The sequence below is a fragment of the Lissotriton helveticus genome, chromosome 5_1 (genome assembly GCF_964261635.1).
Source record: "Lissotriton helveticus chromosome 5_1, aLisHel1.1, whole genome shotgun sequence".
Taxonomy (NCBI): domain Eukaryota; kingdom Metazoa; phylum Chordata; class Amphibia; order Caudata; family Salamandridae; genus Lissotriton; species Lissotriton helveticus.
This window is the reverse complement of record NC_136065.1, coordinates 66,733,099-66,805,187: the sequence shown is the minus strand read 5'-3', so window position 1 is coordinate 66,805,187 and position 72,089 is coordinate 66,733,099. Positions and strand designations below refer to the sequence as shown.

The 72,089-nt window shown below is 46.0% G+C and overlaps 1 long non-coding RNA gene across 1 annotated transcript; it reads left to right on the top strand.

Annotated features, from left to right (window-relative positions):
- Window positions 1-35,343: 35,343 nt before the first annotated feature.
- Window positions 35,344-58,850, top strand: LOC144752954 (uncharacterized). Its single transcript, XR_013594152.1, has 4 exons — window positions 35,344-35,472; window positions 45,309-45,359; window positions 53,220-53,356; window positions 58,097-58,850. It is a non-coding gene; the product is annotated as an uncharacterized LOC144752954 (long non-coding RNA).
- The last annotated feature ends 13,239 nt before the right edge of the window (window positions 58,851-72,089 follow it).

The following is a 72,089-nucleotide window of genomic DNA, read 5'->3' as shown; positions in this document are numbered from 1 at the left end:
GGGATAGTGAGTCCCTGCCGCACTGCTCCCCTGCAGCCTCTCTCAGCCCCACTGATGTTGGTACAACAAGAACACGGCGGCCAGGCAGCAAACAGCGTTGGTGGGTCCTCCCACGAAGCGGCTCCCGCGGAGCGGGAGCGGCGAGCAGTTGAAGGTAGGGAGGGGGGGCACAACAGCAAACAGTTCCCCGCAGCGTCTCCGTAGGGCACAAAAGGGTCACACCTGACCACGCTCCAACTTCCCTTTTAGCCGGCTTGTTGGTGTGGGCGGGGCACGCAGGGGGGCGCGCACCGGATGTTGCGTGGTCGAGCAGGGACTCCTGGGATAGTGAGTCCCTGCCGCGCTGCTCCCCTGCAGCCTCTCTCAGCCCCACTGATGTTGGTACAACAAGAACACGGCGGCCAGGCAGCAAACAGCGTTGGTGGGTCCTCCCACGAAGCGGCTCCCGCGGAGCGGGAGCGGCGAGCAGTTGAAGGTAGGGAGGGGGGGCACAACAGCAAACAGTTCCCCGCAGCGTCTCCGTAGGGCACAAAAAGGTCGCACCTGACCACGCTCCAACTTCCCTTTTAGCCGGCTAGTTGGTGTGGGCGGGGCACGCAGGGGGGCGCTGACCGGATGTTGCGTGGTGGAGCAGGGACTCCTGGGATAGTGAGTCCCTGCCGTGCTGCTCCCATGCAGCCTCTCTCAGCCCCACTGATGTTGGTACAACAAGAACACGGCGGCCAGGCAGCAAACAGCGTTGGTGGGTCCTCCCACGAAGCGGCTCCCGCGGAGCGGGAGCGGCGAGCAGTTGAAGGTAGGGAGGGGGGGCACAACAGCAAACAGTTCCCCGCAGCGTCTCCGTAGGGCACAAAAGGTCACATCTGACCACGCTCCAACTTCCCTTTTAGCCGGCTTGTTGGTGTGGGCGGGGCACGCAGGGGGGCGCTGACCGGATGTTGCGTGGTCGAGCAGGGACTCCTGGGATAGTGAGTCCCTGCCTCGCTGCTCCCCTGCAGCCTCTCTCAGCCCCACTGATGTTGGTACAACAAGAACACGGCGGCCAGGCAGCAAACAGCGTTGGTGGGTCCTCCCACGAAGCGGCTACCGCGGAGCGGGAGCGGCGAGCAGTTGAAGGTAGGGAGGGGGGGCACAACAGCAAACAGTTCCCCGCAGCGTCTCCGTAGGGCACAAAAAGGTCGCACCTGACCACGCTCCAACTTCCCTTTTAGCCGGCTTGTTGGTGTGGGCGGGGCACGCAGGGGGGCGCTGACCGGATGTTGCGTGGTCGAGCAGGGACTCCTGGGATAGTGAGTCCCTGCCGCGCTGCTCCCCTGCAGCCTCTCTCAGCCCCACTGATGTTGGTACAACAAGAACACGGCGGCCAGGCAGCAAACAGCGTTGGTGGGTCCTCCCACGAAGCGGCTCCCGCGGAGCGGGAGCGGCGAGCAGTTGAAGGTAGGGAGGGGGCACAACAGCAAACAGTTCCCCGCAGCGTCTCCGTAGGGCACAAAAGGGTCATATATTCTTTTTCGTCCTTCACATGCGGATACCATGTTCGGGCTTATTTTTCTCATTCCATTAACCGTTCGATCAACGCCTCAGTCATACAAAAAGCATTCTTTTATTGACCCAGTCGTGCGCCACACATACGCATTCATACCGTACAAATCAGGGCCCATGCGCACATTCATACCATACAATCTTTCACGCTCCCAGAGATAGCTCGTACATATAATGTACCGTCTCACAGAGCTAGCCTATTTTTCCTCGCGTGGAACACGGTGCGGTTTAGGTCTTCTCCATACTTTAGCTGAAATTCCAATGTAACCTGCAGAAAAAGAAAAGAGGGGGGGGCAGCGTTCAAAGCACATCAGCGTGCATAAACACGAAAATGTTTTTATCTACCACGTACTTGACTTATCTCTCTGAGATGCATTCCCTTGTGTCTCGGCAATGGTAGTCTGTTCATTACATAGATCGCCCGAGGGCGGTAGTACAGACCGCGCGTAGGAAAGGGTAAAAAGCCAGGGGTATAGGAGTATGTAACAAGCGAGCCATTTAATTGAAAAAAATAAACGTGACAATCGGTTGCAGGATCAGTAAAGGTTGATTTTTTCATTCGAAAGTATAACAGGATCTGTTACAATAAAATCGTCCATACGCACACCAAGGGCGAGTATCATGGGTAACATTACTTCGAAGCTTTAATAATACAATAATCAATAATGAAAAACCGACATCAATAGGGTTGTCCGTATGCCCAGTCAGTACCCTTCCCCGCCCGCCATGTGCACAAAGACCGCATACATCCCCCATAACGTCAAGGCTAAGTAACTAGAACGTCATAAGGAGTTGCAAGTCGCTCCCATACTGGCGCCATTTTGGTCGAGGCCAGGCAGGTCCTTTCAAGTGGTGTGGGACCTGCCTGGCTTGGGGAATCTTTCAAGTGATGTGACTGAGGAGCAAATTGTGGACCTCTTTAAAGACTTCAACCCACTACATGTCAAGAAATGTCAAAGCGGAATGAAATGCTTTGCATTTGTAGACTTCAGTTCGGCGAAGACCCAGCAGAATGTTATAAGTAAATGTCATGGCACGAAGTTCAGTGGGCGGTCTGTCATTGTGAAAGCTTCAATTAAGTTGAATGGCTGCAAGAGCCCCGATTATACCAGCAGCCCTGTTAATATGCCGATCTTGGAAAAAGTTCCTCTGTTGGATTGCAATGGCTGCAGTGATGGTCTTGGGAAACTGCTTCCGAAAACTCTAAAGGCCACGAAAGCTTGCTATGCTGTTTCTTTGGAAATGCGGTGCTGGGTGATGGAAGTTATTGCAGAGTTGGCAGTGGTGTTTTTTGTAGATTTTGGACGCTCTGCCACAGTCCTGGCTTCGTCATTACGAGCACTTGAAAACAAGACATTCTGGGCAATACCACCCTTGACGCAGCCCTTTATGCTACAAGATGGTGTCTTCCATACAGAAAATATTGTTGGCAGCATTTTGAAAGGAAAGATAAACGGCCGTTCTCCTAGTGAGTCTCACATTCTTACATTTATGAAGAATGTTGAAGAGTAGTATGTTGAAAATCTGAAGCCATCGTTCTACAAACTCTCAACCAGCCTTGGATGGAAAAATCCTGAAGAATGTACAAACTGAAAACCAGTTTTTGTCTGCATAGCATCAGCAGCAACACTTGAGTCAGCTTTGTGTGAAGCCGCCATCTTGATCCAATCAATACCGTCCCCCCGCACACATTCAGGGACCAGGCCGCATTGCGAGGGCACCGCAGGACGTGTCTTCAGGTCAAACGGATTGTGGGACAAGGTCCAGAATGGAAGAGTCACCAAAAGGCTAAAAGTCCCGCCGGACCCCGGGAGCCGGCCGCCTATGTCGGGGGCGATCTCAGGCCAAACCAGGGCAACAACACTTGGGGAGGGGGCAGGAGCCAGGCGCCCCCTCCGAGTCCGCGCCACCACACCGCCCCTCGGGGGCGTGGAACAGTCGCCCGGTCCGGACGTGAGCCATGAAGAAGGGTACCAGCCGCCATCTTGATCCAATCAGCACAGTCCCCCCGCACACATTCAGGGACCAGGCCACATTGCGAGGGCACCGCAGGACGTGTCTCCAGGTCAAACGGATTGTGGGACAGGGTCCAGAATGGAAGAGTCACCAAAAGGCTAAAAGTCCCGCCGGACCCCGGGAGCCGGCCGCCTATGTCGGGGCGATCTCAGGCCACACCAGGGCAACAAGACTTGGGGAGGGGGCAGGAGCCAAGCGCCCCCTCCGAGTCCGCGCCACCACACCGCCCCTCGGGGGCGTGGAACAGTCGCCCTGTCCGGACGTGAGCCATGAAGAAGGGTACCAGCCGCCATCTTGATCCAATCAACACCGTCCCCCCGCACACATTCAGGGACCAGGCCGCATTGCGAGGGCACCGCAGGACGTGTCCCAAGGTCAAACGGATTGTGGGACAGGGTCCAGAATGGAAGAGTCACCAAAAGGCTAAAAGTCCCGCCGGACCCCGGGAGCCGGCCGCCTATGTCGGGGGCGATCTCAGGCCACACCAGGGCAACAAGACTTGGGGAGGGGGCAGGAGCCAAGCGCCCCCTAAGAGTCCGCGCCACCACACCGCCCCTCGGGGGCCTCCGTCAAGCGGCTCAGGGAGGCACCGCAGGCAGCGGTTCTTCAGATCAGTGGCTCTCACCGGCAAGGCTCCCCTCCGTCAGCAGCGATCGTTGGCGCTGTGGTTGCGGCCGGAGGCGGGTGAGACGCTGTAGCCGCAAGAGCAGGCGAAACTCAACCGGCCGAGTGAGGCACTGTGCCATAAGAGCGGGCGCAACTCAGCTGGCCGAGCGAGGCACTGTGCCGCAAGAGCAGGCGCAACTCAGCTGGCCGAGTGAAGCGCTGGGGTGCAGCTGAGGAACCTACACCTGGGGAGGTGGGGGAGGCTCGTTCGCACCGCCTCTCCCTCCCAGTGCACCCCACGCCGTCTCCTGGCGCAGGTATATGTGATGGTCGGACCAGGCAATAAGGGGGGGGGTCATCAGCAAGGCATTCACCCCCCCCCACCCGTGGCTCGCTGGATGCCACCTCAGGGTGGACGAATGGGAAGGCCAGTACAACAACATCGTGGCTGTGGTGCTTCCGGGCCATCCACCCAACGACCTCTTCGGCCGATGGCTGCCAGCAAGACCGCGCCCTATACGTGCCGGGGGGGCTCGTCTTCCGGATGGGCGTAGCCGCGGACCTGCTGCACAAGGAGGGACAGGAACAGCGTCATGCATTTGGATCGATATTGCAGCAGGCTGCCATGTAAATAGTTATTTAATAAAACGTTTTACCCTGTTACTTTGCTGGTGTGTTGTATATATTTATAATATTTGCATAGGGTTTGTCGTTATTTTGGGCGGGGTGGGCGGCGGAGCCGAGCTAACTTCTCTTATTTAGTCAGCACATAAATTGACTTACTGGTGCGCATTATTTTGGGTGTACATTTGGAATATCGGTTGGGGTCGGGTTCGTCGTACTGAAATAACCCTTCAAGTTTCTGGTGTAGGCTACTCTCCCATTCACTAGCTCCAGAGAGAGTCATTCCTAAGTAAGGAAAGTGCTATATTCTTTTTCGTCCTTCACATGCGGATACCATGTTCGGGCTTATTTTCCTCATTCCATTAACCGTTCGATCAACGCCTCAGTCATACAAAAAGCATTCTGTTATTGACCCAGTCGTGTGCCACACATACGCATTCATACCGTACAAATCAGGGCCCATGCGCACATTCATACCATACAATCTTTCACGCTCCCAGAGATAGCTCGTACATATAATGTACCGTCTCACAGAGCTAGCCTATTTTTCCTCGCGTGGAACACGGTGCGGTTTAGGTCTTCTCCATACTTTAGCTGAAATTCCAATGTAACCTGCAGAAAAAGAAAAGAGGGGGGGGGGGCAGCGTTCAAAGCACATCAGTGTGCATAAACACGAAAATGTTTTTATCTACCACGTACTTGACTTATCTCTCTGAGATGCATTCCCTTGTGTCTTGGCAATGGTAGTCTGTTCATTACATAGATCGCCCGAGGGCGGTAGTACAGACCGCGCGTAGGAAAGGGTCAAAAGCCAGGGGTATAGGAGTATGTAACAAGCGAGCCATTTAATTGAAAAAAATAAACGTGACAAACGGTTGCAGGATCAGTGAAGGTTGATTTTTTATTAGAAAGTATAACAGGATCAGTTACAATAAAATCGTCCATACGCACACCAAGGGCGCGTATCATGGGTAACATTACTTAGAAGCTTTAATAATACAATAATCAATAATGAAAAACCGACATCAATAGGGTTGTCCGTATGCCCAGTCAGTACCCTTCCCCGCCCGCCATGTACACAAAGACCGCATACATCCCCCATAACGTCAAGGCTAAGTAACTAGAACGTCATAAGGAGTTGCAAGTCGCTCCCATACTGGCGCCATTTTGGTCGAGGCCAGGCAGGTCCTTTCAAGTGGTGTGGGACCTGCCTGGCTTGGGGAATCTTTCAAGTGATGTGACTGAGGAGCAAATTGTGGACCTCTTTAAAGACTTCAACCCACTACATGTCAAGAAATGTCAAAGCGGAATGAAATGCTTTGCATTTGTAGACTTCAGTTCGGCGAAGACCCAGCAGAATGTTATAAGTAAATGTCATGGCACGAAGTTCAGTGGGCGGTCTGTCATTGTGAAAGCTTCAATTAAGTTGAATGGCTGCAAGAGCCCCGATTATAGCAGCAGCCCTGTTAATATGCCGATCTTGGAAAAAGTTCCTCTGTTGGATTGCAATGGCTGCAGTGATGGTCTTGGGAAACTGCTTCCGAAAACTCTAAAGGCCACGAAAGCTTGCTATGCTGTTTCTTTGGAAATGCGGTGCTGGGTGATGGAAGTTATTGAAGAGTTGGCAGTGGTGTTTTTTGTAGATTTTGGACGCTCTGCCACAGTCCTGGCTTCGTCATTACGAGCACTTGAAAACAAGACATTCTGGGCAATACCACCCTTGACGCAGCCCTTTATGCTACAAGATGGTGTCTTCCATACAGAAAATATTGTTGGCAGCATTTTGAAAGGAAAGATAAACGGCCGTTCTCCTAGTGAGTCTCACATTATTACATTTATGAAGAATGTTGAAGAGTAGTATGTTGAAAATCTGAAGCCATCGTTCTACAAACTCTCAATCAGCCTTGGATGGAAAAATCCTGAAGAATGTACAAACTGAAAACCAGTTTTTGTCTGCATAGCATCAGCAGCAACACTTGAGTCAGCTTTGTGTGAAGCCGCCATCTTGATCCAATCAATACCGTCCCCCCGCACACATTCAGGGACCAGGCCGCATTGCGAGGGCACCGCAGGACGTGTCTTCAGGTCAAACGGATTGTGGGACAAGGTCCAGAATGGAAGAGTCACCAAAAGGCTAAAAGTCCCGCCGGACCCCGGGAGCCGGCCGCCTATGTCGGGGGCGATCTCAGGCCAAACCAGGGCAACAACACTTGGGGAGGGGGCAGGAGCCAGGCGCCCCCTCCGAGTCCGCGCCACCACACCGCCCCTCGGGGGCGTGGAACAGTCGCCCGGTCCGGACGTGAGCCATGAAGAAGGGTACCAGCCGCCATCTTGATCCAATCAGCACAGTCCCCCCGCACACATTCAGGGACCAGGCCACATTGCGAGGGCACCGCAGGACGTGTCTCCAGGTCAAACGGATTGTGGGACAGGGTCCAGAATGGAAGAGTCACCAAAAGGCTAAAAGTCCCGCCGGACCCCGGGAGCCGGCCGCCTATGTCGGGGGCGATCTCAGGCCACACCAGGGCAACAAGACTTGGGGAGGGGGCAGGAGCCAAGCGCCCCCTCCGAGTCCGCGCCACCACACCGCCCCTCGGGGGCCTCCGTCAAGCGGCTCAGGGAGGCACCGCAGGCAGCGGTTCTTCAGATCAGTGGCTCTCACCGGCAAGGCTCCCCTCCGTCAGCAGCGATCGTTGGCGCTGTGCTTGCGGCCGGAGGCGGGTGAGACGCTGTAGCCGCAAGAGCAGGCGAAACTCAACCGGCCGAGTGAGGCACTGTGCCGCAAGAGCGGGTGAGACTCAGCTGGCCGAGCGAGGCACTGTGCCGCAAGAGCTGGTGCAACTCAGCTGGCCGAGTGAAGCGCTGGGGTGCAGCTGAGGAACCTCCACCTGGGGAGGTGGGGGAGACTCGTTCGCGCCGCCTCTCCCTCCCAGTGCACCCCACGCCGTCTCCTGGCGCAGGTATATGTGATGGTCGGACCAGGTAATAAGAGGGGGGGGTCATCAGCAAGGCATTCACCCCCCCCACCTGTGGCTCGCTGGATGCCACCTCAGGGTGGATGAATGGGAAGGCCAGTACAACAACATCGTGGCCGTGGTGCTTCCGGGCCATCCACCCAACGACCTCTTCGGCCGATGGCTGCCAGCAAGACGCCGCCCTACACGTGCCGGGGGCCTCGTCTTCCGGATGGGCGTAGCCGCGGACCTGCTGCACAAGGAGGGACAGGAACAGCGTCATGCATTTGGATCGATGTTGCAGCAGGCTGCCATGTAAATAGTTATTTAATAAAACGTTTTACCCTGTTACTTTGCTGGTGTGTTGTATATATTTATAATATTTGCATAGGGTTTGTCGTTATTTTGGGCGGGGTGGGTGGCGGAGCCGAGCTGTCTTGCAGACATCATGGCGTCGAGCTCGGTTCCTCTCACTAGTTTCATATTTCTCATGAGGGGTTGTTCCTAATGTTTTTATTTTAGCGAGGTCAAAAAGAGATCCCATCAGTGGCCTACTGATTTTGCTTGATTCCTTTTGTTTTTTTCTAACGATTTTTATGTTATAGTTTGCTTGCACGATACAGCGGCTAGTCCGCATTTTATATATATGTCCTTTTTATTAGGGGTGTCCTCCGGTGGAGTCGGATGATCTACCTCTAATAAACGGTCCAGGCTGAACCAACTACCAACAAACGGGGCAGAGAAAGGCATGACGGATTACAAAGGGGACAAAAGTCTGCACTACCTATCCTTCACTATCCGCAAAGACTAAACAGAGTATTGCGACTCTGTGCTTATTTGTGAATAGAGAATCACCCAAAGAGAACCAATTCTGAACGATCAATGTTCGGCGAAACAATCAATCAAATGAGGGATAAAAATAGGCACAACGGATTACAACAGGGGCTAAAGCCTGCGTTACCTATCCTTCACTATCTGCAAAGACTAAACAGAGTATTGCGACTCTGTGCTTGTTTGTAAATAGAGAATGAACCAAAGAGAACCAATTCCAAAACAGTAAATGCTTGGATAACAATCAATCAAATGGAGAGGGAAGCAGGCACGACGGATTACAACGGGGGCAAAGGCCTGCGTTACCTACCCTTCACTATCTGCAAAGAGAGAATACTCCTAAAAGTAAAGAGGGGGGGGGCAGCGTTCAAAGCACATCAGCGTGCATAAACACGAAAATGTTTTTACCTACCACGTACTTGACATTTTAAAGCTTTTGATATTTGCTATTAAAAAACCATTGAAATTCACTGAAAAAACCATAGGTTATAGACCATATATAGTTAGGAATTAGCATTTACAAAACCTTGAAAATTCACTGAAAAAACCATAGGTTTTACACACGTTATAGTTAGGAAGTAGCATTTAAAAAACCTATGAAATTCACTGAAAAAACCATAGGTTTTACACACGTTATAGTTAGGAATTAGCATTTAAAAAACCTATGAAATTCACCGAAAAAAACATAGGTTTTACACCAGTTATAGTTACCAGGAAATTTTACTTGCATAAAACCATTGAAATTCCCACGTTATAGTTAGTTGGACTCACTATAACTTGCGCGTGCAATGCACTGCTGATGACGTCACATATTACATCACTCATGACGTGGTCAGTGACATCACTCATGACATCACTGATGACACCATCCTTGCGACAGAGTGACAGACCTCTTTTCACTGTAATGTAACCCTTGAAACACATATTCAAAAATAGAAACTAAAATTTTCACAAAAATGGAGATACCCATACCAGTTACAACAACCAATTCAGTATATCCACCATCTATATACACATCCCCTCTTTCACCAACAGTTCTATGTAGTCACTCATACATATACTCACTCATCATATATAGTGATACACCTATATATCCTGTTACACAACGACAGTCATCCAAAAGATACTCTCACACATACTCACACATGCAAATAAACTATTAAACATCCATTTATTTGCATAAACAGCTATACACACACTACCACTTTACTTCTAAGGAAACTTACACATACTTACTCTCTTAAACAATCACTTATAGAAACACATACTTATTTAAACAGGAACTCTTACAATCCCTCACTCTCACATATACTCACTTATATACATCAATATTCACATATACTAGATTAAAACATATGTAGTTACAGATAAAGACACTAGTGAGACAGTGATTCACTCACTAACATACATATATACACACTCATCCACCCATACAGTCCTGCACATATGCTGTATTCAAAACACATACAAACAGAGAGTCAGTCATTCATGCATCTATGTGCTAAGTAACACACCCACCAAACATATAGACACTCATATTGATATTAAAAAAAACATCTAATAACCCATATACCTACACATGTAGCTACTCACCAACCCATGCAGGCACTTATACAAAAAGTGAAACATTAATACATATGTTTAAAAATTTAAACATTACTCACTAATATTTATTTTTCAGAAAGACACACATTCACTGGATGGTGTCATCAGTGATGTCATGAGTGATGTCACTGACCACATCATGAGTGATGTAATATGTGACGTCATCAGCAGTGCATTGCACGCGCAAGTTATAGTGAGTCCAACTAACTATAACGTGGGAATTTCAATGGTTTTATGCGAGTAAAATTTCCTGGTAACTATAACTGGTGTAAAACCTATTGTTTGTTCGGTGAATTTCATAGGTTTTTTAAATGCTACTTCCTAACTATAACGTGTGTAAAACCTATGGTTTTTTCAGTGAATATATATATATATATATACACTTTTTTAATACATTAAAACAAATATTCTTTTAAATTGCATTATTTAAATTATTATTATTTTTTTTTATTACCCTTTACATCCTAAAAACGAATCCCACCCTGGTCCCTTTAAATACCCCTGCACCCCATAATCATAACCCACCCTTACTCCTTAAAATACCCCAACACCCTTAAACACTAACCCATCTTAACCCTATAAATATACCCTGCACCCAAAAACCCAAACCTATCCCTGAACCCTTAAAATACCCCTGTACCCCAAAACCCAAACCTAACCCTAAACCCTAAAATAACCCTGTACCCCAAAACTCAAACCTAGCCCTAAACCCTAAAAATACCCCTGTACCACAAAATCCAAACCTACCCCTGTACCCTAAAAATACCACTGTACCCCAAAACCCAAACCTACCCCTGAACCCTAAAATACCCCTGCACCACAAAACCCAAACATACCCCTGAACCCTAAAATACCCCTGTACCCCAAAACCCAAACCTAGCCCTGAAACCTAAAAATACCCCTGTACCCCAAAACCCAAACCTAGTCATCAACCCCAACAACACCCCTGTACCCCAAAACCCTAACCTATCCCTGAACCCTAAAATACCCCTGTACACCAATACCCCAACCTACCCCTGAACCCTAAAAATTCCCCTTTACCCCAAAACTCAAACCTAGCCCGTAATCGTAAAAATACCCCTATACCTCAAAACCCAAACCTAGCCCTGAACCCTAAAAAAACCCCATCCTAACCCTATAAATATACCCTGCGCCCAAAAACCCACACCTATCCCTGAACCCTTAAAATACCCCTGTCCCCCAAAACTCAAACGTAACCCTGAACCCTAAAATACCCCTGTACCCCAAAACCCAAACCTACTCCTGAACCCTAAAATACCCCTGTACCCCAAAACTAAAACCTACCCCTGAACCCTAAAAATACCCCTGTACCCCAAAACCCAAAACCACCCCTGAACCTTAAAAATTACCCTGTACCCCAAAACCCAAACCTAGCCCGAACCCTAAAAACACCCCTGTACCCCAAAACTTAAACCTAGCCCTGAACCCTAAAAATACCCCTATATCCCTGAACCCAAACCTAGCCCTGTACCCCAAAACAAAAAACCTAGCCCTGAAGCCTAAAAATACCCCTGTACCCCTATACCCAAACCTATCCTTAACCCTTAAATACCTCTGTACCCCATAACCCAAACCCACCCTTAAAATACCCCTGAACGCCTAAAACATATACCCCAATACCCCCAAACTAAAACCATATACTTACCTTAAACTTACATTTTAAAAACATATGTTTTTACCATTCATGCATTTGTAAAAGCATGCGTGGTAAAAGCATATAAAATGTAATGGTATGTGTTATAATAGTATTGCAGAGTAATGGTACTTGCGTTGTAATGGTATGAGGAGTGAAGGTATGCGGAGTGAAAGTTGCGGAGTGAAGGTGTTTTACCGTCAGCTCAGCATCATGTGACTCTAGGCAATATCTTACTCAATCTCCCAGACGGCCTCCAGCACAGATATGTTCACTCATTACAAATAGGTATTAATTAATTAAAAGAATCTCATCTTGAACACTTGGACAGCCGCCCTGATATTGGCCAAGAGTTGTGGAGGTTACGTTGAGAGACCATTGACCTGGAAGACAGGAGCCGCAGAAATAATGTTTGTTTATCAGGCATTCCAGAGGAACTGTGTTAGACCTGTCAGCTTTTGGCTGGTCTTCCCCCAAACTTTTTGCCTACTACCCTCCTAATTTTTCCTGAATATGTTTGTGTTGACCTTAGAATCTGTGCGCTTTACCACTACTAACTGGTGCTTAACCCCTTCCATGCTCATGACTGAACGGTTCCGTCATCAGCGTCGGTGCTCCGGTGCTGATGCCGGAACATTTCCGTCATGAGCCAATTCGCTTTTAAACCCTTCAGCACTGCAGCGAAATTCGCGCAGCACTGAAGGGGTTAAGTGCTTGTGGTCTCTCCCTAAAAAATGATAGAATTGGCTTACCCCCAACTGGCATATATAATTTACTTATACGTCTCTAGTAATGTGGCATATCATATTCCCAGGCTGGGCAAATAAATGCTACTAGTGGGCCTGCAGCTTTTCGTCTGCCATCCACTCAAGTAGCCTCTTAAAATATGTTTCAGATCTGCCATTGCAGGCTGTATGCAGTTTTAAACTGCCAATTAGACTTGGTAAAATAAACTTTTGCAAGCCTAAAACTCCCTTTCTAATACATAGAAGTCACGCCTAGGGTAGGGCATAAACAGTCCACAGGGTAGGGTGAATTTTATTTAAAAGGTTGATAGTTTTTTAAGTTTTACATGTCTTGATAGCGAAAAACTCACTATCTGTTCTTCACTGCTGAGAGAGCTACCTCTCTCAGATGATAACATTGGGTTACCCCATTACATTTAATAAGTGATAAATGCTTTTTGAAGCAGGTAGTTATGTCATGTTTGGTGTCTATAGAGTTGTACTTAAAATCCTTGTTAAGGGTAAAGTCGGATATTAAGTCACAGTTCTGAAAATGCTACTTTTAGAAAGTTTACATTTTCTTGTCAAAACCATTTGGGGCCAGATGCAGGTAATCCTATTTTACCGATTCTAAAATACTGAATTTTACCGATTCGGTATTTTTGAATCGGTAAATGGGATGGAGGTAAAAAATCTGTAATTTTTACCGATTCGGTAAAATTTGGAATCAGCCATTCGGTATTTACCGAATCGGTATTTACCGAATCGGTAATTGCCATTCATTCCAATGGGCCTTTTGGCCCATAGGAATGAATGGGAAATATTGATTCGGTATTTACCGATTTGGTAAATACCGAATTGGTAAATACCGAATCGGCTATGGAAACAAAAGTGAAACTCAGGAGTCAGCCAATCAGGTGCAACCACCCCCCTCCCAATCAGGAAGTGGCTACACCCAGGCAATTGCAAGCAATTAGAAGCTTCTGGAGAGGCTGTGAGAGCAGAGCTGAATCCCTAAGCCATAGGAAAACTTTTGAGCTTTTAAAGAAGGAAAATGGCAAACACCAGTGAGAAGGAACTTCCAGAGAGGAAGAGGAAAATAAAATTCAGCACCATGGAGCTGCAGGTCCTCGTGGAGGAGGTGGTGAAAGAACACCATAGATTGTTTGGAAAGCAGTCCCTGACTGTGGCTGAATCTGCCAAAAGAAAGATTTGGCTGGAAATACAGTCCAAGGTGAATGCTGCAGGAGTGACTCCAAGGGACATAGATGACCTGAACAAGAGGTGGTATGACCTCCGAAGCCTGACTAAAAAGAAAATTACAGAGCTCCACTAAGAGGCAAACAAAACTGGAGAAGGGAAGAACCGTGCACATCCCCTGACTGAGCTGGAGGAGCTGGTGGAGCCCACCATAGAACCAGAGAGCGTCTGTGGACTGGGAGATGCAGACAGCTCAGTTAGAGCTACCACCAGAAAAGGTAATAAGCATGCACAGCAATCACCCCCACCCCATCACCTTCACTTTCCCCTATGTGGCAGTGTTAACCCCACTCCAGAAGAGGTAGCAGCATACAGGAGCAATGCATTATGGGAGATGTAGTCATTGTAAGACCTACCATGTCAGACTGCACACCAAGCAACAAGTAATGCAACACATATCAGTCACAAGCAAGCTGATGCAATATGTACAGTCTTTCAGTGAGAAACATTTAATTGTGTAAGCAGTGAGGAAAGAGCACATAGCTAATGTACGCTTTTATGTCCACAGGCGTGACATCTCGCAGGCATACCAGGGCAAAGGAAGGCAGTGCACCACCGAGGGATGACAGCCAGGAGGCAGGCACAAGTGCAGGGAATGTAACAGAGGACACAGCTGCACCAACATCGAAGCCACCATCCCAAGACCTTGAAATGTCACCACAGCTGCAGGCCTCCCCAGAGCATTCACAATCCCCTCTGCTACTGTCCTCACCTGAAATGCCTGCGTCACTGCCGCAAACAACACCTGCAGCTCAAAAGAGCAGGAGGCATGCAGTTGCCCCACTACTAGAAATGGAAACAACAGCAGGTGACATGGAGGGGGATGACAATCCAACCTTGGCTGGGGAAGGAAGCCCTGCCACACAGCAGTCCAGCGCAGAGGGTACCCACACAGGTACCAGATGCCGCAGGCCCAGAGCTAGTAGTGAAGTACAACATGTTGAGCGTCCCAGTGTCTTCCGTGGGCTGGAGGGTAGCATGGTCAAGATACAAAGAATGCAGGGGAAGGCCATCCAGTCGGTGCACCGACAGATGAGACACCTGAATGCAAAGATGGAAAACATAGGGAAGGGCATCAGTGCACTGGTGGATGAGAACAAAGACATGGCATCAGGTATGAGGTAGATGGCCACAGGGGAGCGGGACATGACACAATCGGTGCAGCTTCTGTGCACAAAACTGGACCAGGACAGGTCAACAAGATGGAAGGAAAGACAGCAAGTGCAGCAACACACTAAGGCACTGAACTGCCTGGCCACAGCCACTTTCCATCTATGCAGACGATGCGTCAAAATGCAAGAAGGATTACCACACAGCAGCAGTGACGTGTCCAGGGGCATTGCAAGGGTGACAAGTGCTGTAGAGGTGCTGCTTAATGCTCAGTCAGCACAAACTGCTGCTCTGGATGTACCTGACAGCGAGGAAAGCACCAGAAGGAGCAGCATGACAAGCCCCCCTCCTGCTGAGACACGGAGGAGCAGCAGTCTCCATGGTGCTACATCGGCCCACACACCCAGTGAGGACAGCCAGCCATTTTCATCTGGCACTGGTAAATGTAGCCAAAAATGACTTAGGCTGCCCACACTCCATGACCTTTAATGGGGAAGTGAGCCAGGACTACCCCTGTTACATGGATAACATTTGTGTTGCACATTTGTGCCCTTCTTTACCTGCGTAGTGGCAATGATTAGACTACGTTGGGTACATACTACACCTGTCTGTGTCTCTTTACTTACTCAGAAATAGTTCTGTGTGATCTCTGGCCGTCTGTGTTGAAGTACTGGGTTTTTCGGAACCCAGCGGTGTCAGGGTACACCCTAAGACTTCGGGTACTTTCCTGATTCAGACACAGAAACTCAGAGTCTTCTAGGTGAAGTCAAAGATCGAATTTATTGGCTGCAACCAAGTAACAGGCGTCCTAGAAGTACAACACAGTGTATATTCTCAGGAGACTGCTCAATCTTACAAAGCCAGCCTTCTCTTTTTATACAAAATATTACGCTTTAGGCAAACATTCTTCGCATTTCGGTTGACCATTCACATGTTTTCACTACAAAGAAAAAGCAGAGTCATGATGACAAGCCCATATTTCAGTTTGTTCAGCCCACAATCAATTATCGGGCAAAGCTCAGTATTTTCATCAGATATCGACGGACCCCCAATAAAAACGGGCACCTCCTCCTCGTAAAGCAAGTTGTAGAGAAAGAAACAGGGACAGGTGTGAGCAAGATTAGGCAGGGTGTGTGTGTGATGAAAAGGTTTATGGTAGGCTGTGCCTTGATGCTATCTCGCTCGACCACTGGGAAAGGAACTGGCCGGGCGGGTTCGGCCTGGGGCAATGGTTCCAGCTTGCCCAGGTCGCAGAGAAGTCAACTAAGGTGTACGTGTCCTTTAGACTCGTGTTTGGCCTTAATCATTAGCCTATGTGAGGGCAACTCACAAAATGGCTGCCGTACACAAAATGGAACCCAAAGGGTTCAGAACGAAAACTACGATTTCGAGGAGAAATCGTCACTCGAATATGACGAAAATGCTTGTGCATAGTGTACTAGCCATTCTCGGTCTTCTGATATCAAAATCGTCTTGATACGACGATGTTTATAACACGAGTCCAGAATTTTAAGTACTACAAACCCTCCTTTTGCCCTTACATAGGCAATAACCTATACTCACGCTAATCTGAGTCCAGGTCTATATTCATAAAGTCATTGAGATGTTGCTGAAGCATCATCCTATTGCTTAGCTCGTCCCTTGATACAGGTTTCCTTACACACGATGTAGCACAGATGTTACATAGTGCAGGAGCACACTGTACGCACAGACAGAACAGGAAAAGAACGGCTAAGACCATCCCATTGACCATCAGAATTTTCCATCCCCAGGCGGATTTCAGTTCCCAGAACCATCCCATCAACGACGAATCTCCTTTATCCACATGAATAGATTCGGAAATCTTATGTAGTTTGGAGATGGCCTGGTACACTGTTGGAGCGTTATCTGGAATGAAAACGCAGCAACTCGATTGGATCAATTTGCATACCCCACCTCGGTCTGCAAGTATGACATCTAATGCGACCCTGTTCTGAAGGGTCATGAGACTATCCGACTGGAGCTCAGCAGTCAAGTTACTAAGGGCACCGGCAGTTTCAACTACGGTGGATTCAACCACCCTTGTCAATTGCCTTATGTTCCTGCTGTTAACCATGGGTCCCCAGAACGGCAGAAAACCCTTTACGAAGTCCCCAAATTCTTGTCCTGCAGTGTCTTCTTTACTGAAGACACCTCTAACTATCCTTGTCTTATGGTAATCTGCCGCAGCTGTGTAGGTGGGAGGCAGCAGGAACGAAACAAAACATGTGCCCGAAAAGTCAGGGGGCAACCATGTGTAGGCTCTATCATGGCAGATGAAATAGGTACCCTTAGCTGCTAAGAACGAAGGGGAAGTCTGAGACGCAAAAACATACGTTTCAGTACAGATACTCTTCCCTAACTGAGCTCTGGGGTTCTTGCCAGTACCTTGCAGACACAGGTGACCCTGATGGGGTACAATCCAAATCGGGGAAGATCTCTTAGCTTGCTGTTTCTCACTCAGAGTAGCTCCATATCCAGTCACGTTCCATCCTATATATACTAGTGTCTCATCTCTCGGGATAGTCTCGTAGGAAATATCTTCCTTAATTATGTCTACTATACCCTTAACTAGAGCACTATTCTTAGGATTGTCTGTTACAGAACGTAGGGGGTAGACTTCATGTGCATAGATGAACATCGTTCTGTATGCCTACACAGAACCATTGTGGCTGAATGGCAGGACCAGATAAGGGATACCTTTATCCGTTGTGTGAGGCATAAGACCACACACCCAACAGTTAGTCGTGTTCATTACTAGTTGGTGTTGGTGCAAAAGCTGAACGAAGGAGTTATTAATAAACTCTAATCTCCTAGCGGATTCATGTTCAGGAAGGGGTTGAAAAGAGTGTGGGGAAACAGTAGAAGGAGGAGGTATGGGCGATGTAGTGGGTGTAAATGTCACTCGAAAAGAGAATCCTATTAAAAACATCATTACACTGAACAACATAAAAATGCATAGTATCAAAAAGCTTTTCTTTGTCATAACTTTACATATTCTGCTTTTAGAGTTCATTATTTTGGCAGGTCTCTCCATCTCGAAAAACTCCATCCTCTCTAATATGCTGCTCGCGATGGTAGGGTGTTCTATGCTAAGGAATGCTTCTGTCAGTCCAGGGCAACTCCCTTAGAGCAACCAGAACTGTCGACCTAACATCTTCAGCTGCACCCCAAAGACTTTGGGCAACAGCGACCCTACAGCGGAACCCGGATGGTGGTTCGAAAAACAAAAATAAAAAAGTTTCTCAGATGACAGAGCTGCACTTTCAAAAAAATAGCAATAAAAATAAAAAAAATGTATTTGTCCATAGTTTTCGGCCTCAAATTATATCGTTGTTTTCCCGGTATTGTCTGGTCCCGGAAAAGGAGTTCAGGTTCTGTAGTTTTCAATCGAATTGGCGGCGGCACAGCTGCTTGCAAGAGATTGTCACTTTCTTTCTCAGAAATTGTTTCTTTTATACGTGCATCACTGAAAGGTGAAAAACGAGGCACAGTTTCAGTCTCTGAGTCGGCGACGCCCTCCTGGACCCACCGGTCATACGGCAGAGGCAAAGGCACCCTCTTGCAGTGTACACCGTGGATCCAGTGCTTTTTCCCTTCTACTCGAACAGCTGATCTTGTTGACAGAAGGATGAGGTGAGGGCCGGTCCACCTGGGCTGGTCGTTCTTTGTTCGCTGAAAGTTTTTCACCAGCACCCAGGATCCAGGGTCGATGTGATGACCTGGAGCTTCAGAGGCCTGAGGCAGAGTATCGTGAACCTGTTGGTGTAAAACACGCAATTTAGCCGTCAATTCGTACAAATAGTCAAGCAAAACAGGGTGTTCGATTTCACTGAATTTTGTGGGCCTTGGCACTCCCCATATGTTGGCCGGGCGGCCAAAAACTATCTCATATGGACTAAGTCCCACTTGCGAATGCACAGTCATTCTTGTTGATAGGAGTGCTAAGGGCAGAGCGTCAGGCCATTTAAGACCAGAGCTCGCTTGAATTTTGGCCAATTTAAGTTTTAACGTGCCATTGTAGCATTCTACTAGTCCAGCTGATTGGGGGTGATTTGCAGCGTGAAATTTCTGATGGATGCCTAGCCCTTCGCATACTTTCTTCATCACTCGACCCACAAATTCACTCCCATTGTCACTCCAGATCATTCTAGGCATTCCAAACCTAGGGAAGAACTCTTTCACAAGGGCTTTAGCTGTGGATAAGGCAGTGTTGTCTTTTAGCGGATATGCTTCTATCCATCTTGAAAAGGCACAAACAACAACGAGTACGTATTTTAAATTGTTGCACCTTTCCATGTGGATGAAATCTAGCTGCAAAACCTCGAACGGATACGTAGGAGGTGCAAAATGACCAGCTGGAGTTGGGGTTCCCCTACCAGGATTGTATTTCAGACACACCATGCAATTCTTGACCACAATCTCTGCGCATTTAGGAATTCCAGCATTTTGCCATACTGGAGCCAACAACTTACAAATCCCTTTCACACTGATATGAGCCATTCCATGGGCCATTGTAACCACTGCAAGTACATACGCATCGGGTAACAACCATCTCTGATGCTCTGACAATTCAATCCAACAACCATTTGCATCCATTTTACCCGTACTTTCTCTCCACACACTCAACACTTTCTCTGTAGCTTCAGCTTGAACAGATTTCACACTCTCTATCGTGTCTTCACACATTCCAACGTCACCAATCCATCTTGCAGGGCCTGCAACATACATTCGGCTCATCACATTCCTTGCTGTTTCTTTTGCGATTTCGTCAGCAAATGCATTTCCACGACCAACATCATCGGTCACCTTTTTATGTGCGCTACACTTCACAATCGCAACTTGTAACGGCAAGGTCAGTGACTCAAGAAGCTCATTCACCAACTGATCATGCTGAATCTTTGCTCCATGCGAAGTCAGGAACCCACGTCTTTCCACAATCGTCCAAAACTATGGGCCACACCAAATGCATACTGCCTATCGGTATAGATAGTCACTTTCATTCCTTTTGACAACACACATGCTCATGTAAGTGCAATCAACTCTGCTGCTTGAGCTGAATTATGTGGGATACGTGTAGCTTCAACAATCGTATGCAAAGTCGTGACAGCATATGCTGCAGTCGTATCACCATTCGGAAGCTTGCAGCATGAACCATCCACCCATAAGGTACCATCACACTTTACAAGAGGAGTATCTTGGAGGTCTATTCTCCCTTTCGTTTCTTCTTCTGTTCTGAGAAAACAATCATGCTGTTCAGAAGCATCTAACACTGCTACACTCTGCAACAACGTAGCTGGATTTAGCGTGTTGCATCTTTTTATGTGCACATGACTCGCTAACAGTGTCAACTCGTAACCTGACAATCGAGCACTAGTCAAGTGCTGTGTCTTGGTTCTGTTTAACAACGTGTCCACTGCATGTGGAACTATCACAATCAATGTATTATTCATCATTAAACCAGCAGACTGTCGAATAGAAACAGCTGCTGCTGCTGTGGCTCTTAAACAACTTGCCAATGCTTTAGCTACCGGGTCCAAAGTCGACGAAAAATACGCGCATGGACGCTGCTTGTCTCCAAACAACTGTGTCAACACTGATAATGCACAACCTTCTTTCTCATGGACACACAATGTAAAGGGCTTACTGTAGTCGGGGGTACCCAACACAGGAGCCGAACATAATGCATCGCGCAATTCGGAAAAACTTTTCTGACACTCTTCAGACCATGGAACGGGATTTGGTGTATCTTTACAAGTTAATGCCACCAGAGGTTTGGCCAGCAAGGAAAAATTTGGTATCCATTGCCTGCAATATGATGTAATGCCCAAGAAAGCACGCACTTCTCTCTGTGTTCTTGGCGCACTCAATTTCGTTATTGCCTGAATTCTTTCTGGGGTCAGTTTCCTTCCCTCCTTCGATAAGAGATGACCTAAGTAGGTCACTTCTTGTCGACAATATTGCAATTTTGAGAGAGACACTTTGTGATGCAAATCACACAAATGACGCAACAATGACAACGTGGCTTTTTTACAGATTTCCTCAGTATCTGCAGCGACAAGTAAATCATTGACATACTGGACAAGGGTAGCACCATCAGGTAAAACAATCGTATCAAGCTGTGTTTTTAAAGCCTGACTATATATTGATGGACTTTCACAGTAGCCCTGGGGAGCGCGTTTGAAGCGGAAGCTTCGACCTCCTAAACTGAAGCCGAAAATATCCCTACTCTCCTCGGCTATCGGGAGGCTGAAGAAAGCATTCTTCAAGTCAATCACCGAAAACCAGGTCGCGGAAGCTGGAATCATAGTCAATAGGGCAGTGATATCAGGGACAACTGGAAATTGTGGCACAACAATTTTATTGACCTCTCTAAGATCAATCACGAATCTGTAAACAGGTGGCTGAGAAGGGTCAGTTCGTTTCAAAACAGGCAGAACAGGACTATTGCAAACGTTGCCTCTTGTCTCTTCAATCACGTCTTTGTCAATTAAATCGTAAATGATCGCTAGCAACGCTTTTTCACCTTCGCTAGAAATTTTGTATTGGGGAATGCGTGGCATTTTAACATTTGTTTTCAATGTCACAACATATGGTGGTATTTCCAAAAGACCCACATCATTAGGACCAGTAGCCCAAAGAGTATTAGGAAGAAACGACAATTCTGTTGGAAGTTTATCCTTTGACAAGTACATTGGGGAAACCACTTTCTTACCCAGTGTAAGTTGTAATCCTGAAGGAGAACAATATAAAGTCGCATACAATCTTTTTAAAAGGTCCAATCCTAACAAGTTTTCACCACAACCTGTCGTTAAAATAAGGGGTGCTTCGAATTCACAAGGACCAACAGAAAGAGACATAGGACTAGAAATCGGGTTCCTAACCGGGGCGCTAGAAAAACCTACTGATACATTCGTTTCGCCAGACAAAGGTGCGCCAGGGAGTTTTGAGTGCATTATATAACTCTTTGTAGCACCAGTATCCAACAGAAAAGGTTCTGACACACCTGATGTAATCACCTCAACGTAAGGTCCACTCTGATCTACTGGAACTGAAACAACTCCCTCTCTTTGTCTATGGCTGTCCTAGCAATCATTACCTTCCATATGCTCATCTTCTGCATAGTAATCATCAGCATAGTACTGAGCTGTCCTACCAGACGCGTTATTCTGCTGATCAAAACTATTCATTGAATTTTGAGGCGGAAGGGGACGGGCGTTCTGGGGGAAATTTCCACGTCCTCTACCTCTAGGAGCTTGCTGAACACCTCGACCTCTTGAGCCAGAAGCACCATTCATACACTGTAACAAAATAGGGCAACTATACTTGAAATGACCCTCTTCCTTACAATATGAACACTGATTGGGATCTACAGGGACACGTGGTTGAGTATACTCGACTCTTTGCGAGTTCCTCTGAAACTGTTGAGGTTGCTGATAGTTATTCTGACCACCACTATTCTGACCACTACGTGGCGGATACGCTTGCTGTAACAGAACCTTCGTTTTTAACTCTTTAGTTTTCTTCTCTGCTCTATCTTTCTCATCTTTGTCTCTATTTTCATAGTACTGTGCAGTAGCCAATATCTGCGCTGAAAAGGAAACGGCCCAAGTACTCTCTGAATCCTTTAACTTCTTACACAACTCGGGTAGCAAATTATGCACAAATTTATCGACGAACAACCGTTAGCCACCTTCTGTACTCATATCCTGACCACTGTGGTCGACAAACGTTTCTTCAAACCTGGTGAAGAAATCTGACACCGTTTTATCTTTCTTCTGCTTACACGCAGACAATTTATCCCAATTCACACGCATCGCGGGCATTAAAGTTTTCATGTAATTAATGATCCTACCAGGGAGATCTGCTACTAAAGGTTCGGGTTTAGCACCACCAACTTGTCGGGCATCTGCAGCAGTAATATTAGCCCATGAGTCACCTAACTCCTGATCATGATCCGCATGACGAATCTTTCCCCATAAAGGCTGTGGAACAACATTTCCAAACAACATGTCTATATCGGCTAAATTCATAATGCATGAACCTGCAGTCTGTGACAATTCCTTGTAATACCCTGCAGGATTCTTACGGGGATCAGGCAATGTCTGTTTAAGGGCCAAAACTTCAGCTCGCTTCCATGGAACATGTACCCACACACGCTGAAAGTGACCCGGAAAAGGTGGGTTAGCTGCCTGGTCCCCATCCCTCCAAACTGGGGGAACTTCTCTCATTGGATATTGTCTCACCTTCTTTTTAACAGAGGAATCAGACTCGAACAACGACCGAGAAACACCTTCAGTCCTTAATGACAACAATGTCGCAACTGCTTTCTTAACATCTGAACGCACAATTGCGCCTTTCCCAAACTTGAACCGTACACGACACAACTCAGGCGGATTGGGCTCCAAATCATTCTCCTTTAAATCCTCACAAAGGAAAGTACACATTTTCTCAAAAACGTACCTCTGCTTCGATGCTTCCCACTGATGGAAGACATCCATAACAGATTCTAGCTCATATGTTATCGGATCGGTAACCCATTTATGCGCCAAATAATTCAAAGTTTCCTTCTCCCTAGAATCAGGTAGTTGGCTATGTAATTGTTTACGCTCTGTGACAGGGGTTACACTTGTTGCACCAAAGAGAGGATATAGAAGACTAGTAACAGTACTAGCCACTCTCTGTCGAACAGAAGGAGAAGTCGATGAAAGGACAGGCGGAAAAGCAGAGTGAGGCAAGGCAGACGCAGAGGCAGTGTCAGGAGGAGTACCAGGAGTGGTAGTCGATATAGTGGTCAAAGTTGTAGGAAGTAAAGGCAGAGCAGATGTCAAAGCCGGTGGCCCTTGAGGAGGCTGCATCGGAGGAATAGGAGCCAACTGAAGAGCAGCTGGTGGCTGTGGAGGAGCAGGAGGCAATACAACCAAAGGTTGCGCAGCTAAAGGTTGCGGAGGTGCCGTAGCACTCTGCGCATAAGGGTGTGGCGAACTTAACAAATGCGACATTAGGTCATTTGCTGCATCTTGCTGAAGAGGCGGCAAAACTGGATAGCATTTATCGATCACCATTTTACGTTGCCTGTGCAACTGCTCACTCATCTGTTCTTCTTTGTTATCTTTGAACTGCATAGCAGCTTGCATTATCGAGATACCCCTTTCTCTCTTATTTTTCTTCGGTAATTTAATTTTCTTCTGTTTGGCTTCCTTACGCCATAGGCGGAAAGAGTCAAACATCGCCGGCCGGGCTTTCTTCTTAAAAAGTTTAACTTTGAGGTTATCTAAGATTTCCGTGTCAAAGCTACCATATTGGGGCCATTTTAAAACACCATCCTTTCTGGTGTATCGGATCCATACTTCATTATATGTGATAGGGCCTACTCCATGTTTCACATACAATTCATAAGTTGGAGTTCCAATCGGAGGAACCGGACACAAGTCCTCCAATCGGGAATCCCTATTACTACCACAACAAAACAAATTTCCAAATCTGCTAAGACCAGGCATCTTCGCTCTCTAGTCTAGCTTCAAACTTCGAAGGATTATCGAATACGATACTCTCGTGAATACTCGTGAATACACGAATCCTTCGGCTTTGGTACTTGCAACTTCCAAATCAAAGATCCCAAGGGGATACCCAAACTAAGAACCAACTAAGGACTGGGAGACGCTCCACTTATACTTAAATGAGGTATCGATGACGTCACCAGAAGACTCGTCTATCGTTTCGCTCTACCAATCGTCAAGGGTCCAAATCAGGGCGATAGCCAGGGCAGCAGTCCTTCGAAGCCGTCGGGAAGCAGGGAACCTCGCAGCAAAGACTTTCGGACCACGTCGACATGCAGGAGTCGATGAAGTGGCGGCCTTCCTCCAGAATTTTCACACAAAGCTCCTCACGAACCTCTGGCTTGGACCGGTACCGTTGGTATCGCCCCACGTTGGGCGCCAGCTGAAGTACTGGGTTTTTCGGAACCCAGCGGTGTCAGGGTACACCCTAAGACTTCGGGTACTTTCCTGATTCAGACACAGAAACTCAGAGTCTTCTAGGTGAAGTCAAAGATCGAATTTATTGGCTGCAACCAAGTAACAGGCGTCCTAGAAGTACAACACAGTGTATATTCTCAGGAGACTGCTCAATCTTACAAAGCCAGCCTTCTCTTTTTATACAAAATATTATGCTTTAGGCAAACATTCTTCGCATTTCGGTTGACCATTCACATGTTTTCACTACAAAGAAAAAGCAGAGTCATGATGACAAGCCCATATTTCAGTTTGTTCAGCCCACAATCAATTATCCGGCAAAGCCCAGTATTTTCATCAGATATCGACGGACCCCCAATAAAAACGGGCACCTCCTCCTCGTAAAGCAAGTCGTAGAGAAAGAAACAGGGACAGGTGTGAGCAAGATTAGGCAGGGTGTGTGTGTGATGAAAAGGTTTATGGTAGGCTGTACCTTGATGCTATCTCGCTCGGCCACTGGGAAAGGAACTGGCCGGGCGGGTTCGGCCTGGGGCAATGGTTCCAGCTTGCCCAGGTCGCAGAGAAGTCAACTAAGGTGTACGTGTCCTTTAGACTCGTGTTTGGCCTTAATCATTAGCCTATGTGAGGGCAACTCACAAAATGGCTGCCGTACACAAAATGGAACCCAAAGGGTTCAGAACGAAAACTACGATTTTGAGGAGAAATCGTCACTCGAATATGACGAAAATGCTTGTGCATAGTGTACTAGCCATTCTCGGTCTTCTAATATCAAAATCGTCTTGATACGACGATGTTTATAACACGAGTCCAGAATTTTAAGTACTACAGTGTCTGCCATCTGTTGCTGGCGCAACTCCTGCTGAGTTAGGTTCAGGCACTGCATGTTCATCATCTTGGTCCTCAAAGTCGCTAAATTCCACCTCTGTGCCGTTCTTTGTAGCAAGGTTATGCAACATTGCGCAAGTTGCAATCATCTTACAGCAGATGAGTGGTGAGTACTGCCGTACCCCTCCGCTTTTGTGGAGGCAGCGGAACCTGATTTTTAATAGACCAAAGGTGCGCTCCACAACGTTCCTAGTGGATTTGTTGTATCGTCTCTGGCTCGGGGTTGAAGAGTTGAGGTAGGGTGTCAGGATGAACTAGCGGACTGCATATGCGCTGTCACCTATTTGTGAATGAGAGAGCCATTACTCGCATGCACACAAACACATACATCTGCAATATCTATCAGGGTGTGTCACAGTGTTTTACCTAGCAGGTATCCTTCTCCAAATTCCCCCGCTGTCAGGCGTGTGTAGATCCCACTGTTCTGAAAGATGTAGGAGTCGTGGGTACTTGCTGGGAACTTGGCCACTATGTCTGTGATAATGTTGTTGGCATCACAGATTACCTGTACATTGATTATGTGGGTTGACTTCCTGTATCTGTAAATGTATTCTGTGGCAGCAGGTGGGCATATTGGGATGTGGGTGCCATCAATACAGCTTATGACGTGTGAGAAATTTGCAATTTGATAAAAGTCAGTCTTGGTCTTGAGCAGTTCCGCGTGAGTTTCAGGGAAGCAGATGTAATGATGCATTCTCTGCTTCATGGCCTCCAGGAACTTCCTGAAGAAACGGGACAGGTAGCTCTGGGATACCCCACCTACCGCAGCAATCCCACTCTGGTAACTCCCAGATGCAAGCAGGTGTAGGCTACACAGCACCTGCAAATGGGATGGGATGGCGTGCGCCCTTGGGGTTGGGTGATCCAAAAGTGGGTGCAGGTCCCTGATCAACTCCAGGATGGTTTGGGGGTGTAGCCTGTAGCTTTGCAATATCTCTGGCTCAGTGAGTTGGAAGAGCGTTGTCCTCTGTCTGTGCACTTGCTCATCCCTTCTCCAGACCCTCTCTCCTGCTGCCTGTAGCCGTAGCTGCCTTGCTATCACGTCGAATGCCACCATTTTTACCTGCTCTACATTTCTAGGTGTAATAAACTTGAACTCCTATTACATTCAACAATGACGTGTCTTGCAAGTAATTAACTGTGCCTAACTGTACCTGGATCCTGAAGTTGAGGGCACTGAGGCATGGCTTGGGTCATCACAAGAGACCACATCCAAGGTTCAGGGCAAGAAACAGCAGAACCAATCAGCAGCGCCGTCGCATGATGGGCTGCACTAGTCCATGCACAGAAAACGTACTCACTCATTCCGAGCTGTACTGTCTGAGAATAAAGCATTAACTCAAAGATATATCCGGGTAAATTAATTCACTCCACATCCTCCATGCTTATAAATCACGGGCTTGTTTCCGCACCAGAAAAGGCCATCATGATAAAGCCCGAGGAATCTCTGCCTCCCTACTTCTGATGACTGTTCCCTAGTACTGCAGACCTACCCTACTATTGCCTGTCTTTCCTACTACTGCTGACCGTTCCCCCCTACTACCGCCTGTTCCCTCCAACTACCGACTGTTCCCTCCTACTGCCGACTGTTCCCTCCTACTGCAGACCGTTCCCTTCGACTGCCTACAGTTCCCTCCTACTGCTGACCGTTCCCTCCGTCTACTGACCATTCCCTCCTACTGCCGACTGTTCCCTCCTACTGCCGATCGTTCCCTCCGACTACTGACCATTCCCTTCTACTGCTGACCGTTCCCTCTGACTGCCGACCGTTCCCTCCTTCTGCAGACTGTTCCCTTTGACTGCCGACCATTCCCTCCTACTGCTGACTGTTGCTGACTACCAACCATTCCCTCCTACTGCTGACCATTCATTCTGACTACAGACCGTTCCCCCTACTACCGCCTGTTCCCTCCAACTACCGACTGTTCCCTCCTACTGCCGACTGTTCCCTCCTACTGCAGACCGTTCCCTTCGACTGCCTACAGTTCCCTCCTACTGCTGACCGTTCCCTCCGTCTACTGACCATTCCCTCCTACTGCCGACTGTTCCCTCCTACTGCAGACCGTTCCCTTCGACTGCCTACAGTTCCCTCCTACTGCTGACCGTTCCCTCCGTCTACTGACCATTCCCTCCTACTGCTCCCTCCTACTGCCGATCGTTCCCTCCGACTACTGACCATTCCCTCCTACTGCTGACCGTTCCCTCCTACTGCCGACTGTTCCCTCAGACCGTTCCCTCCAAATGCTGACCTTTTCCTCCTACTGCCGACTGTTCCCTCTGACCCTTCCCTCCGGTTGCTGACCGTTTCCTCCTACTGCTGACTGTTCCCTCCTACTGCCGACTGTTCCCTCCTACTGCTGACCGTTCCCTCCTACTGCCGACTGTTCCCTCTGACCATTCCCTCCGACTGCAGACCGTTCCCTCCTACTGCCGACTGTTCCCACCGACTGTTCCATCCAACTGCCGACCGTTCCCTCCGACTTCTGACTGTTCCCTACAAATGCTGATCGCTCCCTCCGACTGCCGACTGTTCCCTCCTACTACCGACTGTTCCCTCCGACTGCTGACCGTTCCCTGCTACTGCGGACTGTTCCCACGTACCGTTCCCTCCAACTGCCGAGCGTTCCCTCCGACTTCTGACTGTTCCCTCCAACTGCCGATCGCTCCCTCCGACTGCCGACTGTTCCCTCCTACTGCCGACTGTTATCTGTGACTGCTGACCATACCCTCCTACTGCAGACCTACCCTACTGCTGTCTGTCTTCCCTACTACTGTCGACCATTCCCTACTACTGCTGACCTCTTCCTACTACTACAGACTTTTCCCTACTATTTTCTGTCTTCGCTATGACTGTTGACCGTTCCCTACTACTGCCGACCTTTCCCTCTCGTCCCCAGATATCCAGTGATTAGTTTCACCTAAAGTCATCTTTCAAGACCTAAATGAGGTGCAGAGATTCAAACCGTTCTAGCGCCATCAGCTGTCAGAGCACACGGCCCATATATAGGCGCTTTAAAGCACGTATTATGATATGGAAAATTCAGGACACGGCCTATGGAAAAAACGCAGGATTTGTAATAAATGAATATCACATGTGAATGCTGGGGAGACATGTGTGGACGAATGCTGATAAGATGAGTGTTTGGAACCGAGGCACGTGGTCTGATGGTGCAAGGACAGTGGGCACACTTGGGATGTTCAGACATTCCCAGAGGCAGGCAGGCTGAAGCAGAGGATGCTGGGTAAGACCTCACCAATGGTCCCAAGTGCCCAGGAGAGGACAGGAAGTGGTAGGGCAGATCATAAGGAACAATAAGACTAAAAGGCCAATGAAGGGAAGGGATCTGGCTGAGGAGAACAAGTGAATAAAACTATGGGTAAGAAACAACAACAAAGAACATAACATGATTATAGAGAGAACAAAAATAGACAGGCCAAGGTTGGGAAGTTAGCAGATATGTGGAAAAGAACTAGCCCTGCTCACAGGAAGTAACAGTACCCGAGGACAGGAAGCGACTATTCTATAAACAGGTAGCAGCCAGCTATACTAGCAACAAATAATGAATCGCGTGAACACTGGTGGAGAACAGATCCATGGGCAAGAACTGCCATACTCACAGGAGTAACAATCCCTGAGGACAGGAAGCAACTATTCTGTAAACAGGAAGTGACAGTATCAGCAACAGTTAGTGATTAGACTGAAGATTGCTAGAGAACAGATCCATAGACGACAAGAACTGCTATGATAACAGGAAGTACCCGTCCCTGAGGACAGGAAGTGACTATTCTGTAAACAGGAAGTGATAGCATTACCAACAGGTAGTGATTAGCCTTAAGACTGCTAAACAACAGATCAATGAACAAGAATTGCTATGCTCACAGGAAGTAACCATCCCTGAGGACAGGAAGTGAATATTCTGTAAACAGGACGTGATACTATTAGGAAGAGGAAGGGATTAGCCTGAAGACTGCTAAACAACAGATCAATGAACAAGAATTGCTATGTTCACAGGAAGTCAGTGGCGTAACACAGGCCCCCGCAGCCCCCGCAGTGCAGGGGGGCCCCAAGCTCCAGGGGCCCCCTCAGCACAGCACTGCACTCCTGATTGAGCCCGAAGGGGGGTCCCCCAGGTGCCTTGCAGGGAAGCCCCATCAAGGTTTTTTACGCCAGTGCAGGAAGTAACCCTCCCGAGAACAGGAAGTGACTTTTCTGTAAAAGGGAAGTGACAGTATAAGCAACAGTTAGTGATTAGCCTGAAATCTGCTAGAGAACAGATCCTTGGACAAGATCTGCCATGCTCACATGAAGTAAGTATACTTGAGGACAAGGCGTGACTAATCTAGAACCAGGAAGTGAATGAAACCTGAAGTGATTTGCCTGAAAACAAGCAGTTAGAAGGATCGAGAACCAGAAATGTCCCGGTTCATAGGACATAAGAATATACTTTTATTTCTTCACGTAGTTTTATATAGTGCTAGCAAGACCCGAGGATATCAAAACGCTTTATATCAGTGTATGTTCAAATAGCGAGCAAAATCACACATTAGTGATAAAATCAAAATAATACAAAGTTTGAGCGAGGGGAGGAGGGGCTGCATGGGAGGCATACAGGTAGACTCGGTGGGTGGGGTCATGTCTTGGCGGTCTCTTGCCGTCCTGCTAGTTGAGACGTCTGTTGAGGAGGAGAACCTTGAGCTGTCTCTTGAAGCTCAAGAAGGAAGGGGTGCTTTGTCCTGATATGAACTGGGATGGAGTTCCAGACTTTGGGTCATTGCTCGAGAAGGCGCGGGCCAGAGTTTTTGTTTGTAGACTTTGGGTAGAATAAGGATTTAGGTTTTAGAGATTCTTAGGTTTCTTGGTTGGCCTGCCTTTTTCAGTTTCGCAGCGACGTAGGCTGGTTTCCCAGTGTGGAGGGCTTTGTGCGTGAGACAGGCAGTTCTTTTTTTCTGCCTTCTTTTTTTATTGGTTATTAAGACAAAGTTGTACAAAAGGGGTACAGTGCAGCTAAGGAGGGAGTATACAATTTAATCGGTACAGCAATGGAGAGGGTGGGGGAGAGGGGGTGGGGGTGGTAAGGATCGGGGGAGATAGGGAAGGGTGGGTGCAGCAAGGGAAGAAAACATATCTCCAACAGAAGCAGTATATTGAGCCAGTCGGACACCATGCAATGGGCGCAAGAGGGTGAAAGCGAACAGACTCCCTGTCAACAGCGACGGTAGAGATAACGTGGGTCCTCGAGATGAGGAGGGGAGAGAATATGATTTTGAAAAATCCTTCATGCAGTGGAGGAAGCAAAATGGATGGGAGGGCAGAAAGTCCGTCACCCCAGGCAGTAGTGTGAAGGAGGTCACAAGTCTCGGTGTGTAGTGTTGGGCATATAAAGAGGAAGCGGGGTGCTCTGTTGGTTCGAGAGCGGTCTTATGGGTCAGTGTAAGGGGTACCAAGAGTCACCAGGGTGATGAGATGGGCAGGGTTCCTGGGTGCTCTGTTGGTTCGAGAGCGGTCTTATGGGTCAGTGTAAGGGGTACCAAGAGTCACCAGGGTGATGAGATGGGCGGGGTTCCTGGGTGGTCTGTATGTGTGATAGAGTGTGTATGGGGTCGGCTACCCATGCTGGAGGGGTGCGCCTGCCTATATGTCCAGTGGGGAAGGGGGAGGCAGAGGGGGTGGTGGGGGAAGGGGAAAGAGCATCATCAGAGGGGATGGGGTGGCAAGGGCAAGGGGAGGGGGGTGATGGTGGAGGGGGAAAGGCGGAAGAAAGGAGATGGAGGAAGTGTGTATGGAGAGGGGGAAAATGGGGGTACAAGGGGTGTTGTGAGGGCCGGGGGTGTCTGGTGGGGGGAGTGGGGCTTTGATACCGTGATACACCATGTTTTCTGTAATCTCGATGCTCAGCCGATGGCGGCGGAGGAGGGCACAAGGGACCAACGGCCCAACTACCCGGTGGGCTGTGCGCAACATTTCAAATCGGTAGAGAAGGGAGAGGGAGGAGGGCAGAGATGGTATAAACCCCTTCAGGGGGTGTCATGCAGGAAGGGGGCCCACGTCTGCAAAAATATCTCTGCTTGGTCCTGCATCAATCAATCAATCAATCAATCAATCATTTATAAAGCGCAAGCTACTCTCCCGGAATGGTCTCAAGGCGCTACATGCAGTAGATAACGTGCTCATGTGCTCTGTCTGGATCATCGGTACCGTCCAGTCCTCCCAAGAGGGGAGTATAGATGACCTCCACTAGCGGAGGTTGCAGAGCTTGGCCATGGACAGTGCCATGTGGAGAAGGCAGCGTTGCGGGCAAGGGCGGTCCAGGGAGTCTCTAGTGTTGAGCTGGAGGATACGGGTGGATGAGTGGAAGACAGAGAGGCATGGTTGCTCCTAAGGTGTCTCCAACATAGGACCAGAAGGGTCAGATAGAGGGGCAGTCTCAGAGGATGTGGGTGAGATCGCAGCGGGTATCTGAGCTTCTCCAACACTTCGAGTTTCAGCCAGTGCGAGGTTGGAAGATTGGCGGTTTCTTTTGGGTACCTGGAAGTGGATTCTGTCTTTGAGGTATTTGGGTCCGTTGTTGTGTAGGCATTTGTAGGCGTGAGTGAGGATTTTGAAAGTGACTCTCTTCTCCACGGGGAGCCAGTGGAGACTTTGTAGGTATTGGCTGATGTGTTCGTGTCGGGGATGCCAAGGACGAGTCTGGCGGCGGTGTTCTGTATTGTCTGGAGTTTTTGGAGTAGGGACTTTTTGATGCCGGCGTAGAGTGCATTTCCATAGTCCAGTCTGCTGGTGATAAGTGCGAGGGAGACTGTCTTCCTTGACTCAGGGAGGATCCACTTCCAGGTCTTCGCATGATGCGGATGGTGTTGAAGCAGCTGGAGGTGACGGCTTTGACCTGTCGGTTGATGGTTAGTGAGGAGTTGAGTACGATGCCGAGGTTCTTGGCATGTTCTGTGTGCAGGTGTGCTTCCGAGGGCGGTCAGCCACCAGGTTCTGGCCAATGCAGTAGGGGCGGTACCAAGGACAAGGACTTCTGTCTTCTTGGCGTTGAGCTTCAGGCAGCTGTTGGTCATCCAGACTGCGATGTCTTGCATTCCTTTCTGGAAGTTGAGTTTGACATTGGTGGTGTCTTTGGTGAGGGGGAGGATGAGCTGGGTGTCATCAGAGAAGGATACGATGATGAGGCCGTGTTGTTGGACGATGGCTGTGAGGGAGGTCATGTAGATGTTGAAGAGGGTGGGGCTCAGGGATAAAAAATGTGGGAATCCGGAGGTAATTTTCGTGGGGTCAGAGAGGAAGGGTGGGTGTCTGATCCTTTGGCTTCTTCCGGTGAGTCATGATCGGATCCAGGGCTGTTCCTTGTATGCCTGTGTCGTGTAGTCTGGTGACTAGTGTGCGGTGGGAGACAGTGTTGAAGGCCACTGATAGGTCGAGTAGGATGATGGCTGCAGAGTAGCCTTGGTCCAGGAGGGTGCAGATGTCATCTATGGTGGCGAGGAGGGCGTTCTCTGTGCTGTGGTTGCTTCGGAATCTGGATTGGGACGGAGTGAGGATGGTGTTCTCTACAATGAATCTTGTCAGTTCCCTGTTGACTGTTTTCTCTGCAACTTTGGCTGCGAAGGGGAGGAGCGAGATTGGACAATAGTTCTTGAGATCGGTGGTGTCAGCTGTGGGCTTCCTGAGCAGGGGTCTGACTTCTGCATGCTTCCAGTCATCTGGGAAGGTGCCTGTTTTGAAGATGGTGTTGATAGTGTGTTATAGTTCGGGAGCGATGGCGGCTGCGGCTCTGTGGTAAATGTGAGGGGAACAGGGGTTGGTGGAGGCCAACCGAGTGGATGCTTTTCATGGTCGAGGCGGTGTCGTCGGCCCTGATCGGTGTCCAGTTGGTGATGGTGGGCTGGCAGGTGTTTCTGAGGGGCCGTCTGTGGCACCTTGTGGATGTCCGATGAAGTTGTCGTAGAGGTTTTTGATCTTGAGGTGGAAACAGTGTTCCAAGCTTGTCGCAGCGGTCTTGGGATGGGGTTGATATCTGTGGCTTCCCTGCGTGGGTTGGTGAATTCATGAGTGACACTGAAAAGTTCCTTTGCAGTTGATGGAGTTGGCCAGGATTTTAGCGTTGTCTGTCGGGGTTGCGTAGGGGGACGAGATTGTCTGCGAAGTTGGAGATCCAGATGTGGAGTTCTCCGGCTGCATCGTTTGCGTCAGGTGCCCAGGTGTGGTCCCTAGACGAGGATTCTCAAAGTGTGGCTTTGGGGGTGGTCTGGATTTGGAACTGCAGTTGTTCGGCCGAAAGGAAGGTTTTGCTGGAGGTGGTGAGGTGGAGGGTGCTCTTGTGGGCAAAGACAAGGCCCCTCCTGGGTTGAGGCGGTCTTTTCTCTGGATCTAGTATCCGTCTGGGATGGCGGTGCTGATGTCAGGGGCGGAGGATGCGTTGGTCCAGGTCCCTGTAAAGAAGGCGATAGAGAGTTGAGTATGTTCCACATTTCCATGGCGTGTTTGTGTATGGAGCGTACGTTGAGGAGATGGAGCACTGCGCCTTTACAGCTGAGAGTGAGTTGAGGGGACACTGGGCCCTCACAGCTGAGAGTGAGAGAGAGAACACTGGACCCTCACAGCTGAGAGTGACAAGAGGGGGCACTGTGCAGCCACAGCTGGGACTGAGGTGAGGGGACATCGGTCCCTTACAGTTTAGAGTGAGCAGCAGGGAGACTGAGCACTCACAGCTTTTTGGGGTCTCTGAAACTTCACAGCAAAGAGCAAAGAGTGAGGTGATACTGAACCCTCACAGCTAAGAGTGAAGTGAGAGGGCACTAACTTCCCACAGCAGAAAATGAGTGGAGGGGACACTGAGCCCCACAGGAGAGACTGCGTTAAGGGGACACTGAGCCCCCAGATGAGAGTGAGTCAATGGAACACTGAGCCTCACAGGAGAGACTGCGTTAAGGTGACACTGAGCCCCCAGATGAGAGTGAGTCAAGGGGACACTGAGCCCCCAGATGAGAGTGAGTCAATGGAACACTGAGCCTCGCAGGAGAGACTGCGTTAAGGGGACACTGAGCCCCCAGAGGAGAGTGAGTCAAGGGGACACTGAGCCTCACAGGAGAGACTGCGTTAAGGAGATTGACGAGACGAGACACTGAATGCTCACAGCTGAGAGTGCTGACGGCGCCATCGAAGACAGCACGTGCAGCGTTGCCCACAGACCTGTTCTTGACCCTGCTGACTGCCAGGTAAGGCCTGGGTCAGTGGATTCGTCACTGGCCTGGAAGCAGTGAGGTGAGCATTAGCCTGAGATACTGAGGGACACTCCCATCCCAATAAAAGTCTAATTAAAGTTCATGGGTAAGCACTTAGTTCATCACAGCTTCAGCAGTATCTAAGACAAATTTACCCAGGAATGTGCAGGCAGCACTGGCGCAGTGACAGAGAGTGACAAGAGCAGACAACTACTCGATGACCAGTCCATGAAACGTGAGGAACACCCACTTTACTGTCCACGGACAGGTATAAAGGCTGCGGTGTGCAAGGGAAGGACACAACCTCATTCTAAGGTACCCAGGCGCACTGTGTGACCTGAGACATCTCGAAACAAAACTCAGCATGGCACCAGCATGGATGGGACCCCGCTGCACACTCAGGCTCCTGGCACTATTCATGGTCGTGTACCTCCAAACAGCAGGTAAGAGACTTCAAAGATGGAGGAGGTTAAGGGACGCAAAAACTAGCAGTCAGAAGAGTAAAGCCCTTGAGGATAGTGAATGAACTGAGAAGAACAGCCTTAGACTGACTGTCTGATGGTGAGAGCCCGATGGGGTCAGATATATTGACTGTAGAGCAGCAAGAGTGTTGTGAAGTCAGAACTACTAAGGGCCTTATAATGAGGCATCTGCTGCACTTTTGCATCACTACATGTCACTTTTAGGATGCACGGTGATGCAATGTGTCACAGCATATTTTCAAGAGCACACAAATCCACTTTAAGTGGCTTTTAATGGCCTTGTAAATATCTGCCCCTTTCACGTGGGACACTGCATGAAAGTGGATTTCCATGGGTGTTGCTGTGTGTGTTTCCATGCAGCACCCATGGAATCTGAAGCATTTCCAGATTTACGAGGAATCGTAAGCCTGAGAATGCATCAGATTCTGCCACCACCACTGGGGTGGTATTAGGGAGGTGCAACATGGATAAATGCCCTTATCGCTCCGAGTTTTTCCACTTTCTATGTGTGCTTCATTCTGCCAGAGACAGTGTGACAGATAGAGTTCTCTGGAGTTTGATATACAAGGTATTTGACAGTGATAGATATACTCAGTGTGCAAAAGTGAGAGCTCTCTTGAGAATGGTTTACAAGCTGTGTGACAGTCAGAGTGCTGCAATGTCACACCTACTCAGTGTGTGACAGCGAGAGCTCTCCAGAGTTGGATATACTGACTGCGGGACAGTGAGAGCCCTGCAGTGTTAGATATACTCAGTGTGTGATATTGAGAGTGCTGCAGTGTTAGATATGCTCAGTGTGACAGTGAGAGTGGTCCGGTGTTAGATATACTCAGTGTGTGGAAGTGAGCGCTCTCTTAGGTTTCATACACGAAGAGTGTGACAGTGAGAGTGATCCGGTGTTAGATATACTCAGTGTGTGACAGTGAGCGCTCTCTGAGGTTTCATACACAAAGAGTGTGACAGTGAGAGTGATCTGGTGTTAGATATACTCAGTGTGTGACAGTGAGCACTCTTTGAGGTTTCATACACAAGCAGTGTGACAGTGAGAGTGATCCGATGTTAGATATACTCAGTGTGGGACAGCGAGAGCTCTCCAGAGTTGGATATACTGACTGCGGGACTGTGAGAGCCCTGCAGTGTTAGAGATACTCAGTGTGTGCCCGTGAACACTCTCTGAGGTTTCATACACAAGCAGTGTGACAGTGAGAGTGATCCGGTGTTAGATATACTCAGTGTGTGACAGTGAGCACTCTTTGAGGTTTTATACACAAAGAGTGTGACAGTGAGAGTGATCCGGTGTTAGATATACTCAGTGTGTGACAGTGAGCACTCTCTGAGGTTTCATGCACAAAGAGTGTGACAGTGAGAGTGATCCGGTGTTACATATACTCAGTGTCTGACAGTGAGCGCTCTCTGAGGTTTCATACACAAACAGTGTGACAGTGAGAGTGATCCGGTGTTAGATATACTCAGTGTGTGACAGTGAGCACTCTCTGAGGTTTCAAACACAAACAGTGTGACAGTGAGAGTGATCCGGTGTTAGATATACTCAGTGTGTGACAGTGAGCGCTCTCTGAGGTTTCATACACAAACAGTGTGACAGTGAGAGCGATCCGGTGTTAGATATACTCAGTGTGTGACAGTGAGCCCTCTCTGAGGTTTCATACACAAAGAGTGTGACAGTGAGTGTGATCCGGTGTTAGATATACTCAGTGTGTGACAGTGAGCGCTCTCTGAGGTTTCATACACGAAGAGTGTGACAGTGAGAGCGATCCGGTGTTAGATATACTCAGTGTGTGACAGTGAGCACTCTCTGAGGTTTCATACACAAACAGTGTGACAGTGAGAGTGATCCGGTGTTAGATATACTCAGTGTGTGACAGTGAGCCCTCTCTGAGGTTTCATACACAAAGAGTGTGACAGTGAGAGTGATCCGGTGTTACATATACTCAGTGTCTGACAGTGAGCGCTCTCTGAGGTTTCATACACAAACAGTGTGACAGTGAGAGTGATCCGGTGTTAGATATACTCAGTGTGTGACAGTGAGCACTCTCTGAGGTTTCAAACACAAACAGTGTGACAGTGAGAGTGATCCGGTGTTAGATATACTCAGTGTGTGACAGTGAGCGCTCTCTGAGGTTTCATACACAAACAGTGTGACAGTGAGAGCGATCCGGTGTTAGATATACTCAGTGTGTGACAGTGAGCGCTCTCTGAGGTTTCATACACAAAGAGTGTGACAGTGAGAGCGATCCGGTGTTAGATATACTCAGTGTGTGACAGTGAGCGCTCTCTGAGGTTTCATACACAAAGAGTGTGACAGTGAGAGTGATCCAGTGTTAGATATACTCAGTGTGTGATAGTGATTGCTCTCCAGAATTAGATATACTGACTTTGAGACGGTTAGAGTGCTGCAGTGTTAGATATACTGAGCATGCAGTGGTAAGACCTCGCCAGAGTTCGATATACAAATTGTGTGATAGTGAAAGCGCTGTAGGAATAGATATACTCAGTGTGTGACAGCGAGCACTCTGGAGTTTGATAGACAAGCAGTGTGACAGTGAGAGTGATCCGGTGTTAGATATACTCAGTGTGTGACAGTGAGCGCTCTCTGAGGTTTCATACACAAACAGTGTGACAGTGAGAGTGATCCGGTGTTAGATATACTCAGTGTGTGACAGTGAGCGCTCTCTGAGGTTTCATACACAAACAGTGTGACAGTGAGAGTGATCCGGTGTTAGATATACTCAGTGTGTGACAGTGAGCACTCTCTGAGGTTTCATACACAAAGAGTGTGACAGTGAGAGCGATCCGGTGTTAGATATACTCAGTGTGTGACAGTGAGCGCTCTCTGAGGTTTCATACACAAAGAGTGTGACAGTGAGAGTGATCCGGTGTTACATATATTCAGTGTCTGACAGTGAGCGCTCTCTGAGGTTTCATACACAAACAGTGTGAGAGTGAGAGTGATCCGGTGTTAGATATACTCAGTGTGTGACAGTGAGCCCTCTCTGAGGTTTCATACACAAAGAGTGTGACAGTGAGTGTGATCCGGTGTTAGATATACTCAGTGTGGGACAGTGAGCTCTCTCTGAGGTTTCATGCACAAAGAGTGTGACAGTGAGAGTGATCCGGTGTTAGATATACTCAGTGTGGGACAGTGAGCTCTCTCTGAGGTTTCATACACAAAGAGTGTGACAGTGAGAGCGATCCGGTGTTAGATATACTCAGTGTCTGACAGTGAGCGCTCTCTGAGGTTTCATACACAAAGAGTGTGACAGTGAGAGCGATCCGGTGTTAGATATACTCAGTGTCTGACAGTGAGCGCTCTCTGAGGTTTCATACACAAACAGTGTGACAGTGAGAGCGATCCGGTGTTAGATATACTCAGTGTGTGACAGTGAGCCCTCTCTGAGGTTTCATACACAAAGAGTGTGACAGTGAGTGTGATCCGGTGTTAGATATACTCAGTGTGTGACAGTGAGCGCTCTCTGAGGTTTCATACACAAAGAGTGTGACAGTGAGAGCGATCCGGTGTTAGATATACTCAGTGTGTGACAGTGAGCGCTCTCTGAGGTTTCATACACAAAGAGTGTGACAGTGAGAGTGATCCGGTGTTAGATATACTCAGTGTGTGACAATGAGCGCTCTCTGAGGTTTCATACACAAAGAGTGTGACAGTGAGAGCGATCCGGTGTTAGATATACTCAGTGTGTGACAGTGAGCGCTCTCTGAGGTTTCATACACAAAGAGTGTGACAGTGAGAGTGAGCCGGTGTTAGATATACTCAGTGTGTGACAGTGAGCGCTCTCTGAGGTTTCATACACAAAGAGTGTGACAGTGAGAGTGATCCAGTGTTAGATATACTCAGTGTGTGATAGTGATTGCTCTCCAGAATTGGATATACTGACTTTGAGACGGTTAGAGTGCTGCAGTGTTAGATATACTGAGCATGCAGTGGTAAGACCTCGCCAGAGTTCGATATACAAATTGTGTGATAGTGAAAGCGCTGTAGGAATAGATATACTCAGTGTGTGACAGCGAGCACTCTGGAGTTTGATAGACAAACAGTGTGACAGTGAGAGTGATCCGGTGTTAGATATACTCAGTGTGTGACAGTGAGCGCTCTCTGAGGTTTCATACACAAACAGTGTGACAGTGAGAGTGATCCGGTGTTAGATATACTCAGTGTGTGACAGTGAGCGCTCTCTGAGGTTTCATACACAAAGAGTGTGAAAGTGAGAGTGATCCGGTGTTAAATATACTCAGTGTGTGACAGTGAGCGCTCTCTGAGGTTTCATACTCAAAGAGTGTGACAGTGAGAGTGATCCGGTGTTAGATATACTCAGTGTGTGACAGTGAGCGCTCCCTGAGGTTTCATACACAAAGAGTGTGACAGTGAGAGTGATCCGATGTTAGACATACTCAGTGTGTGACAGTGAGCACTCTCTGAGGTTTCATACACAAACAGTGTGACAGTGAGAGTGATCCGGTGTTAGATATACTCAGTGTGTGACAGTGAGCACTCTCTGAGGTTTCATACACAAACAGTGTGACAGTGAGAGTGATCCGGTGTTAGATATACTCAGTGTGTGACAGTGAGCACTCTCTGAGGTTTCATACACAAACAGTGTGACAGTGAGAGTGATCCGGTATTAGATATACTCAGTGTGTGACAGTGAGCACTCTCTGAGGTTTCATACACCAACAGTGTGACAGTGAGAGTGATCCGGTGTTAGATATACTCAGTGTGACAGTGAGAGTGATCCGGTGTTAGATATACTCAGTGTGCCAGTGAGAGTGATCCGGTGTTAGATATACTCAGTGTGTGGCAGTGAGCGCTCTCTGAGGTTTCATACACAAACAGTGTGACAGTGAGAGTGATCCGGTATTAGATATACTCAGTGTGTGACAGTGAGCGCTCTCTGAGGTTTCATGCACAAAAACAGTGTGACAGTGAGAGTGATCCGGTGTTAGATATACTCAGTGTGTGACAGTGAGCGCTCTCTGAGGTTTCATGCACCAAAACAGTGTGACAGTGAGAGTGATCCGGTGTTAGATATACTCAGTGTGTGACAGTGAGCGCTCTCTGAGGTTTCATACACAAACAGTGTGACAGTGAGAGTGATCCGGTGTTAGATATACTCAGTGTGTGACAGTGAGCTCTCTCTGAGGTTTCATGCACAAAGAGTGTGACAGTGAGTGTGATCCGGTGTTAGATATACTCAGTGTGGGACAGTGAGCTCTCTCTGAAGTTTCATGCACAAAGAGTGTGACAGTGAGAGTGATCCGGTGTTAGATATACTCAGTGTGTGACAGTGAGCGCTCTCTGAGGTTTCATGCACAAAAACAGTGTGACAGTGAGAGTGATCCGGTGTTAGATATACTCAGTGTGTGACAGTGAGCACTCTCTGAGGTTTCATACTCAGTGTGTGACAGTGAGCGCTCTCTGAGGTTTCATACACAGAGTGTGACAGTGAGAGTGATCGGGTGTTAGATATACTCAGTGTGTGACAGTGAGCGCTCTCTGAGGTTTCATACACAAAGAGTGTGACAGTGAGTGTGATCCGGTGTTAGATATACTCAGTGTGGGACAGTGAGCTCTCTCTGAGGTTTCATGCACAAAGAGTGTGACAGTGAGAGTGATCCGGTGTTAGATATACTCAGTGTGTGACAGTGAGCGCTCTCTGAGGTTTCATACACAAAGAGTGTGACAGTGAGAGCGATCCGGTGTTAGATATACTCAGTGTGTGACAGTGAGCGCTCTCTGAGGTTTCATACACAAAGAGTGTGACAGTGAGAGCGATCCGGTGTTAGATATACTCAGTGTGTGACAGTGAGCGCTCCCTGAGGTTTCATACACAAAGAGTGTGACAGTGAGAGTGATCCGGTGTTAGATATACTCAGTGTGTGACAGTGAGCGCTCTCTGAGGTTTCATACACAAAGAGTGTGACAGTGAGAGCGATCCGGTGTTAGATATACTCAGTGTGTGACAGTAAGCGCTCTCTGAGGTTTCATACACAAAGAGTGTGACAGTGAGAGTGAGCCGGTGTTAGATATACTCAGTGTGTGACAGTGAGCGCTCTCTGAGGTTTCATACACAAAGAGTGTGACAGTGAGAGTGATCCAGTGTTAGATATACTCAGTGTGTGATAGTGATTGCTCTCCAGAATTGGATATACTGACTTTGAGACGGTTAGAGTGCTGCAGTGTTAGATATACTGAGCATGCAGTGGTAAGACCTCGCCAGAGTTCGATATACAAATTGTGTGATAGTGAAAGCGCTGTAGGAATAGATATACTCAGTGTGTGACAGCGAGCACTCTGGAGTTTGATAGACAAGCAGTGTGACAGTGAGAGTGATCCGGTGTTAGATATACTCAGTGTGTGACAGTGAGCGCTCTCTGAGGTTTCATACACAAACAATGTGACAGTGAGAGTGATCCGGTGTTAGATATACTCAGTGTGTGACAGTGAGCGCTCTCTGAGGTTTCATACACAAACAGTGTGACAGTGAGAGTGATCCGGTGTTAGATATACTCAGTGTGTGACAGTGAGCACTCTCTGAGGTTTCATGCACAAAGAGTGTGACAGTGAGAGTGATCCGGTGTTACATATACTCAGTGTCTGACAGTGAGCGCTCTCTGAGGTTTCATACACAAACAGTGTGAGAGTGAGAGTGATCCGGTGTTAGATATACTCAGTGTGTGACAGTGAGCCCTCTCTGAGGTTTCATACACAAAGAGTGTGACAGTGAGAGTGATCCGGTGTTAGATATACTCAGTGTGGGACAGTGAGCTCTCTCTGAGGTTTCATGCACAAAGAGTGTGACAGTGAGAGCGATCCGGTGTTAGATATACTCAGTGTGTGACAGTGAGCGCATTCCGAGGTTTCATACACAAAGAGTGTGACAGTGAGAGCGATCCGGTGTTAGATATACTCAGTGTCTGACAGTGAGCGCTCTCTGAGGTTTCGTACACAAACAGTGTGACAGTGAGAGCGATCCGGTGTTAGATATACTCAGTGTGTGATAGTGATTGCTCTCCAGAATTGGATATACTGACTTTGAGATGGTTAGAGTGCTGCAGTGTTAGATATACTCAGCATGCAGTGGTAAGACCTCGCCAGAGTTCGATATACAAATTGTGTGATAGTGAAAGCGCTGTAGGAATAGATATACTCAGTGTGTGACAGCGAGCACTCTGGAGTTTGATAGACAAACAGTGTGACAGTGAGAGTGATCCGGTGTTAGATATACTCAGTGTGTGACAGTGAGCGCTCTCTGAGGTTTCATACACAAACAGTGTGACAGTGAGAGTGATCCGGTGTTAGATATACTCAGTGTGTGACAGTGAGCGCTCTCTGAGGTTTCATACACAAAGAGTGTGAAAGTGAGAGTGATCCGGTGTTAAATATACTCAGTGTGTGACAGTGAGCGCTCTCTGAGGTTTCATACTCAAAGAGTGTGACAGTGAGAGTGATCCGGTGTTAGATATACTCAGTGTGTGACAGTGAGCGCTCCCTGAGGTTTCATACACAAAGAGTGTGACAGTGAGAGTGATCCGGTGTTAGATATACTCAGTGTGTGACAGTGAGCACTCTCTGAGGTTTCATACACAAACAGTGTGACAGTGAGAGTGATCCGGTGTTAGATATACTCAGTGTGTGACAGTGAGCTCTCTCTGAGGTTTCATGCACAAAGAGTGTGACAGTGAGTGTGATCCGGTGTTAGATATACTCAGTGTGGGACAGTGAGCTCTCTCTGAGGTTTCATGCACAAAGAGTGTGACAGTGAGTGTGATCCGGTGTTAGATATACTCAGTGTGGGACAGTGAGCTCTCTCTGAGGTTTCATGCACAAAGAGTGTGACAGTGAGAGTGATCCGGTGTTAGATATACTCAGTGTGTGACAGTGAGCGCTCTCTGAGGTTTCATACACAAAGAGTGTGACAGTGAGAGCGATCCGGTGTTAGATATACTCAGTGTGTGACAGTGAGCGCTCCCTGAGGTTTCATACACAAAGAGTGTGACAGTGAGAGTGATCCGGTGTTAGATATACTCAGTGTGTGACAGTGAGCACTCTCTGAGGTTTCATACACAAACATTGTGACAGTGAGAGTGATCCGGTGTTAGATATACTCAGTGTGTGACAGTGAGCGCTCTCTGAGGTTTCATACACAGAGTGTGACAGTGAGAGTGATCGGGTGTTAGATATACTCAGTGTGTGACAGTGAGCACTCTCTGAGGTTTCATACACAAACAGTGTGACAGTGAGAGTGATCCGGTATTAGATATACTCAGTGTGTGACAGTGAGCACTCTCTGAGGTTTCATACACCAACAGTGTGACAGTGAGAGTGATCCGGTGTTAGATATACTCAGTGTGACAGTGAGAGTGATCCGGTGTTAGATATACTCAGTGTGCCAGTGAGAGTGATCCGGTGTTAGATATACTCAGTGTGTGGCAGTGAGCGCTCTCTGAGGTTTCATACACAAACAGTGTGACAGTGAGAGTGATCCGGTATTAGATATACTCAGTGTGTGACAGTGAGCGCTCTCTGAGGTTTCATGCACAAAAACAGTGTGACAGTGAGAGTGATCCGGTGTTAGATATACTCAGTGTGTGACAGTGAGCGCTCTCTGAGGTTTCATACACAGAGTGTGACAGTGAGAGTGATCGGGTGTTAGATATACTCAGTGTGTGACAGTGAGCGCTCTCTGAGGTTTCATACACAAAGAGTGTGACAGTGAGAGTGATCCGGTGTTAGATATACTCACTGTGTGACAGTGAGCACTCTTTGAGGTTTCATACACAAAGAGTGTGACAGTGAGAGTGATCCAATGTTAGACATACTCAGTGTGTGACACTGAGCACTCTCTGAGGTTTCATACACAAACAGTGTGACAGTGAGAGTGATCCGGTGTTAGATATATTGACTGCATGACAGTAAAAGCGCTCTGATGTCAGCAGTACAGCAAGTGTGAGGACTTCCTGTTGGTGCTGGGCTTGTGGTTGTGGACAGGCGTTAGGGTTACAGGTTGGAGAGACTGGGAGACGGGGAAGTGTAGCATTGGGGTGAGGGTTTGGAGTTTCATCTGAGTGAAAGTCTATAGTTTATACGTCTTTTGTGGGGATAGTGTCATGCTCAAGGCTAGGGTAGAGTAGTGAAAGTTTAGCGTTAGGTTTGTGGTTGTTAATGGATCACGGCTACAGGACTGGTTGTTGTTGAAGTAAGGGTCAGGTTGGAGGCAGAGTTATGGTTGGGATCAGTAGCACAGTCTGACTGAGGGTTCAGGCAGACCTTGGGTTTGGTGGGGGTTAGGGTTATAAGTGGTGTCCAGCTGAGATGTTCACTCACATGAACGATGATTGGTTTTTGTCAGTAGTTGACTTGGGCTTATTGGTTTTGTGATAGTGAGTGTAAAACTCCTACATGCAGCCCAGAAAGAGTGGTCATGACTGGAGTCACGGGAACATTTGGATGCAGGGTTTGGGTAAATGTTGGGTTTACGGTTAGCTTTCACTGGTCTTGTTCCTCTTCTTCGGAATGGATCTAAGAGAACCATCGGCATTAGGTGTTAGGGTTTGGTGTCGGTCGTTATGGTTTCACTATGGATGAAGACTGTAGGGTAGGGGTGAGACTTTGAATAAGCTGGTCATGCACTTTTAGGGTGCAGTCTGGATTTAAGGTTAATGTTGGGTCCTGTGACGCACATACAGTATGTATGTGAAACAGAGAGAATGTGAGAACCACCCATGCAAATGTTACTAATAAACTTTCTCTTCCTCTGTTACAGATTGCCAGATTACTCTTCCACCCATTACTTTATTTCCTCCCAGCTCTACAGGTACAGTAGCAGCCTTCAGCCATGCCCTATGTCTCCCTATTGCTGCTTGTGTGTCTATGTGTGAATATGTATGTGTGTGTACGTGTATATTTGTATATGTGTATATGTCTACATATATGAGCATAAGTATAGTATGTATAAATGGGTTTCTGTTCAAATAAATCCTAGAAATTCACTGAAAAATCAAAGGTTAAAATAATGTTATAGTGAGGAATTGTAGTTATAATTTACTTTACGTGAAAAAAAAATTAGAAATTCACTGAGAAAAGCAAAGGTTAAAGGGAAGTTATAGTTAGGTTAAAATGCCAGTTTAAAAATAAAATTTTTAAACTAAAAAACAACTGAAATCCACCAGTTATAGTTATCTCAAGTAAATACTGATGCAGTAAAGTAACTATAACTCGTGCCCCGACCCGGCACAGTGTTATCGTCAATGATGACGTTTCAGGTGTTGCAGCGATGCTATCGATGATGTCATAAAGCATCTCATGAGTGATTTAGCAGGGGATGGAGCCCGTTATAGTTACTTTCCTGCAAGAATTCCTGTGTCCTGAAATGGCAGCTGCAACTTATCTCTTCATGCTGTGGCCAACCAATCAGAGCTTGAGCTCCGGCCGGACTCATAGGAGCCTCCTGTTCACTGGTCGACAGGTAAAAAAAAAACTCACCCAATCAGATGCTCCAATTTTCAATTTGCGGGACCACTGGAATCTCTCGAGATTCTAGCGAACCCAACAGTCCAGATATACAAATATTTTTTAACTGTAATTTCTCAAAATTGAATAAACAGATTCACACAAAATCACAAAAAGCTTGCTTTATGCACCATTGTCTAGCTTCCTGTTAAATTTAGTGTAATTACGTTCAGACATTTTTTCACATTCTAAAAAGTCTGTGAAAAATGCATGGGGATTTGGGGTTTTGGGATCCCTCCTTTTTATCCGCCACCGCTTAATGAATCACCCTGAAACTGTCCGTGAAGATCCTAAGTAAAAAAACAAGCACTTTTTTGGGGAAAGTTTTGTTAAGATTTGTCCAACGGCGCCAAAGCTATGAGCAATTCATTAAAGCATTTCCTATAGAACCACAATCCTAACTATAACTACCCAGTGTAAATATGAGGTATATATGCAGCTTTGCCAAGTGTAACACACTATTTACTGCCACTGTTGAGGGTCATGACTCACAAGAGATAAAGCCTTGAGTGGGATCAGGTGCCCGCCTCTACCTGGCCTCTCTCCACTCTGCTCACACATGGTTTACACCACAGTTTGTTTCATGCCGTAGTTTATTTCATGTTTATTTGTGCATTAAAACATGATTGAGGTTGCAGATGGCTAAAGTTCTGCAGTAAGTGAAAATCACATTGAGAGGTCTTGTGACAGTTAGAAGAGTGATCTCCTTGTGTGAGGTAATTGTTACATACAACATTTGAGGCAATAAACAGTGTTTTCTCATGTATTTGTTGCTCTACTAGAAGGTGAACTTTGCTCTGTGTTAAAACATGTGTGCATTTTTTAGCACAGTTTCTCTAAATAATGTTTTATTGGGACACATTTATTTTCACTGACATGACATAAATGTATATATGACATGATCGATTGCTTTATTGATGACAAGATGATGTCAAATCTCAGAAATATTTTCCCATATTTCATGGATATGACATTATTCCTGTGAAATATGATTTTTATCCAATTAGAGATGAATCATAATTTCTTGCCATTACTAATTAATCTCTAAGCAGCAGTATCCATACAAACCAAAGCAGCCTGAAACCACTCCCCCAAACGTCACCATCCACCTTTTCCAATCACCATGCTGTTATGGAAAGGAATCAAACCCTGAACCATCTAACTGCAGTCAGTGCCCATTGTTAGCAGCTGTATCTCGCAGGGAACCGTTCCAACAATCTTTGGATTTGAGATGGAATGTGTTTTTAACAAACTAAAGCATGGCCTTACATGAGCTAAAGATTTTAATCCTTATCACCAAATAGTATAATACTGTATTTTATTTACTCTTTATATAAAGAGTTGTCTGTTTAAAAAAGAAACTCAGGATAAGTTCACTGAGCCAACATGTAATAATAAAAGTACATCATGGGTTAGGTGTGAGCTGGTTCCACCTTGCCAGCTCAGAGCTCAGCATTGTGCTGCATGGTAGCTCCACAACACCCAAGGACTATAAAAGAGTATATTACATGGCACCATTATGGATGTGTGTGAATAGGTCTCTTGCATTGCCGGTCGCGTGCTCTTGAGGTCCTGCTGTCTTTTTGTATCGCTTTGTGGTCCCACGGAGTGTCCTCTGCTTTCATATTCTCATGCATGGGCTGTTGATCCAGCATTGGCCATCGTTTGGCCCCAGACACCTATCAATCAAGAGCAGGCGATTGGTCTTTTCTTTATTCAGCCCCTGATTGGTGGAACTGTAGCCCCACCAGCTGTCTTATTCAATCACATTCTTCGTTCATTGCATCCTTAACAACCGGGCTCTTCTCATTGGCTGGTTTGTTTTTGCTGAACTGTGGTATTGGGTCACTTCTGGCAAGCACCAAGATACCTTATAAGGAGTCACTATGTTAATTTTAAATAGAGCCAAGACCTGTTGGCTTTGCCAGTGCTTGTTCTTTAACAGCCCAGTTTGCCCAATTTCCATTCATTGCACACTTCTTTGAAATGGTATCCTGGACAGTGTCCTTTCTTTGACCTTCTTTGAGGAGTAAAGTTGGGTTCAAACTATTATTCCAAAGAATACCACGAAAAAGTGTAAAGACCGCTTTACAGGGGGTTGGGGACGGGTACTAATACTTTATATTTTACAAAAAGAGAAGAAAGGGCCCACATTAAAAACAGGACATTACACACTGCGCACTCCGCTGCGGGTGTTTCACCCATACACCCCCCACCCCAAGAGGGCGCCATGCAATGGTCTCTGCGCCGGAAGGCTCCCAACTCTTGGGTTTTTGTTGGGGGCAGTGTTAATAGAACTCAGCAGCCTGGAACTCACAGAACAGGATACTGACCCTACAGGTGTGCCTTTTCTGGGTATTGCCCGGTGAGCCGCACACACTCATCCTGTAGAAGTTGGCTGAGGGGTTAAATAGGTGGGCAAAGCCGCTGATGCTGACTGTGATCTTGTAAACTTGAACCCATGGAGGACAACTGTTATGTGGGCAGGATTATTACTACTTACTCCTCCTCTCTAAGAGCAGCATTAATATTATTACTACCTAAGTGTGCCAAAGAGCTGCATTAAGGGCTCTAAAGTCAGTATTAATAAGATTACTGCCCACAAGTCTCTAAAAGCAGCATTACTTATCATACTGACCCTGTGTGTCCATAAGAAGCATTAATATTAATACTAATCCTGTGTGTCCATAAGAAGCATTAATATTAATACTATACCTGTGTGTCCAAAAGCAGCGTTAATATTCATATTATAATAATAATAATCCACATACTATCCATGTGTGTCTATAATCAGCAGCATTAATATTAATACTATCTATGTGTGTCCAAAGCAGCATTAATATTAATACTATACCTGTGTGTCCACAGGCAGCATTAATATTAATGCTATCCATGTGTGTCCGTGAGCAGCATTAATATTAATGCTATCTATGTGTGTCCGTGAGCAGCATTAATATTAATACAATCCATGTGTGTCCGTGAGCAGCATTAATATTATTGCTATCCATGTGTGTCCGTGAGCAGCATTAATATTAATGCTATCCGTGTGTGTCCACAGGAAGCATTAATATTAATGCTATCCATGTGTGTCCGTGAGCAGCATTAATATTAATGCTATCCATGTGTGTCCGTGAGCAGCATTAATATTAATGCTATCCATGTGTGTCCGTGAGCAGCATTAATATTATTGCTATCCATGTGTGTCCGTGAGCAGCATTAATATTAATGCTATCCGTGTGTGTCCACAGGAAGCATTAATATTAATGCTATCCATGTGTGTCCGTGAGCAGCATTAATATTAATGCTATCCATGTGTGTCCGTGAGAAGCAGTAATATTAATACTATCCATGTGTGTCCGTGAGCAGCATTAATATTAATACTATCCCTGAGTGTTCGTGAGCAGCATTAATATTAATACTATCCATGTGTGTCCATGAGCAGCATTAATATTAATACTATCCCTGTGTGTTCGTGAGCAGCATTAATATTAATACTATCCATGTGTGTCCATGAGCAGCATTAATATTAATGCTATCCATGTGTGTCCGTGAGCAACATTAATATTAATGCTATCCATGTGTGTCCGTGAGCAGCATTAATAATAATGCTATCCATGTGTGTCCGTGAAATGCTATCCATGTGTGTCCGTGAGCAGCATTATTATTAATACTATCCTTGTGTGTCCGTGAACAGCATTAATATTAATACTATCCATGTGTATCCGTGAGCAGCATTTATATTAATGCTATCCATGTGTGTCCGTGAACAGCATTAATATTAATGCTATCCATGTGTGTCCATGAGCAGCATTAATATTAATACTATCCATTTGTGTCCATGAGCAGCATTAATATTAATACTATCCTTGTGTGTCCGTGAGCAGCATTAATATTAATGCTATCCATGTGTGTCCGTGAGCAGCATTAATATTAATACTATCCCTGTGTGTTCGTGAGCAGCATTAATATTAATACTATCCATGTGTGTCCATGAGAAGCATTAATATTAATGCTATCCATGTGTGTCCATGAAAAGCATTAATAATAATGCTATCCATGTGTGTTCGTGAGCAGCATTAATATTAATGCTATCCATGTGTGTCCGTGAGCAGCATTAATATTAATACTATCCTTGTGTGTCGGTGAGCAGCATTAATATTAATGCTATCCATGTGTGTCCATGAGAAGCATTAATATTAATGCTATCCATGTGTGTCCGTGAGCAGCATTAACCTTAATGCTATCCATGTGTGTCCGTGAGCAGCATTAATATTAATGCTATCCATGTGTGTCCGTGAGCAGCATTAATATTAATGCTATCCATGTGTGTCAGTGAGCAGTATTAATATTAATGCTATCCATGTGTGTCCGTGAGCAGCATTAATATTAATACTATCCTTGTGTGTCCGTGAACAGCATTAATATTAAAACTATCCATGTGTGTCCGTGAGCAGCATTAATATTAATGCTATCCATGTGTGTCCGTGAGCAGCATTAATATTAATGCTATCCGTGTGTGTCCGTGAGAAGCATTAATATTAATGCTATCCATGTGTGTCAGTGAGCAGTATTAATATTAATGCTATCCATGTGTGTCCGTGAGCAGCATTAATATTAATACTATCCCTGTGTGTCCGTGAGCAGCATTAACCTTAATGCTATCCATGTGTGTCCGTGAGCAGCATTAATATTAATACTATCCATGCGTGTCCGTGAGAAGCATTAATATTAATACTATCCATGTGTGTCCGTGAGCAGCATTAACCTTAATGCTATCCATGTGTGTTCGTGAGCAGCATTAATATTAATGCTATTAATGTGTGTCCGTGAGCAGCATTAATATTAATACTATCCCTGTGTGTCCGTGAGCAGCATTAACCTTAATGCTATCCATGTGTGTCCGTGAGCAGCATTAATATTAATACTATCCATGCGTGTCTGTGAGAAGCATTAATATTAATACTATCCATGTGTGTCCGTGAGCAGCATTAACCTTAATGCTATCCATGTGTGTTCGTGAGCAGCATTAATATTAATGCTATCCATGTGTGTCCGTGAGCAGCATTAATATTAATACTATCCATGTGTGTCCGTGAGCAGCATTAATATGAATACTATCCATGTGTGTCCGTGAGCAGCATTAATATTAATGCTATCCATGTGTGTCCAAGAGCAGCATTAATATTAATACTATCCATGTGTGTCCGTGAGCAGCATTAATATTAATACTATCCATGCGTGTCCGTGAGAAGCATTAATATTAATACTATCCATGTGTGTCCGTGAGCAGCATTAACCTTAATGCTATCCATGTGTGTTCGTGAGCAGCATTAATATTAATGCTATTAATGTGTGTCCGTGAGCAGCATTAATATTAATACTATCCCTGTGTGTCCGTGAGCAGCATTAACCTTAATGCTATCCATGTGTGTCCGTGAGCAGCATTAATATTAATACTATCCATGCGTGTCTGTGAGAAGCATTAATATTAATACTATCCATGTGTGTCCGTGAGCAGCATTAACCTTAATGCTATCCATGTGTGTTCGTGAGCAGCATTAATATTAATGCTATCCATGTGTGTCCGTGAGCAGCATTAATATTAATACTATCCATGTGTGTCCGTGAGCAGCATTAATATTAATACTATCCATGTGTGTCCGTGAGCAGCATTAATATTAATGCTATCCATGTGTGTCCAAGAGCAGCATTAATATTAATACTATCCATGTGTGTCCGTGAGCAGCATTAATATTAATACTATCCATGTGTGTCCGTGAGCAGCATTAATATTAATGCTATCCATGTGTGTCCGTGAGAAGCATTCATATTAATAATATCCATGCGTGTCGTGAGAAGCAAAAATATTAATACTATCCATGTGTGTCTGTGAGAAGGATTAATATTAATACTATCCATGCGTGTCTGTGAGAAGCATTAATATTAATGCTATCCTTGTGTGTCCGTGAGCAGCATTAATATTAATACTATCCATGTGTGTCCGTGAGCAGCATTAATATTAATGCTATCCATGTGTGTCCGTGAGCAGCATTAATATTAATGCTATCCATGTGTGTCCAAGAGCAGCATTAATATTAATACTATCCATGTGTGTCCGTGAGCAGCATTAATATTAATACTATCCTTGTGTGTCCGTGAACAGCATTAATATTAATACTATCCATGTGTGTCCGTGAGCAGCATTAATATTAATACTATCCTTGTGTTTTCGTGAGAAGCATTAATATTAATACTATCCATGTGTGTCCGTGAGCAGCATTAACCTTAATGCTATCCATGTGTGTCCGTGAGCAGCATTAATATTAATGCTATCCATGTGTGTCCGTGAGCAGCATTAACCTTAATGCTATCCATGGGTGTCCGTGAGCAGCATTAATATTAATACTATCCATGCGTGTCGTGAGAAGTATAAATATTAATACTATCCATGTGTGTCCGTGAGCAGCATTAACCTTAATGCTATCCATGTGTGTTCGTGAGCAGCGCAGCATTAATAATAATGCTATCCATGTGTGTCCGTGAGCAGCATTAATATTAATACTATCCATGTGTGTCCGTGAGCAGCATTAATATTAATGCTATCCATGTGTGCCCGTGAGCAGCATTAATATTAATGCTATCCATGTGTGTCCGTGAAATGCTATCCATGTGTGTCCGTGAGCAGCATTAATATTAATACTATCCTTGTGTGTCCGTGAACAGCATTAATATTAATACTATCCATGTGTGTCCGTGAGAAGCATTCATATTAATACTATCCATGTGTGTCCGTGAGAAGCATTACTATTAATGCTATCCATGTGTATCCGTGAGCAGCATTAATATTAATGCTATCCATGTGTGTCCGTGAGCAGCATTAATATTAATACTATCCATGTGTGTCCGTGAGCAGCATTAATATTAATGCTATCCATGTGTGTCCGTGAGCAGCATTAATATTATTACTACCTAAGTGCCCCAAGGGCCCTGCTATTAAGATTACTTACCACATATCTCTAAAGTCAGCAGTATTATTATGAGTGCCGCGTGCCTCCAGGAATATTTATTATCCAAGTTATTCTATGAGCAGCAGCAATATTATTACTACACTTGAATATTTAAGTCCAGCGTTTGCTAACTCACTTTTTACCCTCGTTCTCCTCAGTGTCACCGACCACTACAACTACAACGACCACCTACACCACCCGGAGGAGGGACAGAGACGACATGAGGGACTATCACATTGCCATGGTCGTGCTGGCTGCCGTGATCCTGGCTGTGGTGCTGACCATGTGCTTCGCGGTGAGTAAAAGTGGTTGGGAGGGGCTAATTCCTACTGCCCTGTGTTTTATTACTTACTGCCCTTCAGGTGAGTACCACTGAAGCTGTGACTGAGGTAATGATCCCTCCGTCCCCCTAGTGTCAGCATTGTTACATATTCTAACTGTATGGCAGTGACAGCGCTGATAGTTCAGATACAGTGACTGTCACAGAGACTGCTGCAGATTTTAAAACACTGTGTTACAGTGGGGTTGGATATACTGACTGACAGTGAGGGCGCTGCGAGGTTAGATATTTTGATTGACAGTGAGGGCGCTGCGAGGTTAGATATATTGACTGACAGCGAGAGGGCTGTGAGGTTAGATATATTGACTGACAGTGAGAGCGCTGCGTGGTTAGATAAGTTGACTGACAGTGAGGGCGCTGCAAGGTTAGATAAATTGTCTGACAGTGAGGGCGCTGTGAGGTTAGATATATTGACTGACAGTAAGGGCACTGCGAGGTTAGATATATTGACGGACAGTGACAGCGCAGCGAGGTTAGATATATTGAGTGACAGTGAGAGAGCAGCGAGGTTAGATATATTGACTGACAGTGAGAGCGCTGTCAGACATATTGACTGACAGTGAGAGCGCAGCGAGGTTAGATATATTGACTGACAGTGAGACCGCTGTCAGCTAGATATATTGACTGACAGTGAGAGCACAGCGAGGTACGATATATTGACTGACAGTGAGAGCGCTGTCAGTTAGATATATTGACTGACAGTGAGAGCGCTGCGAGTTAGATATATTGACTGACAGTGAGAGTGCTGCGAAGTTAGATATATTGACTGACAGTGACAGCGCAGTGAGGTTAGATGTATTGACTGACAGTGAGAGCGCTGCGAGTTTAGATATATTGACTGACATCGAGAGGGCTGTGAGGTTAGATATATTGACTGACAGGGAGAGGGCTGCAAGGTTAGATATATTGACTGACAGTGAGAGCGCTGCGAGTTTAGATATATTGACTGACAGTGAGGGCGCTGCAAGGTTAGATATATTGTCTGACAGTGAGGGTGCTGTGAGGTTAGATATATTGACTGACAGTAAGGGCACTGCGAGGTTAGATATATTGACTGATAGTGAGAGCGCAGCGAGGTTAGATATATTGTGTGACAGTGAGAGCGCAGCGAGGTTAGATATATTGACTGACAGCGAGAGCGCTGTCAGACATATTGACTGACAGTGAGAGCGCAGCGAGGTTAGATATATTGACTGACAGCGAGAGCGCTGCAAGGTTGGATATACTGACTGACAGTGAGGGCGCTGCGAGGTTAGCTATATTGACTCACTGTGAGGGCGCTGCGAGGTTAGATATATTGACTGACAGCGAGAGGGCTGTGAGGTTAGATATATTGACTGACAGTGAGAGGGCTGCGAGGTTAGATATATTGACTGACAGTGAGGGCGCTGCAAGGTTAGATATATTGTCTGACAGTGAGGGCGCTGTAAGGTTAGATATATATTGACTGACAGTAAGGGCACTGCGAGGTTAGATATATTGACTGACAGTGATAGCGCAGCGAGGTTAGATATATTGAGTGACAGTGAGAGCGCAGCGAGGTTAGATATATTGACTGACAGTGAGAGCACTGTCAGACATATTGACTGACAGTGAGAGCGCAACGAGGTTAGATATATTGACTGACAGTGAGAGTGCTGTCAGTTAGATATATTGACTGACAGTGAGAGCACAGCGAGGTTAGATATATTGACTGACAGTGAGAGCGCTGTCAGTTAGATATATTGACTGACAGTGAGAGCGCTGCGAGTTAGATATATTGACTGACAGTGAGAGCGCTGTGAAGTTAGATATATTGACTGACAGAGAGAGGGCTGAGAGGTTAGATATATTGACTGACAGTGAGAGCACTGCGAGGTTAGATATATTGACTGACAGTGAGGGCGCTGCAAGGTTAGATATATTGTCTGACAGTGAGGGTGCTGTGAGGTTAGATATATTGACTGACAGTGAGGGTGCTGTGAGGTTAGATATATTGACTGACAGTAAGGGCACTGCGGGGTTAGATATATTGACTGACAGTGACAGCGCAGCGAGGTTAGGTATATTGAGTGACAGCGAGAGTGCAGCGAGGTTAGATATATTGACTGACAGTGAGAGCACTGTCAGACATATTGACTGACAGTGAGAGCGCAGCGAGGTTAGATATATTGACTACAGTGAGAGCGCTGTCAGTTAGATATATTGACTGACAGTGAGAGCACAGCGAGGTTAGATATATTGACTGACAGTGAGAGTGCTGCGAGGTTAGATATATTGACTGACAGTGAGAGCGCTGCGAGTTAGATATATTGACTGACAGAGTGCTGCGAGGTTAGATATATTGACTGACAGTGAGAGCGCTGTGAAGTTAGATATATTGACTGACAGAGAGAGGGCTGAGAGGTTAGATATATTGACTGACAGTGAGAGCACTGCGAGGTTAGATATATTGACTGACAGTGAGGGCGCTGCAAGGTTAGATATATTGTCTGACAGTGAGGGTGCTGTGAGGTTAGATATATTAACTGACAGTGAGGGTGCTGTGAGGTTAGATATATTGACTGACAGTAAGGGCACTGCGGGGTTAGATATATTGACTGACAGTGACAGCGCAGCGAGGTTAAGTATATTGAGTGACAGCGAGAGTGCAGCGAGGTTAGATATATTGACTGACAGTGAGAGCACTGTCAGACATATTGACTGACAGTGAGAGCGCAGCGAGGTTAGATATATTGACTACAGTGAGAGCGCTGTCAGTTAGATATATTGACTGACAGTGAGAGCACAGCGAGGTTAGATATATTGACTGACAGTGAGAGTGCTGCGAGGTTAGATATATTGACTGACAGTGAGAGCGCTGCGAGTTAGATATATTGACTGACAGAGTGCTGCGAGGTTAGATATATTGACTGACAGAGTGCTGCGAGGTTAGATATATTGACTGACAGTGAGAGCCCATTGAGGTTAGATATATTGACTGACAGTGAGAGCGCTGCGAGGTTAGATATATTGACTGACAGAGTGCTGCGAGGTTAGATATATTGACTGACAGTGAGAGCGCTATGAGTTAGATGTAGACAGTCAGATTGCTGTGGAATTAGTTAGTCTTGCGCCAACTGGTCTCATAGTTCTAACCTGCCTGGGTAGGGTGAGGTTGAGATCAGTCCATTAGTGGAGGGGTGGGGTTGGGAAGGGAGAGGCCATTGGCCTCATTTCAGCAGAGCTCAGGCCACTCACACCAGGTTTAGCCTGTCTAACTGCACTGCCCTGCCCCCGCCCCTGGAGTTAGAGCCACTGTGCAACCACAGGAGTAAGTTTCACCGCTCTGGGCTGACTTTAGATATGAGTCCAGCCCCCTTTGCCCACCCGGGCTTGGAAGGCGAGGCTCTTTGCTTCAACCACAAAGAAGTTCAGTAGATGTACTCATGTTTCGTGACTCTGGTCCTAACTAGAATCAGCGGCAAGGAGCGGCCCCGATGAGGTTACGTAGCACGCTGTACCTTTTGGTGTAAGTGTGACTATAAAGGACATTGTCCCCTCTTTGACCAGGAATCCGGCATCCCTTAAAGTGTAGGAGTGAAGTGAAGTGAAAGCAATTTGTATAGCGCACTACCACTCCAAGCAGCATCTTGGCGCTTCGACTCAAAGGCAAAGATGGTCTAGTTTACTGTTGTCAGCAGATAACAAGGGGTTATACCAATGTTTTGCATACAGAGTCCGCCAGACTATAAATCCATGTTTTAAGGGATTTCCTCAACTTATGTTCGGGCGTAATTGTACGAAGTTGGTGGGGCAATTTATTCCATGCCTTTGCACCAATAACTGCCAGGGATTTTCCTCCTTTTGTGGCCAGTCTGAATTTTGGGACAATCATTAGGTTAGCAGTAGCCGATCTGAGTTCTCGGGTAGGATGATATCGATTGAAGTGTTTATATAGGTACAGTGGACCATATTTGTGGAATGCTCTAAAGGCAATCGTCAGGACCTTGAACAGGACCCATCTGACCTGCAGGACCCATCTGACCTGCAACTGAAACTCAGGTAGTCCTCACATAAGTGTATCTTCTGTTGTTGTTGGTATAAAAACATATCTCAGTGCGATCGCTGTGATGCAGTTAGGGATCCTTGGCCCTGAAGAATGCCCCAGACCCATTAGGGCTACGGATTAGGGCAGAAACATGTTGACCTAATAGAGAGATGGACCGAGCCATTGCAGTCAACCCACCAACTCACGTGGGTTTTTAGATATGCCTGCAGCGCCCTATGAATAAAGGTGTCGCATAGGGGAACTACAAGGCATTTTTTACTTTCTGATCTGGACCCCTCTTTTGTCCAGTAGCTTTTAACTAAGAACTCTCTCCTGACCCAAGTCCAACAGGTGGTCGAGTACGCCCTGGTGGCACTGTCCTACCACGGGGAGAGAGGTCGCCGATGATAAAGCATGTCACAAATATGTCTGCGAGGCCTCCGCCGCCATAAGGATGGACTTCTTTAGACTCTCTAGGCTTTTCTGGACAGTAATTCTGTATTATCTGTTTAGGACGTTGACTTGCTTTCCGAGTTAGGATCAGAGTAATGTACATTAGTACAGCTACCGCACGTCTTTGTGGTTGTGGCATTACTCAAGAGGACGTTGGGTGCTCTTACCTCCTCCTCGCCCCTTTTGTGATAAGAAAGGCTCTTTGCTAACCCTTTTATATCATTCTTTTCCAGAGCTGCTTCAGCAAGTGCAGGTCGCAGGGATGCCAAGACATTAGTCCCAGGTGCTGAACCCTTGAAGATGTGGAGAACAGGTGACCCTCATGGACAGCTCATCCCTTTCCACCCTGTCTGTGCCACTCCTGAAGAGTGACACGGCATTAGGGGTGGGCCAAACTACATTATTTATTTCAAAAGTCAAGCTACATGTATTACCAGAATTATGCTTGGGTGGCAATCTGCATGAAAACTTACACGAGGGGTGGCCTTGGCCAAACCCCAGTGCTAAGTGTGATATTTGTTCAATGCATTTACCTTATCGTTGCCACAAAACATACCGTGAGCGTTGGTAGTGGACACGGGTCACACCAGTCTCACAGGCCCACAACACATTTTCTTCTAGAACTAGTTAAATAGAAATTAATGATACAAAATAAGTGAGAAAATAAGCAGACAAAATAACAGCACACCTCCACCAGACCTGGCTAACCAGCACCTACCCCAACCAAACCAAGACAGAATTTCTGTTGTTCACCAAGAACAAGCAAAAAGCACTGGACACTTGGGTGAGTGACTTGAACCTGGATGGCTTCGAACCCTCAACTCTCATCAACGCCAAGTCTCTCGGCTTCACCCTGGACACTATTCACCCTCTCAAGGCCTGGTAGCTTGACTCACAGTATATTGGCTGATACTGATTCTGTGTTGACCAGAGGTGTTCATGTTATGATTGTTAAATTATTGGTGTTAATAAAGAATCATGAACTTACCCCATGTGCAGTTGTTTTGATCTGTGGCAGATGGGTGGGTCTGTGGTGGACTCCTATGATCTGTAAACATCACAATTGTATAAGACTACTTTCAGCAATGAATACTCTTGGATTCCTACAAGGCTGGCCTACAGGGGACTTTAGTAACATACAGGGGACCTTAGTGACCTACAGGGGACCTTAGTGACCTACAGGGGACTTTAGTGACTTACAGGGGACTTTAGTAACATACAGGGGACCTTAGAGACCTACAGGGGACCTTAGTGACCTACAGGGGACTTTAGTGACTTACAGGGGACTTTAGTAACATACAGGGGACCTTAGTGACCTACAGGGGACCTTAGTGAGCTCCAGGGGACTTTAGTGACCTACAGGGGACTTTAGTAACATACAGGGGACCTTAGTGAGATCCAGGGGCCTTTACTGACTTACAGGGGACTTTAGTGACTTACAGGGGGCTTTAGTGACCTACAGGGGAATTTAGTGACCCACAGGGGACTTTGGTGATAGGACTTCGCCTAGGAATGCCCACCAGACTTGCCTCTAGGGACAGGAGTAAGTCTATCATACTTGTGGAGGCTTGGGCTGAGGGCCATGTGCCTGGTTTTGAGGTTGGAGTACGGTATTTACTCCGTCAGGGCAACTGAATCAAATACTCCATCGCCATGATGGAGTACGCATACTCTATATTTGCAATTGTCCGCCGGTCGTGCGGCCAGCTCAAATCATTGACAGCTTCTGCATTGACTCATTACATTGGAAATCAATGAAACCAGAGCTACAGTTCTCTGGGAGGCTGGGAAGGACAGAGTTCTACCCCGCTAACTGCAGAGTGACCCAGATGCCATCACAATAACACTGCAGCGCGGGAATAGAGGGTATATGTGCCACAGGCCCCTCACAGGATGTTTCGGAGCTGCCGTCAAACCCAGAGGATCTTCAGCAGAGCAGAAACAGTAGGTCAATAATGGAGTAAGCGGGGTAGGGCGGCAGAGCCGCCCAACCCCGCTTACTCCATTATTGACTTTTGACTTGACTATTGACTTTTCTGCAACCACCTCTCGTCAAGGCCCTCAATGGTTGTGCTACCATTCCTTACCCCCAACCCCGCCCAAGGGGCTGCACTGGAGAGGCTTAAGCAAGAGTACTGGAACTGTGGCCGTGACCACAGCACACGCGTGGGGCTCTACAGGTGGAGGGCCTTCCCCAAACAAGCACAGTGTCTCACCACCACCACGGCCACTTGCCTACCTGACAGATTCTTGAAGGCTCCACTTTCCTTTACTCATCTACATTGAAATGATCCCCGGCATACTAAACTTCTCTCCCAAACTCCCCTCACTGAGAGACTAAATCTAGGACACAAAGCTCACTAAAGGGGTTCTAAGTAGGGCGGCCACCCGGCATGGAAGCAAATTCTGCACACGACTGAAAACAATTGAGGACAAAGGGTCAAAAATCGAGACAAAAGATACATTTTAGGAACACATCCAGAGAAAGGCCACACCCACTACTTTATCTGTGCATTTATTTACTGTGTTCTACTCAGCTCTATTTATGCACTATGGTCTTTACATTACTGCCTCTGGGTATGCTACCATCAGGTGGGACATTATGTGGCCGATTACAATGTCGGTCGAAAACTTTCTACCTGACACCATCGCCGAATCAGGACGGACCGAATCCCGGTCGGCGGTTACGCCCAACCGATTACGATGCGACCGAACACTGTTTGTTCGAATTCTCATTGTTTCCTATGGGAGCCCATGTTCCACCTGACAACCGGCTGTAACACGGGCTCCTTTGGGGAAATGGGTGGTGTGCGGTAAACCCTGCACCCTGTCGCAGGCACCCCATGATGCCTGCAAAACAGTGCATGTTGCTACAGTGGGGTCCCTTAGGTACCACCTTGGCCATCAACTGGAGGCCTCAGGATGAAGGGGGCCCTGCTAGGGGCCCCCAAAGTCACTTTCTGACAGCCTTTTCATGTCAGAGAGGAGGCCGACTCAGAAAGGCTGTTGGAAATCGACATCATAATCCCGAGGTTGAAAACACTTTCCATAGGGGTGTACGATGTGGTTCCAACCACCACGGATACTCCGGGGGCCGGTCTTCTGACCATGAACATCGTAATCAGTCGGTCGGAATGTAAACCAACCGAGTGAAAGTGGCACTCACGTAAAGTGTTCCAATACCTTTGCATCGAGTTCAAGTTTATAAAACCAAAACCTTAGCATAAGGAAAGACAAAAACATAGTCAAAGTTAATATAGAAACCTGGATAAATCGCAACTTCCTCGCTTAAATTGAGAGATCTTAGCAAATATTTTACTTCAGCAAAACAATTTTTTCTTCATTAATGCATATGAAATCCATTTTAAATATGAGTTCTGAATATCAGTTTTATAAAAAGCTATTGCATTTGATTTAATAGACTATAGTGTGATATATGAATGTTAATACTTCACGTTAAAGAAATACACTTATTTTGGATATTGAAGTGACTTTATCATATTTTACGTGATGTTTGTTATATGATTTACATAACAAAACATATCAGAGTTAAACTTGTGCTCGGGCACTAAGATCCAAGCCTGACCCTTAGCTCGGCTCTTCTTGTTAACTTGTTGATTAGCTCACCTCAAAGCTATTCAATGCAGCGGTTAAAGTGCATAAGAAAAGTATGTAACGTGCCAGGTGAACGGGGTCCGTGAGCACGGAGGCAGAATCTAAGACATGGGTAAAAAGAACAAAATATTCTGTAACTATTTTGTGGATCTTTCACCTTGAAGCAGCTACATATAAAATAACGAACTCCTTAACTAAAAATAAATGAAAGTTACTCAGTGCACTACTTTATGTTATGAAACCTGTATTGGGTAATGCGTTCGCTCCTGATGTATATGGGTGCAACCGGAGACCCTCAGAATTGAACCCTGCTTGATATAGCAGGGAAAAGTGATGTGTATTTTTAGTTCCAGGAGGTCCCTGAAAGCACTGTGAATGTTTAAGTCATTATTTTAATGTGGATTTCACACTGTGTCATCTAGGTTGCATCAAAATGCACATATAAATTTATATTAAATATAAAAAGTGCTTCTAAAGTATATATTTCAGTAATATGCATATTGAAGCGCTCACTCGACAGCTCAGCTTGGAACACCCTCACAATACCTCTCAAAAAGAAAAACTATCTTTGACTTCAGGAAACTGCAAGTGACTCCATCAATCAAGGCCCAGACCGGCTCCAGGGCAGCCTGTACATTTGCTGATTAACCAATTGCACACATTTGCATTTCTTTGGGTAAGCAGACACCCAAAGGCTTGTTTCTTTTTATCTGTCTGCCCCTCCCTCTGGAACACAGCACAGCAGACTCACAGCCTTCCACTGGAGCTGAGGAATCTCAAGGGTAACTTTGAGATGTAGCTGAAGGGCTAAGATTACAGACAAGGTCCATGCATTAAGATATCAATCAGGGACAACGGACGTTAGGGCTGATTTACGGATAGTCCATGAACATTAGGGATGGGCGGTCACCCTAGCTGGAGGAGGGAAGACCCCGCTGTGGACCACGCGGTGAGATGTCCCTTCGGTGTCGCCAAGAGGTGCGCCTGCGACCCCCGGCTTCTCCTTTGAGGCCCCTGGCACTATCGTATCAACAAGGAGAGAGGTAGGGAGAAGGGAACACTCTTATTCCCCACTGATCATCATTAACAACAACAAAAGAGTGTTCAGAGCTCGTCGGGAAGGACGGGTTTCAGAGCACAAAGAGAAGAAAGTAGAAACACCCTCTTGGTGTTTATAGAAAGCCCTCACTCGGTATGGACGCGCTAATGCCCACCCTACCAAGGTCCTGACGAATGCCAGGTAAATTCCCACACATATTTTTAATATGTCTTATTGATCAGGCAATAAAGAATTTTTTGATACAACTAAGGCATTTTTAATCTCACCACCTACACTTTTTCTAGTCACTCACACAACCACTTAGCCACTCACGACTTCACATTACCCACTCCGCAGTAATTCTGGCGTTGAAGCACACTGGGGTGGCACTCGGCCACTCCCAGTGGGGCCCGATGATGAAGCATGTCACCGACCAGGTCGGCGAGTGAGGGCTTTCTATAAACACCAAGAGGGTGTTTCTACTTTCTTCTCTTTGTGCTCTGAAACCCGTCCTTCCCGACGAGCTCTGAACACTCTTTTGTTGTTGTTTATGCCCCTAGCACTATCCTCAAGACCTGGCTATTCAAGCAATAGCAGCACCCACCCCACCCCAGCGACTTACGACCCTCGCGGGTAAGTAGTGCGCTTTACAAATGTTCTGATTGATTGATTGATTGATTGATCCTTGCGACCCGTGGCACAGATCTCATCAGGACCACAACTTACAAACGGGCTCTGTATGAGCCTTGCTTTCTTTCCATTCTTCCAGCCCCTTGCTTCTGTTCCTTTTTCCCTTTTCGTTTTGCAAATGCATGTCATTGTTAATTTTGGTAGCGTCCACATGTGAGACACTTACAAAATAAAATAAATACAATATCTGCAATATAAATGTGAAAACTGGCACAGGTAAGGGAGTCTTCGGCAATCCCATCAGATGCTGCAAAAAGGCATTTTAGTTATCAATGTTTCAAAGTCCTGGGTGAAGCTGACAGCACACTCCATACAGAGTATTTGGGTATTTATCAACCAGCAACAGACCCCCTGTGCAGATTCCAGCATTTCTTCATGCAAAACCAAAAAATGACTGTTTATTTAGAGGACTTTGCAAATAGTTTTTCTCTGTCATTTACCATAAAGGAGCACACAGGGATAAGAACAGTCACCTCTTTCCTACCCAGCTCTATATATCACGAACATGAATCGGCTATAAGCATTCGAGAATATTGGTTTATTTAATGTTCACTGGAAGTTCCCTTTAATGTTTACAGGGGGCAGTGTGCTGATCACTGCACAATAAAGAGTGCACTGCAGGGGCAAAGCACATCTGGTGGCATTTTCCGTAATGTCCTCATGGAGAAAGATTGGATGATGTCACTTCATGTGATGTCGTTGAGGCCTAAGGTAATGCAAGTTCACTTACTGTGATGTCATTGGTGGTCATGTGACCCTCAGCCACCGCTGGTATTTTGGTGAATTGACATGCATGTCCCTGGCTTTCATCCCTGTCTGTGAACGTGTGAAAGCGGCGGCTTCTCTAATACATCTGGGCTTCCACTTCTGAAGGTCTAACCCTGGAGAACACCCATGGGCATGTGCTTCCTCCAGACCTCCCAACCCATAACTGCAAAGTCCTAAATCTTCATACATGAGGACACAACCATATATAGAGGACATATGGGCCACACAGGAATGGACCCTACTCACGTGCCGGACTGCGGTGGAAACTATGATACACCCAGAAACAGCCCTCAGATATGCAAAGGTAACATACACCAGCGACACTGGCCAGATGTTGACAACTCATCCCTCATACACGCTGCCTGAATCACCCATTACTACTGTAAGCTATAAGTTCAGACTGAAAATGTCCAGATAACTGCTCTTCTCTGACGCGGTTTCACAGAGAGGGAAAGGCACATATGACGCAATGGTTGAGGCAAGTATGGACTATAGGAAATATCTCTAATTTAAACTGTAATGGATTCTCTACAAGAAGACCCCAAGCCCCCCAACTCTGAAGTTGGGTCACTTAAGACAGAGCTGGCCACCCATCAGGTGGAACTAGTCACTCATTAATGGAAAATTAAAGCCATAGAGGTGTGGCACAGTGGCCAGACCAGTTGGTTCCGGAGTGCAGGGCTCACGGTCCGATCCCTGGTGTCAGCTCAGCATCATGTGACTCTAGGCAATATCTTACTTTATCTCCCAGACGGCCTCCAGCACAGATATGTTCACTCATTACAAATAGGTATTAATTAATTAAAAGAATCTCATCTTGAACACTTGGACAGCCGCCCTGATATTGGCCAAGAGTTGTGGAGGTTGCATTGAGAGACCATTGACCTGGAAGACAGGAACCGCAGAAATAATGTTTATTTATCAGGCATTCCAGAGGAACTGTGTTAGACCTGTCAGCTTTTGGCTGGTCTTCCCCCAAACTTTTTGCCTACTACCCTTCTATTTTTTCCTGAATATGTTTGTGTTGACCTTAGAATCTGTGCGCTTTACCACTACTAACTAGTGCTTAAGCGCTTGTGCTCTCTCCCTAAAAAATGATAAAATCGGCTTATCCCCAACTGGCATATTTAATTTACTTATACGTCTCTAGTAATGTGGCATATCATATTCCCAGGCTGGGCAAATAAATGCTACTAGTGGGCCTGCAGCTTTTCATCTGCCATCCACTTAAGTAGCCTTTTATAATATGTTTCAGATCTGCCATTGCAGGCTGTATGCAGTTTTAAACTGCCAATTCGACTTGGTAAACTAAACTTTTGCAAGACTAAAACTCAAAGGGTAGGGCATAAACAGCCCACAGGGAAGGGTGAATTGTATTTAAAAGGTTGATAGTTTTTTAAGTTTTACATGTCTTGATAGCAAAAAACTCACTATCTGTTCTTCACTGCTGAGAGAGCTACCTCTCTCAGATGATAACATTGGGTTACCCCATTACATTTAATAAGTAATAAATGTGTTTAGGAGCATGTAGTTATGTCATGTTTGGTGTCTACAGAGTAGTACTTAAAATCCTTTTTAAGGGTAAAGTCGGATATTAAGTCACAGTTCTGAAAGTGCTACTTTTAGAAAGTTTAAATTTTCTTGTCCAAACCATTTGGGGCCAGATGTAGGTAATCCTATTTTACCGATTCTAAAATACCGAATTTTACCGATTCGGTATTTTAGAATCGGTAAATGGGATGTAGGTAGAAAATCGGTAATTTTTACCGATTCAGTGAAATTCGGAATCAGCCATTCGGTATTTACCGATTTGGTATTTACCGAATCGGTATTTACCGTATCGGTAATTGCCATTCAATCTTGTGGGCCTTTTGGCCCCTAGAAATGAATGGGAAATACAGATTCGGTATTTACCGATTCGGTAAATACCGAATCGGTAAATACCGAATCGGCTATGGAAACAAAAGTGAAACTCAGGAGTCAGCCAATCAGGTGCAACCACCCCCCTCCCAATCAGGAAGTGGCTACACCCAGGCAGCTGCAAGCAATTAGAAGTTTCTTGAGAGGCTGTGAGAGCAGAGCTGAATCCCTCAGCCATAGGAAAACGTTTGTGCTTTTAAAGAAGGAAAATGGCAATCACCAGTGAGAAGGAACTTCCAGAGTGGAAGAGGAAAATAAAATTCAGTACCATGGAGTTGCAGGTCCTCGTGGAGGAGGTGGTGAAAGAACACCATAAATTATTTGGAAAGCAGTCCCTGACTGTGGCTGAATCTGCCAAAAGAAAGATTTGGCTGGAAATACAGTCCAAGGTGAATGCTGCAGGAGTGACTCCAAGGGACATAGATGACCTGAAAAAGAGGTGGTATGACCTCAGGAGCCTGACTAAAAAGCAAATTGCAGAGCTCCACAAAGAGGCAAAAAAACTGGAGGAGGGAAGAACCGTGCACCTCCCCTGACTGAGCTGGAGGAGCTGGTGGAGACCACCATTGAACCAGAGAGCGTCTGTGGACTGGGAGATGCAGACAGCTCAGCCAGGGCTGCCACCAGAAAAGGTAAGAAGCATGCACAGCAATCACCCCCACCTCATCACCTTCCCTTTCCCCTATGTGGCAGTGTTAACCCCACTCCAGTAGAGGTAGCAGCATACATGAGCAATGCATTATGGGAGATGTAGTCACTGTAAGACCTACCATGTCAGACAGCACACCAAGCAACAAGTAATGCAACACATCAGTCACAAGCAAGCTGAGGCAATATGGACAGTGTTTCAGTGAGAAGAATGTAATTGTGTAAGCAGTGAGGCAGGAGCACATAGCTAATGTACACTTTTATGTCCACAGGCACAACATCTCGCAGGCATTCCAGGGCGAAGGAAGGCACCGCACCACAGAGGGACGACACCCAGGAGGCAGGCACAAGTGCAGGGAATGTAACAGAGGACACAGCTGCACCAACTACGAAGCCACCATCCCAAGACCTTGAAATGTCACCAGAGCTGCAGGCCTCCCCAAAGTGTTCACAATCCCCTCAGCTACTGTCCTCACCTGAAATGCCTGCGTCACTGCCGCAAACAACACCTGCAGCTCAAAAGAGCAGGAGGCATGCAGTTGCCCCACTACTAGAAATGGAAACAACAGCAGGTGACATGGAGGGGATGACACTCCAACCTTGGCTGGGGAAGGAAGCAGTGCCACACAGCAGTCCAGCACAGAGGGTGCCCGCACAGGTACCAGACGCCGGAGGCCCAGAGCTAGTAGTGAAGTACAACATGTTGAGCGTCCCAGTGTCTTTCTTGGACTGGAGGGTAGCATGGTCAAGATACAAAGAATGCAGGGGAAGGCCATCTAGTCGGTGCAACGCCAAATGAGGCAGCTGAATACAAACCTGGAAAACATAGGGAAGGGCATCAGTGCACTGGTGGATGAGAATAAAGAGATGGCACCAGGTATGAGGGAGATGGCTGCAGGGATGCTGGGAGATGGCTACGGGGATGCGGGACATGTCACAATCCATGCAGCTTGAGGTTCTCTAATTTCGACTCCATTTTACATTCACCGCCATTTTGTGTTGCCTTTACACAGGCTGCTTGATTCACGAAGTGTCTCTGCCCTTTGGACTGCAACGTGTCGAAAACCCCCTCCGTCCTTGTTTTGAAACCAATCTCAGACACCAGCCGGCCTAAGTAATCCTTGTCTGGACTACCTAATCTCTATATCAACTATCTGTTAGCCTTTAGTATTCTTCTTGTGCCGTATCTTATCTTTTAGTCTTCGCTATTCTCTTCCTGTGTTTTCCTATTCCACCACCTTTCATTTGAAGCACACAAACATGTTCTGCCATTACTGATTAACCTATAGGTGCTGTCATTGATTGACTTATGGGATTGGGCAAAAACACGACTCAAGGGGGACGTTCTGGTTACATGATGCCTTGTTTTGAATGTTTTCCTATTGGGTAACATTTGGCAGATCTTGCATGTCCATATTAGGCATTTTGCATGTTTGCATAAGCTTGGACTGCCCCTTACTTTTATGCTGAGTTTGTAACTCTCACATATGTAAGACCCCAGTGTTCTGTACTCTTCAGACTGCCTCATTCAGTTGCTAAGGCTTCTGTGTGACGTAGTCTCACTCATTTGAGTTCAATAAAGATGTTCTTTTATATTCCAGCTTCTGTGTCAACTTCTTCTTTCTATTAGTAAGACCCCTGAGAATGAAGTGTGATTTCTTCAATTGGCACGTCAACGTGGGCTTCATCAGAGAAGTGGCTATCTGAGGGAGTGATCTTGTCAGGAGACTGAAATCTACTGAGGAGGACAGGAGGGGACTCTACTAAGGAGGCACTCTGTGCACGGAGATTCTGGGGATTCTTTGTCTCTGCAGCCCAGTATATTTCTGATCTTCCTGATTTTGATCCTCCACATGATGTCACTCCTGACTGAGAACCTTTTTGGCGTGAGTATTCTAAAAAAGACCGTTAGGTCATTTAGAACTTGACAGTTAGAATTTGGGCAACCTTTTGATTGGTAAGAGTAAGGTAGTTTAGTAACGCTTACTGTAGCTTTGGAATTTTGGAATATGTGTTGGCCAACTTTAGATATGTATGGATTTGATATGCAAATTGCAATTTGTGTAGGCAGGTAATGAGGAGATTTTTCTCTATCTGATTTTGATGAACGGTGCATGTACGAAGAGTACCTTAAGCACTACTATGATTATAATATTTGCATATTCTGCAATATTTTTGGCATGCCTGTTTCAAGCTCACATCGAAGAATGTGTTGCTTTTTTTTTGGAGGTACCATAGTGTGATGTGAAGTAAATTAGCCGGCTCCCCTAGAGGGAATACCTATATAGGTTTAGGTTTAAAAACATATTTCTTCCTTGGTGATTCTGTATCCGCAGGGAATTAAAATATGGACATAATAAATACAAGGATCCTTTGTTCTGCGCAATTTTATGAATGAAGATATGCAGAGTGATTTTTTGGTGTTCTGCCAGCCAAAGCTAGTGAATTGAGTGTATTTTGGCTTCTTGGATATACAGCAGTCTGTTTTTGCAGTCTTTTGGAACACTATTGAGAAGCGCTTCTTGTAAATATGACTTACAACTAGTATTTACAAATGGTTTGGTGTAATTACAGTCTGTGGGCTGTCATTTGTTTCAGTCCTAAGTGTTGATCTGTGGGTTGAATGTCTATGTGGTTTTCCCATTAGTGCAACTTCTGTAAGTAAATAGCGATGGCGCTATTTATGAAATGAATGGCTAAAGCGCGCCGTATTGTGTGTCTTGAGTGTTTGACCCCTTTCTGTTTATGTCTGAAATTAGCTCAAATGTGTGTTAGTGGTTTTTATTGATGTTTTCAGTCTATTAGGCAAAATGTCTAAATGCTTAAAAATAAAATTAAAATTCACATTTACTAGGAAAAAAAGGTCTCAAAAACGAATGGTGTGTTTTGTAGAAAAACAAACTTATAGCATTTTTCACTTACATACATTGTATTAGATATTAACAGGCAAACACTTCAGCTGAAGTAAATTTTTGCTGAACTCAAATGCATATTATAGAACACGCATTGATATGTCTTAGTTTGAAAAAGACTGCCACCGTGCTCATGTTACAACACTGAGAGACAAGCTAAATAAACAGGAATATTTACTCAGCCAGGACTTTGCCCTCAGTTAAACATGGGTGAATCTTTGCATTTCAGAATAGTGTTTTAAAAAAGGTTACAAATATAAGGTTAATTATTTTGTATTACAGGAAGACATTTCAATTAAGGGTTTCCTCTCTTTAAGCATTTTTGTAAGCATATTCTTGGTTCTGTTGCTAAATAATAATTGTCCTTTAAAAAAAATAAAAAAATGTGGCGCAAAATTTTGTCATGTTTCAAGTTAGGCTTCTGTGCTTAGGCTTATAAATGAATGCGTCTAAAAATGATAGGCAAGGGATGCAGCTTGCTTTTATATGTGGTATTATCAAACATGATTGGGTTTATTAAAAATAATTATTAATTATGAAAATAATTATTAAAAATAAGTGCTTCTAAATTCGTTTTTTACTATTTATATAGCTTAATGCTCATACTGTGACCTCCTAGCATTATAATTTAATTTAAGTTGTGTTGTACCGCAAAATGAGGACATTTGCATATGGAATTCCACTTAGCGTAGGCGTAAAAAACTCCTTTTTCTAAGGATTTACATGAGATATGTCTAATGTCCACTCTCTGCAATCTGTAAAGAACATTCTGAGGATGATTAATATTTAACACAATTATAGGATATTTATTTTTAAGTGCCCCAAATATCAAAGTCGAATTTGGGTAAAATAGACTATTCAACAGCATTCTTGCCATTTACAATAGCTTTAAAGTGCCTTAGGCTTCAGTAAATGCATACATTTAGGTATAATACAAATTTGCAGGTTGTTCCCATTTGGGGTTGCTTTTAATGGCTCAGTGAACCAATGTGCCCGGTGCAGAGGTTTGAGTTTAATATCAGGGTTGAAGGTTCTAACTCTAGTTGGTCCTACTGAGAAGTTCATTCATTTAAGGTTGATGAACTGAGTACCGTTGCATAGGGTAGTAACACACATTTGTTCTACAGCTAGTATGTTATGTTATTATGATTCTGCGAATTATTCACAGTAACTGTTTTAATAATCTAAGTATAGAAATAAATTGTAGCCCCTAACAGAAGTAATATATATAACGTGTTTTAAATAGGGTTAATTATTGCAGGTTAGAAAGAGTTAGGAAGGCTTTTTGTCTTTGACAGCTGCAGGGTGAGGAGAGAGGGCTGAGGTGTGCAGAGCGCGAGGCAGATTTTGACCTTGAGGTCAGTAAGGTGGGAGTTAGGAGTGAGTGTAAACAGATGGAGAAATCATTGCTTGGAAAAGCAGGGGCTTTTGAAAAATAATGTCCATGTAGTTGCCTTAATTTAAAGATGGTTAGTTACAGTTGATATTTTGTGTGTTAGGTGAAGTATCAGCAATATGTTGAAACAAGATGAGTTTTTTGTATGACTCCTTTGAGAGAAAAAAATAAATAAATGTTCGTGTGTTTTTCATGTTTTTGCATTTTGTCCTTCTATGAATTGTTCCTGCTGGTCCTGTGTGTCAGAAGCGACACAGTAAGTTGTATTTGACAGCCGATCACCACTAGCTGGTGACCAGCTGTCAAAAGGAGGGTGAGGAAAGTAAAAGAAAGTGTAATTTTGATTTTAAGCCTGACAAATTAAGCAGGCCCGAATATTGGGTTGTGGGCTGCAGGTTCACAGTGCATAAAGTACGTGACATGGTGTTGTGCGTCACCGCTCATTTACATATGCTATTGTTTTGTCTGTGCTTTTTGTGCTTGATATACAGCAAGTATATCTGATGGCTTGACATGTGCGTTTTTTTAATTTTATGCATGTTTTTGTTTTATGTTGTTGCTTTTGATTCTATTACAAGTTCCCCTGTGTTGTGAAGGGATCTTCATGACGATGCATATCACTGCACAACAGTTGGGTGGATTTGCTCTGATACTAAATTTCACAGATATGATATTTTCATGCTGTGAACAAGACAGACAACACTTCACCAGTGTATGTCAATTTGGCTATAATAGTATTGAAGAAAAATAAAAGAGATATACAGGATCAAAGTGTGTCACCTGCAGTTAGTCACGTTACTGCCCCCTTCCCTTAAGGAACAGGCAGCCCTAGATTTATGTATCCTGATTGGACGTAAGGATAAATTATAGATCTGTGACTCTTGTACATGGTGACCTAATTTCTATATTACATTAGTCAGTTTTGTTCTGCTTCCTAAGTAGTGTATGGCTTTGTTCCTTAAAGGAAACCAGGTTTCATTTTTCCCTGAAGAAGGAACTGGAACATTAGCTGAGATTACCGTATATGGTGTAGCGGCCAGCGGTAGAGTTCAATTTGTGTACTATTTTGACTTTTGTGTATCACCCATACTCTTGGTATTGTGTCACAAACTTGACTATCACCTGAGTAATTTCTTGTTCTTCCTATAGATTTTTCTTTTGCCGTTTCTCCCCTGATTGATGTCGCGTTGTGCCTAGTTATTGGGATTTTAGATGTATCCTAGTCCCATTTCTCTTTT